The 72,089-nt window shown below is 41.7% G+C and overlaps 3 protein-coding genes across 3 annotated transcripts; 2 read left to right on the top strand and 1 right to left on the bottom strand.

Moving 5' to 3' along the window:
- Positions 1–39,015: 39,015 nt before the first annotated feature.
- On the top strand, positions 39,016–41,244 carry LOC147451920 (pentatricopeptide repeat-containing protein At3g12770-like). Its single transcript, XM_086517800.1, has one exon. It carries the CDS (start codon positions 39,216–39,218, stop codon positions 40,746–40,748), a length of 1,533 nt encoding a protein of 510 aa, XP_086373926.1. The 5' UTR covers positions 39,016–39,215; the 3' UTR covers positions 40,749–41,244.
- Positions 41,245–61,669: 20,425 nt separating this feature from the next.
- Positions 61,670–64,138, top strand: LOC147451919 (pentatricopeptide repeat-containing protein At2g13600-like). The gene has a single exon (XM_086517798.1). The coding sequence runs from the start codon at positions 61,830–61,832 to the stop codon at positions 63,567–63,569; it is 1,740 nt and encodes a 579-aa protein (XP_086373924.1). The 5' UTR covers positions 61,670–61,829; the 3' UTR covers positions 63,570–64,138.
- Positions 64,139–66,965: 2,827 nt separating this feature from the next.
- On the bottom strand, positions 66,966–68,571 carry LOC147451918 (large ribosomal subunit protein eL21x/eL21w-like). Its single transcript, XM_086517797.1, has 2 exons — positions 68,280–68,571; positions 66,966–67,334 (listed from the first exon to the last, which is right to left on the bottom strand). The coding sequence occupies exons 1-2, from the start codon at positions 68,514–68,516 to the stop codon at positions 67,077–67,079; spliced, it is 495 nt and encodes a 164-aa protein (XP_086373923.1). The 5' UTR covers positions 68,517–68,571; the 3' UTR covers positions 66,966–67,076.
- Positions 68,572–72,089: the final 3,518 nt, after the last annotated feature.

Genomic DNA, 72,089 nt, shown 5'->3' with positions numbered 1-72,089 from the left:
CGTGTTTCCGTCTTCTCCCTCGCAATATTCTCCAACCTTATTCAATGGTACCGGCCTAGTGTTTAGGTTAGTCCTGTCCAACTCCTTGATTCCTTCTTGTAGCTTCAAGGTGGGGTCTTTCACTCCAAATTTTTCTAGGCATTTTCCTACTGTGGTCCACATGTTTGTCCTTAACCTTAGGAGTTCTGCTAACGTGATTGTGCATGCCACCGGGGTGGATAACAGCTCAATCAATCCTTGTGAATCCATCACCTTGTTAGAAGAAAGTCTTTGAGATGGGAGTGCTCTCACTTACGACTTAGCTTCATATTCTCCTAGGTAAGAGGGTAAAGTTCTCAAAGAGTCTGTTTGGCTGTGTCTCGAACTAATAGATCCTTGGTCTCCCCCTTGTGAATGTATCTCAAAGTTCATTTGTGATCTTGCCTCAAATTCTTCAATAGGAGGTAAGGTTCTTTTCTTTTCTCGTGCTATTCATGTGGTCACTCATCCTATTAGCCTCGTTGGCCTCTCGGATTTGCTTCCACATATCATCTAGACCGTTACCATCCTTTCCCATTTCTGCCAATATTTTAGGATGGACCCCATCACTTGCCTCATCGGTGGTATTTGGCACTATGATAGGCTCTCCTCTGGACTCATAATCATTAGTGAGTCTTTCCTTTGTTTCTTCATGTTTCTATGATGTTGGTTGGATAGGGGTTGGAGCTGGTGCGTCATGGCAATTTGCCGGTTTACCCAACGGGTCTTCCATCAATGATTGAGCCGTCTCAATCATCTTTTTACACATATCCAACCTTTGTTTTTCTATTTCTACATATGGATAAGTCATCCACCTTTGCTCCTGGGTTTGGTTTTTTTTAAGTCGAGCTTCATAAGCTTTTAGAAGCGCATCCAGCTGCTCGTTTACCTTGTCTGCCAGTACAGATCCTCCTGATCCTGCACTTTTGGGCTCTGCTATTTCCTTAGGTGCTATGGCTGCTGTGGTGTGTGAGCTTAAGCTAGCTAGATCTTCTAACCGCTCCAATCTATTCTTTGTATGTTTCAACTCATCGGATAGGGCTGTTTGCTCTCGTTCTTTCCTGGCTTTCTTATGCGCCTTTCTCGCTTTCCAAGTGCTTCTCTGATTTTTCGTTTCTGAACTTTGGGCATCTGTTTTTGGTTCTTCTATTATGGGTTTGTTCGTCCTTCTTTGGGCTTGGGCCCGTGTTACCGTCTGAATAGGTATGATTGTTTCATTTTCCGATCCTCCACTGGAAGGTACTGTTTCCAACAGGTTCAAGGTGGTTTTTGCTCCTTTGCTCGGGTTTTTAGGGCAATCAGGAATCAAATGAGTAATTCCACATTCTGGGCAATACGCATTGACTCTAATGATTTCATCATGAGTACAGTCTCTCAGCCAATGGTCTCCGCCACATTTGTAACAGGGGCCCTTGGATTGTTGAGGTGCTCCTTGAGCCCCTCATTGCTGGTAAGCCTGTCTCTATCCGCCCATGCCTCCATTGGCTATGAACAACAATGTTCGTTCATCTAAGCTATATCTTCCTTCTCCTGCGGCTTGTGCAGCAGTTGGAGGTCCTTGATTCCCTATCATGCTCCATGGTTCTGGTGTCAAGAGTTCTTCCGGTGGATAATGGACAGGGTTTGCCACATATCCATTGGGATCTTCATAGTATGCATGCATAGGCACCAAAGCCTTTTCTTCTGATTCAGTTATCGTTGGTGTGTATCTTATACCAAATGGTCGTAAACCTGGTAGGGGTGGTTGTTGCTCCAACACCGGTTGTGGTCTTTCTACACCTACAGGTCCTGGTAAGTTGCTTGCTTGATATCTAGGCATTGGTGGAACTTGTGGGGAAGCTACGGGTGCTTGGGGAGCGTAAGGTCTCTCCCTCACATATCCCTTGTTATAGTAACATTCCTCGGTCCCATGGTTTGTCCATTTTTGTTCATTAGCACACCACTTGGGTTGTTTAGCCTGGGGTTTGGCGTACAAGTTTATCTTTTTTAGCACTTCATCTACGAGCTGCTCCTGGTTTACCGATATTTCTCCTTTCAGTGTGGCCTTTGAAGACTTGCTCCCACTTTGTTGTGAAGATGAATCGTCATCAAGGTCCTTGAACTCCCCTTCTTTGTAGACCGCACAATTGTCCACAAGGTACAGAGCCTCCTTGGTCAACTCATTCAACGTCGTGCTCCTCTTCATATGTAAGTCTTTCTGGAGATCTGCATTCCTTAGTCCTTGGATGAATATCAGCATAAGTCTGGACTGAGTTGGCAGTTCTTCGACAGGACAGAAATTAACATATCTTTTTAATCTTAGGGCTGCCTTCCGTACAGATTCTCCATCTTTTTGTTTGAATTTATGGATTTGTGAGACAGTATTATGAGCTATTCCCCTTTGAGAGAATTCCTCAATAAACTTGTCAAACACTTCCTCCATCGACTCGAAGTCTCTACGCTCCACAGAGTCAAACCAAGTTGCAGCATCATCCTCTAGGGTTAGTCCAAACCCTGCAAATTGGGTAGGAAAATCTAACACCTCTTCGGCTCTTATTACACGCACAAAGGCTGCTACATGATCTCTTGGGTCTCTGTTTCCTGTGTATTTCTTGTTTACCCATTTTTGCACTTGAGAAGGTCTAATTCTGCGATTGTCTACAAACCTCATCATTGGATCACCCCGTCCAAGTCTATACACCTCCTCAGGCCTTCTATAATAGGCTGGATCCTCGCCCAATGGTGCTCCTAAGCCATAATTTCTAACGGTTCTCGCTGGAGGTGGTTCTTCTCTTCGAACTCGTTCCATGGGTGGTCCTCCAAGCTCGGTCGACCCTTGTGTCTTTGGCTTACTCTCTGCTTGATATCTTGAATAGTGTGGTGGTTCTGGCAAATCCCTGAGCCCTCGTGCGACTGGATTACCATCTCGGTTTCGGTCTGGTTCCATTGTTGCACTCTGTCAAAGCCATGCCTGCAATAATAGCTGGTTTGCTGGTTGGTCTTGGTTGTTGAATGCTTGCGGTCTGGTGGAATGTGATGTAGTGTCATACTCATCTGAAAAAGGATTCGTTGACTTGCTTGGGGTGTGGACGGTTCTCGGCATTTCCTCAGGGGCATATGCTGATGCTCCTGAACCTGTTGCTCTTTCTACTTCCTCTGGGAAAATACGTTGGTATTCTCGCCCGTATCTATCAACAAAAACTATGCCCTTCCCCGTAGCAGTTTCATAAGAGAATAAGTAAAGAACCTTGTCTTTGCTTAGTTCATTTACGTATGGTTCTTTGCTACGAAAGTAAGAGATAATACCCTCGCTCTCGTGTTTGTAGATTCCCACATTCTCGTTATAAGTTGGAATCCTGATTGTTTTCTTATCGTACATAAAAATAGCTCCGTGCCGATCAATGTTTGGTGGCGGCTCTTGAGTTTTTGAAACCATTTTCCCTTTAGCCACGTTATCTCCATATCTGTTGTAATCTTCAGGGTTGCTAACTATTAAATAGTGGTTCCCCTTTTCGTCCCGGAATCTATCTCCATCATCATACACGCGGATTATCTCGAATCTTTGTGCTGGCCTCTCTTCAATACAAATGCACTTGCGGCCTCGATAGTCAGAATAGACTAGGGCTCCTCTTGAGTTTGTTCCCTCTAAGAAGATCACCGTAAGCCTGGAATCATTCAAATGATTTTGGGAGGTGCTTCCTCCTCGCATAGGTCCATCATAGGTGGAACCTCCTGGCTGTTGACTACCCATCATGAAGAAAGATTTGTCTGACGAAGTGTCAGTATCACTACCTTCCTCAATAATCGGTGCTAGAGGATCTAACCTTGCCTGAGTTACACTCTCTTTGGTGGACACTAAGCTACCTTGGTCACCTGCCACCTTCTGGTCTCTAACAATGTATCTTCCTGATCTTAAATTCATCAAACTTATCAATGCAACTTATCACAAGTTCAACCACTAACCTGGCAACGGATCAGTTTCCGCACAACTTCTTGCTTTGTTGCTGAATATACCTGTACACAAGAGTTTTAATTTCGGCAATTGAATCAAAGCATTTACCTGCTAGAGGTTATCTTAGTAATGATTGGTATAAATGGAGAGTTAATCTCAACCACTACTGTATTTTATACACTGCTGATGTTCTGGATTAGGTTGCTAGTCTGAAACAATACTTTTCTCTGATGTTGGCCAATTTACGCGAAAAAGCTTGAATTCAGTCTTTGCTTTGTCAAATGGGCAATCAAGGTCCAAATTCACTTCTGAAAGAAGTTCTGGAACCCTTAAGCCAAATGGAACCTCACTGTCTAGGCCAGGTCAAATTTTCTCTGCAGTATGGTCCAATAGACATCCTACGCGTAGGATAGAAAACGGCTCGGAGGCTCTGAAGTCCACACAGGGAGTTATACTCTATCCATTTGACTTTTTTATTGAAATTAAGCTCAAAAGGGACTTAGGGGGGCAAAGGGCAAGCACTGGGAGCACTAACACTGGAAAAATCATCAGGAGACATCCTACGCGTAGGATGTCTCAAGGGAATTTTTGGCACAAAACCCAACAATTCTTGTCATGCACATGTTCTGAATGACATTTACAAGCCCTACACCAAGTTTCATCACATTTGGATCAGATTTGACCTCATATGCATGGAAAAACGCAAAGTTAGGGCATAAAGGCACTAATGGGCCATTGACCTACCAAATCTTGTCCAAATCTCATGAAACTTGCACAACACATTCACATACACATCAGCTAACTTTCTGTGTGGTAAGGAAGTAAAAATGAGGAATAAGACATCCTACGCGTAGGATGTCTAATTGACCTTCTTGGCATGGGGGGAAGTTTTGTCATTCTAGATTCAATCACCTCATCAGCAAGAGCCTATATGTCAAGTTTGGAGCCATTCTAGTCACTCTTGACCCCCAGCACCTTCAAGATACAATTTTTGAGCCCAAAAACACCTCACAGAGCTCTACATGCATCAAATCTTATCCAAATTCAAATCCAAGAACATGGCCATGTTCCATAGGAAAAGGACAACCCACAGAACAAGTTTCATGCAATTCTGAAGAAAAAGACATCCTACGCGTAGGATGTCTTAAGCTTAAATTTAGCCTTCTGTGCAAGAAATGACATCATAGGAGCCAATACCATGATGCATTGAGCCCATATACCAAGTTTCAACCCATTTGGACATCAATTGCTACCCATGATGGACAATCTACCCAAATTGTGACCTAAAGCCTAAATCAGCCCAAAAATCCACTTTTTGACATCCAAATTCAAATCCAAGCTTATAACCATGTTCCATGAGCCTTACACTACCTACATGTCAAGTATGAACCAATTCTGAAGAAAAAGACATCGTACGCGTAGGATGTCTAGATGGAATTTTTTTGGCCAGATTTGCACTGTGAGCACATGCACAGCTTCACAAGTTCCTTTTAAGCTATAATTTCAATTTTCAAGTCATTTGGATAAGTAAAACTCAGTTTTGCAGCTGATATGGAAAAAACGCTAACTTTGGATTGTTGAGTGCAACAGGATCTATGGCAGCCTCGAAGTCACCGGCAAAGAAGAAGAGAATGACAATCAAAGATTATCTGGACGAGGTGGAACCATTTGTCATTCCAGAGGGAACACTAAAGCCCACCAGCACCTGGATACAGGAAGATCTGTTAGAGTCAAACGACCTAAAGATCTACCAGGGGGTGTTCAAAGACAATGACGGCAATGTAATAGAGCTGCCAATGCTGCCAAGAGAGCTCAATGAATTTGTCCAAAGCAAAATGGCCGGCTACTTGGAGAAAATTGACCTCCATAACTATTTCGAAGCAATACCAGCAGGAGTGGACGTCAAAAGAGTATGGGAGTTTGTAACAAGCATCAAAGAGGATGGAATGGCCAGGGTGACAGATTTGCACGGCAGACCCGATACAGAAATCATAATCACGGAGCGGGTTGTAGCCCATGCACTAGATCTCTCCAATCAGGGAGACAGTGTGACAAAAAGAAGGGATGAAGTCAAGGTGTACAAAGAGAAAAAGGCCAATTACACCTTTGAAGACATCGCCAACCCAAAGGTGGCGATCATGAGCCAATTGTACAACAAGTACTTCCACATGTGCACGAAGAGGCCACAGAAGTACAGGATGCTGCCAGGTGCAATTGCCACAACGTTTACTTGGGCAATGACAAAAGGCACCCCAAAGATAATCAACTATGCGGCATACATACATGACAGCTTGGTAAAAATGGGGAACAAAAAGCCAACCTAAATAGTGCCAGGAGAAATGATAACCAAGGTAATTTATGCAGCACTATACGCCAAGGGAAGGTGGCCTGACCCCCCATCTCAGAATGACTGGCTAAGGGTAAAGGAAGACAAAGAAGACGAGCCACAACGAGCACCAAGGGTGGCTACAAGGTTGAAGAGACGACTAGAGCCAGTGGCACAGGAGCAACCTGAGCAGAAGAAAGGAAAAAAGGAATCTGCTCAAGTGTTGGCCAAAGAGACAAGATCACAAAAAGCGGCTCGACTCGAGAGGCTGATGGAGAGTTTCCGAGCAGAAAGAGCTCTCAAGGGTGATTTAAACGAATTATGGAAGCCATCTCTCGAGTCTATGTCCGGATCCTCCAGAAGAGTGTAGAGGGACCGCTTTGAAGACTATATCAAGAATTTTGAGATTCTTGATGCTACAGCGGAAAACATTCCCCATGTCCCTTTCACCGAGGAAGAAGTGGAGCAGATAAGGCAGACATTGCTAGATGAGTAAGAAAACCAAGAAAGGGAAAGAAAAATGAAATCAGATAGAGACTTTAAGGGAAAACCTGCAGCTTTACCAGATAGCCCTAAACCCAGCCCACAACCATCACCACCACCATCACCACCTCCTAGCAGCCCTCCACTAGAAGATAGGGAGGCTGGGGACAATCAAGAAGAACACCAGGCTGAGGAGCAAGAGCAAAGGCCAGAACCTGAGCCCAAAGAAGAGACCAAGCCTGGGTCTGAACAAAAAGAGCTCGAGGAGGCATATTATGCATTTTTGGACCTGCTAGCTGCACGCTATACAAGGGAAGAAGCCGCCATAGTCGCATTTAACTTGGCGAGAACAAAGCATAAAGAACAGATGCCAGGCATTCGGCTAGTCGAGCTAAAGGAAATTGCTACCGACATGGTAGACCTGCACCCGCCCTCGAATGATTGGGATGTGGTGATGACAATGCTAGCTAGAATAAGAGCACAATCGGTGGCATCAGACGAAGAATTGATAACTCTAAAGGCCATCGAAGAAAAGACTAAGATGGAAAGAGATATTCTGCGGGCACAAATCCAAGGACAAAAAGAAAGAGAAGCTGACCTCCAGGCCAGCTTGGCCACGGCTCTACAAAACTGCCAAGCAAAGGAGGCAGCAACAAAAAGATTGCAAGCAGTTGAAGAAGAGTGTCTGCAACTCAACAAGTCATTGCGAGATGCCGAAAAAGAATGGGATAATCTGACACTCCAGCTAGCAGAGGAAACTAAAGAAGTAGAGGCCATGAGGAATGTAAAGGAAAAGGCAGAGATAGAACAAGAAGCAAGCCTGGATGAAATCCTTGAGCTCAAGGACCAATTAAAAGTCAAAGATCAAACCATCCAGAGGCTGCGAGCATCACCTGCGAGAGCTAGAGCTACAAGCTCGACTCAAATGATTTCTGAGAGTCAAATATATGAGGAGCAGATGCAAGAACTTCAAAAGGAGTTGACTCTCGAGAAGAAGCAGAGGTTGATGATGGCTGAAGGTTCTATCGCAATGCAAACTAGAATGGAGGACAACCAAAAATCCCTACAAGAAGAATTGGAGAGCTTAAAGATAAAGCTCGAGGAGGCTGAAAAGGTAAATGCTGAACTCAATGACCTCCTCGTGACTATGGGCGGAGAAGCCGAAGCGGAAAAGCAGACACTCCTGAAGCAAATAGAGGAGTTGAAAGGCCGGCAACAAGCAGAAGCAGAGAGCTCAGGACCAGCTGCCAATGAGGGCATCGACCTCGACAATGTGGCAGATCGTGTGGACACACCCATGCTAGAGTAAAGCATAGCAGGCTCCTCTCAAGAGCTCCAGGATCTAACACAAGAAGAGGAGGAAAAATTGCGTAAAGCAATAGAGGCAGAGCTCAGAGAAAGAACAAAGGAAGCCTTGGAATGGGAACAGAGGGTTTTCAAATCTATGACAATTCAGAAAATCGACGCCAGCAATCTCAGGCGTGAATGGCTTCAACGCTCTCTCCCATATCCATTGCTGAAGTATGAGGCAGCAACAATAAACAGGCGAATCAGAGAAGAGCCAATGGTCCCTCTCTACAACGCAAACACCTTGAGGCCAGAAGGCGTAAAGCTAATAGTGGATTCTCAGCCAAAGTGGAGGAAGGCTTGGCTTACCAAGTACCCGCAATACCTAATACACTTGGTAGATGCACCTAAACACATCAGAGATAACCTCAGCTTCTGTCCTCTACCAAGGGTTAGGACGTGGAAAGCACAAGAAATCTTACAAAGAAGCCAACCCACTTGGTTGAACTACCCACAGCTGCCAAGCGTGAAGGCAGGTGAGAGAATAAGTGTACAATACATGGTGAAAACCCTAACGGGCGCCATAAAGTTGTTCACTGGCTCACCTGACCTTACATGCATCATGATGAGAAAGATCTGCAGAACCATCCTAGCAGTGTTTGAGACCTTCAAGCCAAGACAGGTGACTGACAGCACATTCTTCTTCCAGGACACATACAGATGTGCTTATGATATGTCAGGTCAGCCTTCCAAGGAGGTGATACATGCGTTGTATCAAAGAATTATGTTTCTCCCATCCTATCACCTCCAAGCATTTGAAGAAGCATTCTACACGGGGTTCTTCACCATGCATACAGATATCTTTGGCCCAACAATACTAAATCTACATGCACGGTACGAATCACTGCTAAAGATGCGGGAGACTATAAGATGAAGCAAAGGATCAAGGCCATGTCGGGGACGACATGAACAAGGAGGGGGGGGAGGTTAGAAGCTGGACACACCCCACGACATCTAACTACTCGGCGGACTATTATTTTTTGTAATTATTCATTCGTTAAAGAAAACCCGATTTTTCACCTTGTAAATATTGGAACTTAGAGAAGTTTCCACCTTGTATCCGAGTTTTGATAGTTAGATGGAGTAGATGGATGATTTTGGAACTTTAGGGTTTGAGAAGTTGTAAGGTATATATATCACTTTTTGACCTTAATGAAAAGGACCCCCTTTTGTCATTTTAAAACAAGTTTGAAGTCTGTGAGTGAGCGTACTGTGTACGTGAGAGAGAGTGTGAGCTTTGTATTGACGCTACGTGTGCTACGGTGGTTGGAATCGAGGGCGGAGAAGTGCGGCGTGTTGCCCCCGACTAGAGCTACATGCCGATACCAACATTGCGCGTGTACGGTCCGGCTTTGGGAGCTCCTTCTACGAGCTTCATCGGTTGTTTGGGTGAGCATACGTTATGTGATTTTGCATTGCAACATATCCACGCGTTCACATTGAGTAGAGCTACACATTAGGCACTTCAGATTTCAGAAACGAAGACCTGCAAATTTCGGCCAGACATCCTACGTGTTTCTGCACCGGGTGTTTTGGGCCATGATTTTGGTTCATAGACCTTAAGGAGAGTGGCCTATAGGTATTAGTAGGGTCTCCTTCAAGTTCTATGGTGTTTCGAAAGTGTTTGATGGGTGTTCGGCTCTAGCAAGCGTTGTAGGAAGATTCCTCTTTTGCACTTTTGAAGACTGTGACTTAGACAATAGGTAGGGACCTCTGTAGGAATTAGTTAGGAGTCGGTCGAGTGTAGGTTGACACCTTATGCTTGCTTCCACGCGCCTGCGGGTCAAGCTTCGTCCTTAGCTGACATTACTTGTTAGGTGAGTTCTCGCTGTGTTGACGTCCGTCGCGGCGTACCCGTCCAACAATCACTCACAATGCTACTTAACAACCCATAAATTGTGTACAGATTGTCTACAAATAAAGTCTTAATCGTGGACTTGGTTGGAATAAACTTGCAAAGTTTAGTCAACCGGTCTACTACCACCTATACCAAATCATGACCTCAAACAGTGGTTGGTAAACCCACAATGAATCCATAGAGATGCTTTTCCATTCACCATTAGGAATATCCAATGGTGTAAGAGACCTCCTGCCTTTAGGCGCTCTGCTCCATTCACTTGACATTTCTGGCAATGCGAAACATAGTCTTGAACATATCCATGTAAAACTAGCTAGTAAAACTATTGTTGTATGAGAGTATAAGTCTTCTTAATGCTCGGGTGCCCTGCACTTGGACTGTCACGATATTCATAATGAGTTTAGCACCGAAAGTCCACATCCACCGATACATACAGAGACTCTCCCCTTGTGGAGTCGATACCCATCGTCTATTGAGAAATTATTCCATGTCTGTAGCTCATAACTCAAAAGAGAGGAATTGGGTGTGGAGGTTAAAGATGCACTACCAGCATTGGAGTGAGAAGGATCCCTCATTTGTGTATGGCTCCACACTTTGCAGTATGCTTCATCATGCTCACATTTACCCTAAGAGATTCCAAAAACTCACTTCAAAGCTCGATAAAGAGAAGAGAGTTGATCTCAAGCATTCGACTGAGAGCATCAACCAGCACATGTCATCCTTTACCATACCGGTTCTTTGTATCATACTCCATTTTATGATTTCATGTTCAAACACAATCTCAAACTAAGCTCCATACAAATAATGCTACCATGTCTTCAAAGTAAACATTATTGCATAGAATTTCCTTTTGTAAGCAGAATAATTCTACTGGGAAAAATCAAGCTTCTTGCTTTCAAATGCAATAGACCTTCCCTCTTGTAGAAGGATTTCTCCAATAGCATGATTGCTAGCATCCGTTTCTAGAACAAATGGTTTCACAATAGCCAAGATAGAAGTTGTAATGCATCCTTGAGAGCATCAAAACTTTGCTACTGAGTTTTACTACACTGAAAGGTTTTCACTTTGGCTTTCAGTTGATTCATCATCGGAACAACAATATGAGCATAGTTTTTAATGAACCTTTGATGAAAATTTGCAAATCCCAAGAAAATCTGAAGCTCTTCAAGATTTCTGGGAGAGGACCACCTCCTAATGGCATCCACTTTGGAGTGATCCATGTGTAACCCATCAAATAAAATAATATGCCCTGAATAGTGAATCTAAAATCAAACTTTGATTCTTTGGCAGATAAATTATGTTCTTGTAACAACTCAAACACCTGCTTCAGATGTTATAAATGTTGTTGCTTAGAGACACTATACACGAGAATGTCATTGAGAAAAATAATAACAAACTTTTCCAAATAAGGTCTCAAGACACTGTCCATAAGTGTTAAGAGGGTAGATCGTGCATTGGTCAACCCAAAGGCATAACCAAAAACTCATAGTGTCCAAACCGTGTTTGGAATGCAGTCTTGGTTATATTCGCAAGCCTAACGCATACTTGATTATACCCTGACCGTAGATCTATCTTTGTAAAGATGCGAGCATGGGTGAGCTTATCAACTAACTCATCCACGCTCGGCAATGGGTACTTGTTCTTAACGATCCCCAATAGTCTACGCATGCACATACTACCATATTTTTTTGTCACCAATAAATGGGAGAAGCCCATGGTGAAACACAGCCTCAGAGGCTGCCCAAGTCTGTGGTATGATGCCCTTCTCCTTGAGAGACATCCACCATTTGTAGGCCTTACCTTCTAGCATCATACTTGTTTGCAGTGCCTTAACTGCATCCAAAGTGCATCTAAGATCGTGAATCCCGTCCCATTTGTTGAGGAATATATTCACCGTATCTTTGTTGCGTTCTCTGTAACATTTAATGGCCTAGTAACTTGTGTGTAGCGTAAAACAACATGAACATAGTGAGCATTTCATTAGAATAGATTCCTAATGAGCATAACAAGAATGCTTGGGTGGAGAGAGAAACAAAAAGCATAAGACCTAGTTAGATAGGCATGAACAATACTTCAAAAGAGAGAGAAATTAAGCTATTAACATAGTTGAGGACCAGATTTACATGGAGCCGGTCCTCCCGCCAAAAGGCTTTATATTATAGGTTTCCCCCATCAAGGGAGACATTTTACAATACAATTCTTTGTGTTCCTTCAATAACTAGCTAGTGCAATGAAGATGGAAGTTCAAGAACTAAGAAAACACTTATAAAACACATCAATTCCCTCATGGTCTCATACCCAAGACCTCACACACCTTTGAAGATGGTGAGAGCTAACAGGGTATGAGAGTAGATAGAGAGGAAGAAGGAGTAGTCTTACGAGAAAGAAGTACATCTCCTCACATAATCAGTCATAATAGCTTAGCATAGCTTAGTAATTAACATGGTAGAGGAAATGAGCATGCATTGAAGCTTGGCTCTTGGTTGGAATTGCATCACAAAGCCAAGAGTTGTTGGTGTAGGCCTCCCTTCTCACAAGCTTGGAGTAGATGATGAGCTTTTCATTAAAGCTTGAGAAGGAGAGAGAGAGTTTCCTTGCTTCACACATGAGCTAGCATGAGTGTCTGTGGAATAATGCCTTTGAAAAATCAGCCCCCTCTCTCTCTTGGTCGACCCCTCTTGCTAATTCCTCTTGCTGGCTTCCCATTGGACCCCTCCAGGCTTAGCCAATAGGATTTAATAAGCATAATTGATAGTCTTGTGACATGTGTCCCCCTTTCCCCTTTTGTGAGACCTTTAGGTAATTAAATAATGCAACTAAACTCTCATTGGACCCCTTTGTCTTCTGGCCAATAGGAATCAGGCAAGCCATTGGGCTGCTGAATGCTGATTGGACCCCTTGGGAGACTGTCCAATAGTCTTCTAGAGAGCTTAATTCTTATTGGTTCTTTTATTAAGTGTTTTTAAATGAACTAAACTAGATTTAATCTAGCTTAATTCTCATTGGTCCACCTCCATGGCCATCCAATAGGATTTGAGTGCACCTTGTGGGCAATTGGGCTAGGGAGCTGACATGTGTCCCTCATTCCCTTTGTAAAGGGAGGTCGTGAGTGTGTGTGTGTGTGTGTGTGTGTTTCTCTCTCATTCCCTACTTACAGGGCTCGCCCCCTCCTCTGTAGGAGCCTTGAGACTTTTTGGCACACTCACAAAGCATTCAATTTTACCAAGCTTTGACCATTGGACACAACCTTTGATTTTTGGAACCTTAGCATTTTAGAAGTCTTAATGGGCTGAACCTTAGGGTCTTTAAAGCTTATTGTTGCACATTTCTCTTTTGCAGATGGCCCCCCCTTTGGATCCCTATTTTCCCTCCTTTGGATCCCTACTGTGGCCGGTCTGCCAGCTTAACCAATATTCTAGCTTTTTCTCCCCTAGCACTTCCCCATATTAAAATGATCAGTTTAACATGAGAAAATCATTTAGGAGGATTAGATATTAGTTATTATGACATTCTCTCTCCTCTCCCCTGAAAATCAATGGTTTTGTATTTTTCAACAAATCATCCCCCTCTTTTTGGGAGAGAAAGAGTGTAGAGAATTTGGATTGGGACCTAGCCCTGGATTGGACCTTGCTCCTACATATGTATGTCGGCAGAGCACTTGGTTTGCTGTTGCATATATTGCACTACTAAATGTGATAATTTAGTGACATTTTCATTTAAGCGTGCAAAACTCTTCTCTAACATAGCCTTGTGTGTTTGCAGTGCACGAAACTCTTGCATGTCAAGCATTCATAGCTATCATGCGGTGCTAGTGTCGCGCGGGTACCCTCTGTGAGAGTATCCGACCATGGGGCAGCAATAGGTGGGACTCGTGTAGGATTTTTAAAATCGAAGGTATGGCGCATATCAATGTCCAAATCCATGGCGGTATGTGTTGTGCTAGCAAGAAAAAAGATAGTACCTTATCTAAAAAATTATCGCAGATGACAGTAGAAGAACAACCGCTATCAATATGATGCGTGGCTGTGACAAGTCAAAACCGCCAGTAGATGTTATCGATGCTAAAAGAAAGTCGTAGCTCTCTTCAAAATCACCCATATTATTTGCCAAATTTGCTTTAAAAATTGGTCAAACAACCTATTTGCCAAATCCGTATGCGTTACTAGATCGCTTACAGTTTTTGAAAATTGTCCAAAACACACATCTCCACTAGCTTGTGCAAAAATGTCAGTTTGAAACCCTTGATGAAGGCGAAAACCTTTGAGGAAGGATTGGATTCCTGACAAAGTTAGGTAAGACTTGCCATATATTTATGCAAGTTATGCAAAAATTTGGGATAGTTAAAGTAGGCTTCCTAGTATGCTTTTGAGCCTTGTCAAGAATGCCTCCAAGCTTGATGAATTTCAACTCTTCTTATGGGGTGTGTGCCCGGATGGATACACATGCTTAGGGTAAAAAAACGAATGGTCGAGGTGCCCAACTATGGGCACCCTAGTTTGAAAACAAGCTCTTAAAGAGCTATGGTGGATGCCCTGGTAGGCCTTGGCAGTGCAGGGGAAGGAAAAACAAGAGAGAGAGGCTTCTCCCTCAATTGCATGAACATGCAAGTCATGCAAGACTTAAGGGACCACACCCTTTCCTTTCCCAAAATAACTTAAGGCTCTAATATAACTAAGAGACCCAAGGGACTGACATGAGAGCTTGTCCTCCCTACCACCCTATATATAGGATCTTTGACCTTAGCCCAATTTAGGATTCCCAGTCCACATTAAAGAAGTCCACGCCCTTTGCCTAGGTCCGTGACCCCCTAGGTTGTCCCTTGGCCTTACAACAATCCATACATATTTGTTCGTAAATCAGAAAGGGTAGAGATAGAGAGTGAGCACAAGAATTGCGTACATATCTAGCAAAGCCTTGGAAATACGATAGTCCATGGTTGGATCGTCCATTGTGTATGTATGATTATACCAACAATGGATACATGAGTAACGGTTGTGGCATCCGCAATAACAAAAGGCACGTTCACAAACTTGGCCAAAGTTTTTGTCAGCAAGGTTTCCCATCAACGAGTAGGACACATGAGTAGCACATTACTCTTCTCTAACTCAACATGGTCACCATCTTCATCAGACAAATTTGCACCTAATCCACCCTCTTTTCAGCCTTGAAATTTTCTTTCCATAATAAATGAGTTCATAATGATTTTACACACCAACTGATAAGACCTTCTTTGCGTGGTCTTACCCAATTACAAATTTCAAAGGAAAAGAAAGATTATCAGCATAAAAAAACTCAGAGATTCATGTGGCAAAATTATAGATACAATTTCTCTACACACATAATTTGCTATATAACTTCTCCACCGAGACACGACTTTAATAGTGCGAAGAGAAGCATGCTCGGCAGTGCTTTGTGTTGTGGGAACGCAACGATACTCTATAGGCAACTAGAGCGGAAGATAAGTGGGTGGAAATGAAGTGCTAGAGTGGTAGAATACTCTTTGGTTGCATGAGTAAATAGGCTTTCTCTAGATATCAGACTCTCACGGACGTGGCATACTTGAGAGTCCTCCATGTGGCGAGCACGTTGACTGGCCCATCCGGTGCAGTAGGTCATGGTTCGAGCACTTAGGGTACTTGTAAGCCCTGCCCCTTGCACAAAGGGGGCATGCTCATTCCAAAAAGTGATTAATCACCACGTGATAGCAAACTTGGGGGTTTGAACAGAGGCGTCTACAGAAAGAGGCTAATGCTCAACCACCAGCATAGAGTGTTTGCTCGTTCCCAAACCCGTGTTTAAACATATTTAGTGTTTAAACTTGGGGGGGGGGGGGGGGGGGGGGGGGGGGGGATCTCTTCACCCTCACAATCTTTCTAAAGGTACTCACCAGTTTTGCTCCGGCTAGGAAGCTCACTTCAGCATCACAAGCTTTCCCACCAATTTTACTCTCTGATGAAGCTCATTAGGTTATGCCATATGGACATCAAGCTCAACCAAGTGTAAGCAACCATGAGGGTTGCATATCGAAGGCTTCTTATGCATGGGAATAAAGCTTGAGCATTGCAAAGCCAAGGGAGCAAGAAAATCACTGCTCTTCTAGATATCATTTCAAGTGCTTTGTCACTTGATGCTTCTTCTCTTTTAAGGAAGTGAATATCATTGTTAAGAATTCCATCTGCAAAACAAGTAACCACCCTTGGCACTTTTAGGTTCAATCTATGTCTATCACGGATAGCCGCCCTATTTGGCCGTCTATGGTTGTATTGTTGTATTGTCCAATGGTCTGTATGGTGCTGGTCTGGTTTTGTCTCTCTCATGCCATGGCTCTTGTTGAGCATGGCCACCCATATAATTCTTTTTGGTTATCTAATATATCTGTAAGTATTGCAAAAGAAAAAAAAATCCATCTGCAAAAGAAGTAACTACCAGATCTAATAAATCTCTTTATCAAAAAATTGCGATGATGCAAATACCTTCTATAACTCATGAGACAAAAAATGTTTCCATTCCTTAGAAAAAGGGTATTTCAAATGCTCAAACATAAATGAGAGATCAAATGAAAGATAGAAATTAAGCTCCACTTTGTCATTATAAGAATTGGCAAAGAAAACTACCAAGATAAATAAGGAAAAAACTAGCGAGACATGTCGTTGGGCAAGCTGAGATTAGAGTTCACAATTCCCATGCAAAAAGAAAAGTTGATTTGGTTGGCTGATTATATTATTCCACAAGAGTTTTATATAGTTTTTTTCATATTGTCCATATGAACAGAGACCCTTTTTGAGATTATATTTTTGTACTTCAATAGCTAATATCAACAATTCAATTCTCAATTGTGTATCATAATGTCATTTAGATTTAAATGTACATAAAATACTAGTCACAACAACAAAGTAGAAAAGACATGTATTTTTGCAAAATGTAGTGATTACAATATTGGAGAAATCCACTTAAGCTTATCAAGTCCTCGCAAGTGGCTCAAATGCAACTCTTTTTGGAGGAAGACATGGGATGGATGAGGTTGCATTCTCCATCCTTGTGCTCATAACAATGTCATCACCTTTGAATCTATACTCAAGGGATGTTTTTGGATGTTTCATACAAGAACTTAAGAGATTCTTTGACATCTTGTAGTCTCTAGTTTGATGTTACTATAAGGTTTCTAGGCTCAGTGAATGGATGGACTATGATTTTAAAATCAAACTTTGGACAATTCTCCTCAAAATTTAGAAGGATTCAACTACCTAGCTTGCTTCTCCATCTCCTGTAGTCATTGCCCAAAAGTAATGACTGACCACATAGCTCATATGAAATAGACATAGAGTTTGGGATTACTCTATAGCTGATATTGTTGCCAATATGGAAGCCTCCTTGGTACCCCAACCTTCTCCAAGTACAGTGTCCAGTTCAGCCATATACATAGTCTTCTATTAAGCCACATCATTCTTGTCCTCTACAAATCCATTATTTTAAAGCACGCCACAAAGACATGTATAGGCAAGAACAATTAAATCTTAATCCTTCTTGAGATCTTGCTCGAAGACATAGCTTTGAGGATATTTCTTTGATTTTGGATTTGAAGGTACTTGGATCAGGGGCTTCCCATTCTAGTGATTGTATGGTGGGAACAAGAAACTCATGTAGTTCTTCATGTGCATCTTCTCTTGATGGAACCATGTATTCTGCAAAATCCATAAACATACCAATTGTTTTGTAAAAAGAATGTTAGGGCAAGGGTAGGACCAATCACGGCCAAGGGTCAGGATGGACATGCAGTCAAGGGGGTCCCTATATTTAGCAGGCCAAAGGCCTATATAGGGCATGGCTGGGTGGAGATTAGCATGTTCAGTCCCAGCTCAGGGAGGGAGGTGAGAGCTATGGAGGAAGGGGAAGGACCCTCTCTCTTTGGCCTCTCTCCCTCTCTCTGGATCACAGCATCTTGTATGTCTCTCTCTCTCTCTCTCTCTCTCTCTCTCTCTCTCTCTCTCTCTCTCTCTCTCTCTCTCTCTCTCTCTCTCTCTCTCTCTCTCTCTATCAAAGAACAAGGCAACCTCTCTGTTCCTTGTCGGGCTTGGAGCATCACAGGCATGGCCTCTTGCAAGGAGAGTTCGACATAGCCTCTTGCAAGGCGGTTTTGACAGAGCGGTCAAGCCCGTGGGAAGCACGGATTCCCTTGGAGAGAAACGGGATCGACTACATGTGGGAGCGGCGCTTGCGGGAGGAGGGAGGCTCGAGTCTAACCTGCACAAAATCGCCATGCCTCGGCTCAGTACGCGCGGGCTGCGAACAATTTTCACCACATGGGCGAATGCCCTCGCGGTCTGTAGACCCGCCATGGACCACGTCTTGCTTCCCTGCACTGCAACCAGCCATCGCTGTGCAGGTTTTTTATTTTTTTTATTTTTTTAGCATTAACCCTAAGCAAGGTGCATGCCCACCCCGGGCACACACCCCTCCGGATTTCGGCCCCTTGGTTATGCCAAGCTCGGAGAGATGAGGTCGATGACCTCCCGAGTTTCATGACTACGTCCCAACAGCAGAACCTGCATACGATTGTGGCCGTTCACGGCATGGAGTACAACCAAAAACTCTGATGATAGAATTCATAGATGAAGTAGAAGGTATAAGACATAGTTGTGCCATGCAAGAGCATGTAGGTAAGCATGCAAACCTATTGGTGCAACTCGGGCAAGGCCCTCTGCAGCAGGAAGTAAGGCATCTAAACATGATCAGGTATGTTGAGGCAAGTATTTCACAAGGACATATGCAACAGACCATCCGACATCACATAAGGCATCGATGGTGAACAAAGTGCTTGACCTCAGATAGAGACAAACGGATTGTCAGGTTCGCAATTTCAAGTTCTTGCAATTTTCATCATTTTATGTATCTAATTGTATTGCAAGACTATGTTCTTATGTTGATATCGGCCATGGTGTCCGAAGAACATATCTACGGGTCTAGTATGACCAGGGTCAACATATTACGTCCAATATTGGTAGTCATTAGTATAATTTGGACTAAGAAGCATGGCTTCAATAGAGCTAACCTCTACACAGGTTTTTACGAGGCACGATTGTCTAGTAATACACCCAACTCAGGCATGGCCTGTGCCTTATAAGGCATTGGTTGGCAAGGTCGATCATTCTTTCAATTCTAAGCAGTAGGTAACTTGAAATGGTGAAGTCAAATCTACTATTGACCATGTCTATTGGACCAAACATCAGTATCCAGAAAATCACTTCTTGATTTTCTTCCTGCGGGTGACTCATTAAATTCTTCTGGTGGCGGCAAGCTTCGTCAGTAAGTATACTTAAGAAGGTACGCAGTTGATTTTTGATTATGAAGCATCTGCTTGATAGCTACGATATGCGATATACATGCAGACACTTTAGACTTGCACATCACAAGCATGGCTTGTGAAAATTACTATAAGCACCAAAAATTTGATTGGTTTAAAGATTATCTCAAGGAGACATGCATCACCTTTTACTACACCTATTGAAGGAAGCATGGCTCGGCATGGCCGACTCCTTGTCACGGTTTCTATATGCTGACGGAGGATGCTTACCACACAGTACTGGTTACTTTCAATTGAAATTGCTCGCCACGGTTGATTCTTTTTGTCATGATATCTGCCGCCACATCCATTGGCTCTCAGCACAAACATATTTATGTGAAGCAAGGCTTCAATTTATGACTCTTGCATTGAGATTTTTCCCCTTTGGGATATGCTATGAGCACACGCCTTTAGGGAATTTCTCCATATTCCTATAGGATATTTGAGGCCAACTTTCTCTCGCGCAGAGATGGTTATGATCTACATTTGAGCGAGCTTTTCTTTCGACATCTCCAAACAAATAGTTATAGTAGGATGACCAGGTTAGACCATGTCAGTATTGTTTTTTTCTCCATGTTTATACATTTACATTGGAAACTAATGCTTTTGTGCAAAGCAAAGTTCTTTGACAATTTTGCATGATGCAAGGCTTCTCCCTTGTGCCAAGGTACTGGCACACAAGGCAGTGGCACACAAGTTTGGGGAACTGGCAAAATAGGGAATATCACTCCCTACTAGTACATCTATGCAAGGCTTTTATGGTTTTGGCTCTCACATTTGAGGCCATCACTCTTGCAAAAGGCTTAAATTTCTGCATACACGGCATGCTAGCTAAGTAGATTCAATTCTACTGCCTTATGCGATATGCTTCCGCTATACACCAGACACTTTGTCACAAACAAGATAAGTTATGGATTGTTTGACATGATTTTTGGTTGTTGTCAACGCACAACACCACTAAAAAGAACCCAAAATTTCGACTAGATTCACCGGCAAGGTGCCCTATTCAAGTCATCCACAATCACGACCCATACACGATAGATGGTCAAGATTTGACTTATGTTTTCTGTTGCCTCCCTCGATGAGAGCGTTATACCGACAGATTGTGGTATGCTTATAGGATAAGGAGCAATTCAGGCATAAGATGTCTAAGAGCACACATTCTGGGCACACACTCTACAAATTTAAGGAAAGTTCCTCAGCCCAACATGATCTTCTTCTCTCTCTTTTTTCTTATTTCTCTCAAGAATAATAAAAACTTTTCAAGTTGACTCTCATCATTCTGTCCCCGGTTAACTAAGTTGGTTACCGTCATCTGCTAATCGAGCAGTTTCTACAAAGGGTCTTACCAAAGGGTTTGACTACATAGATTCTAATCGAAGGGTTTGGATTGCAAAGGCAACACCCAGGGTTTTCAGTGCAACGTTGCTTGTTTTTTCACACGTGGACGAGGTGTTCCTCTGTATTTGAATACGGGTAAGCGAACATTCAGTTCAATCTCCAGGTACGCATCTATTGATTTGGTGTTATTCCAGTTTTTAGTATGCATTGCTTGTTTTTTTCATTCAAGTCGTTTAAATACACTCGAATATTTCATGGCCATGCCAAGGGCATGTCAAAACACTTATTTTAGGCAGTAGTATCCAATGTACATTATGCTATTATGAATCCACTTGTAGGATTCGATTTGTCACGTGTTGTCACATGGGATACAACATGGTCTAAAAACTCAAGGAGTTCGGTTTAGCCAGTGTGGAGCAAAGAATGGGGGTCCCTCTCACTCTTCTCGCGAGTGTTTAGAGTTACCTCCACACACAAGTACATCTTGTACTTGAAGGATGTTCTTTTTTACACATCCTTACATGAGACATATTCCACATGTGGAGAATATGAGTCTTTGGACTGACGCTGGCGCCATTATTTCAATTATGTGTCACGACAAAGTCCCCAGGTGCTGGTCACATCTGTTTTCTAGACCATTTTCAGCACGACGTATCAGGAGCAATTTTAGTGGCCAAAAATTATCGGGTACTTAGAATGACTCGTTCAGCTACAAGTATTGCTAAACAACATTACAGATGGTTGTTTATACATATAGCAAGGCTATAAGTGGTTAATGAAAAAGTTTCATTGTCTTTACCTAGAAGTGAACAATGTTTCACCTTCTATTGCCATTCAGATGTTTCAACAAGGCTTGCAAAAGATTGCAACTGAAAGTATTTAGTTTCTTTTCAGAACTATTTACATTCTTTTTTAATGTGTGCTACGCGCATCACATTTGCCATAAGTATTGGCAAAGATCACCATGGATATACATGTACAGATCTGTTTCTTGCTAAATGCATGCACACTAGGTGTTATGGGCCCTAGTGTTTAGCAAAGGCTGATTTGGAATGGCATGCATATTCCTCAGGTTGTTGCTTATGAAGCATTTTGCACTCTATGTGCACTATCTCTATGAGATTACTTTTGGGTCTACTAATCACCAATAGAGGTCATGGCTCGGTTTGGGTGTTTGTGGATTTTTCAAGTTAACCACGACGGTTATTCCGGACATTGTTGATTCCTCAACAATGTTATATGCTATTGTGATTCCCCTTTTACCAGTCGTCTGGAAGACGGTCTGTAAACAGTGGGGGAAACACACCTCAGTACTGTCAGTATCCAAGGGGATTGGCAGATTACAAAGCGTAACCTTGGGCTAAAAGGATATGCAAAGTGCGTACATTAGCACCAAGCAATCCAATTAAATAGCATTTATTGCTCTTCTTGGAGTTTACTTACTATCAGTTAACGCATGTTGCGACTAGGTAGTCTCTTCATGTATAATTTCAGGTTCTTAACCTTGAACACTCGTTAGGGTGGGGTTGTTTACTGATGATGAAAATTGGGAACAAGTCAAGGACTTAAACTTGGCTGATGAGTTATGTCAGCAAGTTACTTTCATGGAAAGTGACAAGAGGTACTCTTTTTGGTACATCTTTGTTGTGATAAACTCATTTACCATGCTCATGAGCATTCTAAATGGCGTCTACACACCATGTTTGGATAGGAACCGGTACCATCAGATGGTTACAAAGGGACAACAATGTAGAAAATCAAGATGTTACTCTTGGTTTCATTGAACCTCCTACTGACCCGGGTTCCGCTCAAATGAACCGTTGGATCCATGAGGGATGTTACGGTAGAAAACATTAGTGTTCTTAAGAAGAAGTCTCCCACTTTTGTTTTCGAGGACAAAAACTCTTCTTAAGGGGGGAGTAATGTCAGGGCAAGGGTAGGACCAGTCACAGCCAAGGGCCAGGATGGGCATGCAGTCAAGGGGGTCCCTATATTTAGCAGGCCAAGGGCCTATATAGGGCATGGTTGGGTGGAGATTAGCACGTTCAGTCCCCATGCCCTTTCAAAGAAGGTGGCTTGTCAGCATCCATAACATCCGCAATCCCTTTGTGAATAGCTTTGAATGCACCACTTAAGCTCTCAATAGGCTGCCACTCCATAGCTGTTGATGGAAAGATAATTGAAATTAAAGAAAATAAATAAATGAAATGAGAGAACAATGAGATAAAGATTGGTTGTATGAAATATATATGTGTTTGTGTTTCTTACAGCAGTGAAAATGGAATGTTCATCCAAGTTTAGCACCATGTCTTTGGCCATAGCCACTATCGGTCACCTTGAAGGCAAGAACACAACCTTTCCAATGCTTTTTCACTTCATCTCACTTGGTTCTTTTCACTCTATGGGTACCTTTGCATGAAGGGGGCATTGTTACCCAGTCATTCACACAAAAAGAGATGGGTTTTCAAAGATCATTTCTCTGATGTTATGAAAATCATAAGAAGTTACGTTATGAGAAAAATGACATATAGTGGATGCCATGGAAGCTCAAAGATTGGAGAGGAAGAGTATGTGAGTTGAAAATGCAACGAAAAGAGGAAAAACACTCACAAAATGGAAGGAAGGTGAAAAAAGTAGACGTTTGAAAAAACTAGGTGATTTGTCATTAATGGCGTTGTTTTTAGAGCCTGAAAAGGAAGATGTCGTATCTTCTAGCTTGATTTATGAAATATAAAATGGAACAAAAGGCCAGTACTTTGGACCCAAACTTTCATGTTAGTCACCGAAAACACCAGGATATAGCGATTTTAGCCAAAAGATCAGGACATTTAGTCGTTTTCCACCAAAATAGGACCATAAAGACCCAATGTAGAGGAGACAAGAGTGCCATACTTTTGTATATGTGCCAATTAACTATTGAACTATTTCCTAATCCTTAGGTTAACAAACAACCCTTTTTAAGCCGTTTTTGGCCCTAATGTCTCACTTCCTTGTGCAATTTGCTCAGTTTCACCACATCGCAATACATGCGTCCACGGCTCCCTGAAACTAAAATCCTCACCTTTACTTTTACTTCAAACTTCTCAAATTGAATGAGTATCTTCCTAGATTCTAGCTAAAGAAATGCATTTAGAATCGTGAGTCCATATTGGTGTGAAAGATCTTTTGATGAAGTCTAACTAGTCATGCCAAAAAGGAACTAAAAAGGAAACGAGCATGTTGAAGGAAACAGACTTATCTTTGATCTGTTGTATACAAAGCTTTTCATAGCCATTAGGGGAAATAGTCGAGGAGTGCAGAGGGCCTTGGAAAAATAATGAAAATAACATGCCACATGCCATAAAACAACAAATCTGCATACCTGGTGAATGCCTTAAGCACATAATCGACACGATATACGATCTGAGAATGAGAGAGAGTAAAAGAGCACGTGCAAGTGAACCTCCTAGAGTGGAGTGCTACACATGCATGGCGAGAGAGGAGAGGTGAGAAGAGAGAAGAAATACACACACACTCGGTGCAATTTTTCCTCGTGCAAGAGCGAGCATTTTTCTATTGCTCATATTTATTTATAAATTTCTTGAATGCTCAAAATGAATACAGATTGTCCGCTCGGACATAATAATGACCATAGCTCATAAAGAGCACTTAAATAATGAAATGTCCATAAAAGTGTCATCCTTTTGCATAATCCATAGTTTTTCTTCACCTATTTACTATAATAAATAACCATTTGTCAAATTTTATACAAAAAAAGTGCGGTGTGCATGAAGACGCGATTTCAGAATTCTCTTTCGCTCTTCATGCACGAACCCAAAAATAGAAGCGGTTTCTTTTCACTTAAACTCTAAGAATAGTAGGTAAATGAGAGTTCTATTTACATTGTTTTTTTTTAATGGATTTTGAGACTAAAACATAAGAAAAATTGATAAATGTCCAAAAGTAGTAATAGTGATAACATTAGTCATCGTCTGAAAGAGGCCCCTGTTCACTCTTGGAGCAGGTGCTTACTCAATCCACACAATTTTTGTGGATCTAATGATTTGCACCGCATGATCCAGCCTATCACCATGACCAAGGGTCTTTCCATCTTCCCTCACTCCTTTGTATTGAGTCTAGGTCTCAATGCTGTTGATCCATATAATAAAGATAGGGGGAAGAGAGCACCTCAACTTGGTGCATGGCTTCTAAAATTGTACATGTTCACAATGCCTCAAGCATCCCCAAAGCCATATATCCACTTTCAAGCTTGGCATCAACTACTTTCTTTGGCGAGAAGCACGGTCCTCTACAAGTCATTCCAAGGAACATATGTTTGAATATGCTAGACTATGTCCTCCCTAATTGTATACTGACACTTTGATCTAGTAACGCATGCCTAGGTAATGTTAAACACAATAATCTTGATCTTTCAAAGGTCCACCATCAAATCCATATTAGCATAGAATGTAGGTAATGCATCGAAGTGCCTCTATAATCCCTATAGAGAATATGATACCAGCACCACATCAACTTGCCAAGGTCCACCATCAAATCCATATCAAAACAAAATGCATGTGATACGTCCAAGTGCCTTTGTAATCACTCCAGAGAATTTGATACTAGGACCACATCAACTATAGACAATAAACTAGGAATCATAGCCTTTGCCAATCTCTCACCAACTCTACCATACCTGTGTACATATTGGGATAACAATATATATTCCATATATACTTGGGGGGATGTGGTAGCCTTGATTAACCCCAATGGTGCACTCTAATATGTCGGTTAGTCCCCTTGGTGCCCTCACTTTGGGTGTCTAAATCACTCATATAGTTCATAGATTTCCCATTGTATGTTCTCTAATACCCCCTATGTCATGTATGATTTGCATAAGTCTAAAATCCTGCTACTATATCAAAAGCTTTGTGAGAGTCCACAAAGCAACTCTTTGCCATGAAATGCCCAATCATAGTTTTTCAATAATTTTTGCTTGCACCATAGGGTCTCCACCCTAGAGTTTTTTAAGAGTTTTTAATCTAATGCCTAAGCAGCATTTATACGTCTGTATAACAAAAATTGTACGTATATTTTGTTTTTATACGATGTATACTCATATTATATGCGTATCTCCAAATAAATTATATTTCAATCGAACAATATTTCAATCGAAATACTATTTGCTTTATAAAAAAAAGGCGCCACGACAGTTCGAACGAACTATCACGACATTGACATCGCCGATAGAGACAGAGAGAGAGAGAGAGCAGAGAGAGTTCCAATGCCGATAGCGACAGTGCCATCGCGGTAGTCAGGTAATCTCTTCTACTGCTTTTTTATGTTTTTTTTTGTGAAGATGTATTTGATAGCGCTATTGTTGTGGACCTTTGCTCGCACCTCAGTGTTAGTTTGTAAGTTGTATTTGCTAGCACTGTTGTTGTGGAGCTTTGCTCACACCTCAGTGTTAGTTGTCAGGTTTGTCACTCTCTTTGGCTGTGTTCACCCCCGTGTCACACTGCAAAGAGAGAGAGTTTAGACACCCGTCCTTGGCTGTGTTGATCTTCGTGACACATTGCAAGGGGGGTTAGACTTTAGATGCTTTGTCATTGACTGATGCTAACCTCCATGTCGCACTATAGGGAGTAGCTTAAGATGTGCAATTAGATTTTTTGTCTCTGGTTGTTGCTGACCACCGAGTCGCACTGTAGGGAGGGATTAGCTATCTTACATCCTTTCTTCCTAGTTGTTGTTGACCATTGCGTTGCACTACAGGAAGATTGGGTTTAATAGATTCTTCATCTCTGTCTTGCTGCTGACCATCGTGTCACACTAGAGGGAGGGTTTTAGGATTTTTAAATCCTTTGTTCTTGGATGTTGCTAATCATCGCTTTGCACCGCAAGATTGGATTTAATAGATTCTTCGTCTCTGTTTGTTGCTGACCACCATGTCGCACTACAAGGAGGGGTTTAGGGTTGTCAAATCCTTTGTTCTTGGCTGTTGTTGACCATCGTGTGGCACCGCAAGAAGATTGGATTTAATAGACTCCTCGTCTCTGGTTGTTGTTGATCATCGGGTCACACTGCAGGGAGGGATTTAGGATTTTTAAATCCTTTGTTCTTGGCTATTGTTGACCATCACGTCGCATTGCAGGAAGATTGGATTTAATAGATTCTTTGTCTTTGGTTGTTGCTGACCACCATGTCACACTGCATGGAGGAGATAGATATCTTACATCCTTCATGCCCGATTGTTGCTGACCATCACGTCGCATTGCAGGTTGATTGGATTTAATAAATTTCTCATCTTTAGTTGTTACCGTGTCGCACTGTAGAGAGGGGCTAGGTATTTTAAATTCTTCGTCCATGACTGCTGCTGACTACCACGTCGCACTACAGGCAGATTGGTATTATATGCTTTTTTTCTCTGGCTGTTGCTGACCACCACGTTGCATTGCAGGGAGGAATTATATATGTTTAGTTCTTTCGTTGCTGGTTGTTATTATTGTCCATGAAATGTTTTTGTTTAGAACATTTACAATCATATATGTCAAATTTATATCTATCTAGATCTACCTTACTTATATTTGCTTCATGTATTTTCAGGCTTCAGTCATGGTAGAGACAAAGTTAACACGTCAGCATCGCAAAATCATTTGTGATGCTCTAGTTTTATCTCTCTATGGAGCTTCAGACGATCATTTGCATTGAACATTTGATCCACTACAGGCAAAGTTTGATGATGAATTTGTGGAACAGTGTTGGCAGAAACTCTACAGTGCATTCCTTGTTTCATTTGAACTAGCTCTGTGCACTAATGGAGTAATGCATAACACAATAAAAAAATTACTGGGCTAGGTCAACACTTTGGCAACATTTCTCAAGCTGGAAAATCTCAACCCTCAAACTAGAGCTCAATTCAAGTGAGATTATCCATGGACTACCCTTGAAAATATCAGCACCAATCCTCCTCCTTTCACCAAAGCATCTGATATATATAGTCTCTCATATATTCTTAGACACTTGGTTGCGTGTATTCCAGAGCCCTCTGAGGTTCTCAAGCGTGAATTTTTACGAAATGTAAACAAACATCTTGCCAGTGGAAAATTCTCCAAACCCTTAGATAGGCCTAAAATATTGGATTTAAGATTTTGTTTGAATGGAGCCCATAATGTTTGCTATCATGTTGTAACCGGAATCTGGCTTGAGGCCTGTTGATGATTAGACCAGTAACAATATTTTTTGTCATTAATGGTGAGCAATGTGTGGTGATATTTCAAAATAGATCTTTAATCATATTTTCAATTATGTCTAAGTTAAAGTTCTTCAAGTTAAGGCTTTTAAAGTATTTCAAGTTGGATCGTCGAAATCCTCTAAACCATTTCTCTTTTCTAAGTGTTAAGGCTTCGCTCATTAAAGTTTATTGTTTTGCATTTCAGGTATGGAACATATTGCTTTCGACGAGAATGCACACCAGCCTAATGATCCTTTGCTTAATTATACATTGGCACAACAAATTTACACAGAGAAAGAGATTCAAGTGGCTCAAGGATACCTTAGCACTTTGGCTGCGTCCCAAGAAGACGAATCAGAACTTCAAGGGGAGCCACTGAATTACAGGCAATGCAGATAGCTATGCCCAAATAATTTTGTACGCAATATATTATTTCAAGTTAGTGGAAATGCTAAGGCTTCTGCTCCCTTGAAAGTTTCAAATTTGCAACACACTGTCCTTGCGAGAAATATCCTTTCAAGATCTATCCAAGTATACAGATTTCCACCAAACAATAGTCAAGTGGCAATTTACTTTGTGCATTAATGCTATTGTTATTATGTATTGCGGCTCAAATTAGATTGGAACGATCGTCCCACTACAAAAGGCGTCAGCAAAGGATGCCCAGTCGAGAAGATTCATGGACAGGAAGCCAATCAAGAAGATCCTCATCGCAAGAGAGGTTACACATATTTGCACGAAGAAAATGAAGTCATTGAGCAGCTTGCAACCCAAGGCGTGGGTTTGGCAAGTCAAGGAGAGACCCTAGCCATGTTGCACGCTCATATAAAAGAGCTAGAAAGAAATTTGGCATGGTACAAGGCAAGATATGGGCATGTTATCGAAGAAGAGATAGGCAATGCAAGTACAAGTGATTCATTCGACAATTCAAAATTTCACGTATCTGATCTTTTAGGGGATCCAACCCATGATTTAAATTGAATCTCCCAAATAATAATAAGCTCTTTTTGTATCTTAACTCTCAAGATTTGCAACTAAAACCTCTTTTTGATATGTAAATCTCTATTTGTTGGAACAAATGAACATGTTGGATGTTGCAATTGTGTAGGCTTTATTCCCTCTCCCTCCCTCTTTCCGACAATGATAGAAAGAAGATGGAGAGAAAGAGAGACAATGAGAGAGGACGTGAGAGAGAGAGGGAGAGAGAGAGAGAGAGAGAGAGAGATCGTGAAGCTAAACTCTATAGAACTTTTACATTACAAAATTGATTGATAATATAGTACAAACTTTATAGCTCATCCGTCCCCTCAATCACAGGCACCATGTCATCAATTTATTCAACTTTTGAACATTCCGGATCAATGTCTTCCGGGTTCCATTCCATTACATCATCGGGGTTGAGCTCATTTGCAATTGCTTCGTGTGTTTGAAAGCGTACGAAGCTTTCTTCTGTGGCATATGTGGCTAACTTTGTTGGCTTATGTATAAGTCGCATGTTACAAAATACATACACCAAGTCCGCAGCTCGTAATTGATTTCATTTTTTAGTATGCATGAAAGCAAATGAAGACCAATTTCTTTCACAACTACCACTTGAGGCAGCAACATACAATACTCTCACAGCAATATGTTGAAGTTCCACTTTTTCTCCAGTGTACTCTTTCCACCAAACTGATGTGCTCATCGTCTTGATAGCATGTATATGCCAAGAGATCCCTAAACATTCCTTCTTTGCTAGTATATGCCGTCTTCTGTGTGTATGCCACATGTCCATCCACATTGCTTAATAGTTGGGCACACACTTTCTTGAAATCACTGATCACTTCATTGTTTGAAGATTGATCATGCATTTGGAACTTGGGATCTAAGACGAACCCTACTCCATGTAAAGGAGTATGTAGCTGTTCCCATCGTCTTTTGACAATACCAACAAACCCGTCCAAAGATAGAGGCTTCTTTGTCCACTAATCGTATCAGACGAGTGAAGGGTTCTATGACAGTAACAATTTTGTCTAAATTTCTCCAAAAAACTGGAGAGCTTACAAGCTAATAGAATTTGGAAGTAGTAGGTTCATACTTGGGATATTTATCAAGCCAAATGACCCATCTTCTATCTGCCACGATTTCAACAAGGGTTGCTTTAACCTTTTGGAAGAGCGTAATACGCTATTCCAAAATGGGTCGCACAAAGAATCTGTAATTTTTTTGTTGGGAACACTGTTTTAAGTAAAGTGTAAGAAAATGAATGCTCTCTTATAAACTTTACCAAGTGGTTTGCATCTAGAAGAGTTTACGTAATAGAAGGAACTTTTCCAAAGTCCTTGAAGAGTAGATTCAAAGGGTGAGTAGCACATGGAACGTATGTAATCTCTGGATACTTTGCTTCAATTGCTTTTCCAACTGCTTTGTAGTAGATGCATTATCTGTGACAATGACTGTCACATTTTTAGGTCCCCCTGCTTTTTTGATCGAACGCTCATATACACCAGCAAGATATCCACTAGTTTTCTCTTTCAGGGATGTATCGATCACTTCAAGAAAGATGGAACCTCTTGGACAAATCAACATCACATTAATCAATGGTTTCTTTTGACAATTTGTCCAACCATCTAGATCGATTGTGCATCCATACTGTGGCACATAATCAAAAGTTGTACACTTTTAAATATTCTCTGATGTAGTTTTCACTTGATCTAAATACACATCTTATTATAATCAGGTACCACAAAACCCTTCTTTGATGTGCTCATTAAAGCTTCTTTGAAGATAGGATTTTGAATGACATTAAAAGGAATTCCACATGCAACAAATGCTTGCGTCCACTTAAGATGGAGTTCAAGCAGCCATTGTTTATCAAATGCCTGATGCAAAGTAGAACCACTTAGTGCAAGTTCTCTTCCAGCCCATGCTTCACTTTGGCTTATGTTAGTAGAGCTTACGGTAGGATTAGAGCTTCAAGCCCCATCAATGGATGAATTGACACCCTCCTTGACCTTGAGCAGGGGTCGAGGGAGGGTTTTGATCATTCTTGAGTATCATATTCACGTCCCTATCCATAGATGGAACCATCATTTTGGGACCCCCTTTTTTTTGCCCTTAAGATGTGCTCTCTTTGCCCTGAGCGCCCACAAGGGCATTTTCTTCAATACCACTTAGGGGGTTTTTGCAAGCTGTCACGTTTCTAGGAATTTTGAACACATGTTCTTTTATCCTATGAGCATTTTCGCTAAAATTATTGCCGCAAGTTTTACACCTCAACTTTGATGTAGTCTTTCCACTGACCAATTCATCTACGTAGTTCCACTCGTATTCTTTCACCCTCTTTTTAAGATCTTCAAACTCAAACAGGACTAATCACTAAATACACATCTCAAATCAAACTCTAATACCATTTACATTACTTTATTTGCCAACATTTAAAAAAAAACATAAATTTTCAACCTCTTTAAATTATAATACCAAAAAGAATTATTTTTTCAAGTATGAGCTTTCACTCTATACCTTAATCATGATAAATAAATCGCTTAATCTATCTCAATAACTTCCAAGTGTGAGTAAACTCTACACAAAGCAAGATATCTTTAAAAAACCTACCTAAATTACCTCCAAGTGTGAGTGTACATTGCAAGCAATCAAAATTGACTACTTATCTAAATTTCTTCTAGGTGTGAGAATACCTCTACACAAAGCAATAGATTGTTATTTAATCTACCTAAATTTTTTGTAGTGTGAGTATTACTCTACACATGACAGACAATCATTAGATAAATCTAACCTAAGTTACTTCGAGGTGTGAACATAGTTCAACACACGACAAGTAACTGTTAACTTATGTTACTTCTAAGTGTGAACATAGTTCAACACAAAGCATAACTTCTAACTTTAACTATCTTAAATCACTTCCAAGTGTGAGTTTCCTCTACACAAGGCAAGTAATCACTAACCACTTTACTGAATTTACCTCGAAGTGTAAGATATACTTCATACAGAGCAAATAAATTTTAAACTCAAAACTCCAAATCCTAAAAAAACTACATTAAACTAATTTAGGTTTTTATCCTATGCTGTAAATTTTACAAAAAAAATTATATAACTAACTTTAAAATGGTTTTTTAATATTTTTTGATGTTGTAAAGTTCACCTATAGATGAGATAAGGGGGAAGAGAAATCAATAGAATGAGGAAAACAGTTCGTTTTCACGGTATATAGAGGGCTATATTTCAATCAAAATTCTAAGAAATTATACGATACGGTGTTTTTGCTGATGTGGCATCGTATAATATGATCGAATAAAGATAGGTGTCGTATAATACGCCCGTTTAAAGCGTATTATACGTACACCGTATAACGTACAATGCAACTTAGCTAATGCTTCTCATAAGGTGGTTTTACGAGATTGCGCCCACATACCCAAACATGTATGTCATAGGGGTTGAACCATAGCGGCGTTGAAAGGCCGAGGGGAGACTCAACACTGGATCCTCCTCCTAGCCAACCTTTAATAGGAGGACCCATGGCCCTTTGCCCTAAATGGATCCCCTGTCCACACCTTCAGTCTGGGTCCCTGACCCCCCTCGGTCAAGGCCGTGCCCTCTAGCCCTTGGCCTGACATTACTTCCCCCTTGAAGAAGCCTTTCCGTCCTCGAAAACAAGAGTGATGATACACTAATGTTTTCCACAGTGACATCCTTCATGGATCCAGTTGTTTGCTTGATCGGAACACGGTTCAGAAGGAGGTTCAATGAAACCAAGAATACCATCTTGATTTTTCACATTGTTGTCCATTTGCAACCATCTTGTGTTACCAGTTCCTATCCAATCATAGTGTGTAGACTCCATGTAGAACGCACATGAGCATGCTAAACGAGTTATCACAACAAAGATGTACCCAAAAGAGTATCACTTTCCATGAAAGTAACTTGCTAACATAACTCATCAGCCAAGTTTAAGTCCTTGACTTGTTCTCAAATTGCATCAGTAAACAACCCCACTATAACTAGTGTTCAAGGTGCAAAACTTGACAGAGACCAAACCTAGTCACAAACATGCTTTAATTTAAGGTAAGCAAACTCCAAGTAGAGAAATAAATGCTTACTAATTGAATTCCTTGGTGCTAATGTACGCACTTTGCATATCCTTTAGCACAAGATTACACTTTGTAATCTGAATATCCCCTTGGATAACTGACAGTACTGAGGTGTTTTCCCCCACTGTTACAGACAGTCTTTGCAGAGGACTGGTAAAAGGGGATCACAATATCGTACAACATTGTTAAGGAATCAACAATGTCCTGAATAACCATCGTGGCTAACTTGAAAGATCCACAAGCACCCAAATCAAGCCATGACCTCTATTGGTGATTGGTAGACCCAAAAGTAATCTCATAGAGATACTATACATAGAGTGAAAAATGCTTCATAGCACTAATATGATGAATATGCATGCCGCTCCAAATCAGCAATTGCTAAACACTAGGACCCATAACACCTAGTGTGCATGCATTTAGCGAAAAATAGATCCGAGCCTATATATCCATGGTCATCCTTGCCAATATGTATGGTGAATGTGATGCTCCTAGCACACATTAAAGAAAAATGTAAATAGTTCTGAAAAGAAACTAAACACTTTCTGTTGCAATCAATTGCTAGCCTTGCTGAAATGTTTGAACCATAATAGAAGGTGAAACATTAATCACTTCTAGGTACAAACAATGAAACCTTTTCATTAACAACTCATAGCCTGGCTATATGCTAAAACAACCATCTGTAATGTTGTTTAGTTGCACTTGTACCGTAACAAGTCATTCTAAGTATGCGACAATTTTTGGCCATCGAAATTGCTCTTGATACGTTGTGCTAAACATGTTCTAGAAAACAGATTTGACCAGCACCTAGGGACTTTGTCGTGACACATACTTGAAATAGTGGGTGCCAGTGTTAGTCCCAGAGACTCATATTCTCCACATGTGGAATATGTCTCATGTAAGAATGTCACAAAAAAGAACATCCTTCAAGTACAAGATGTGCATTGTACGTGGATGTAACTGCAAACACTCTATGACGAGAGTGAGAGGGACCTTCATTAGCCTTGCTCCACACTGGCTAAACCGAACTCCGTGAGTTTTTAGACCATATTGAATCCCATGTGCCAAATAAACCCTATAAGTGGGTCTATAATTGCATACTACAGAAACATATTTTGGTCATTTCGCTGAAGAGCAAAAGTAGATGACAATATAGTGTATGCATCCCACATAGAAAAGAAAACTAAAAGAAACAAAATCAAATCAGATGCGTACCTGTGGGTGAAGCATAGTGTTCACTTATTCGAAGGGAGGCATCTGCCCAAATTTCCCGTCTGCAAAGGCCTAGGAACACTAATTGAAAATTAGTGAAATGCAAGTAGTATTGCACATGTAACCTTGGGTGTCGCCTTCGCAATCGAGACCCCTTGGTTAAAATTAACATTGAAAATTCCTTGGTTAAAACTTGCAGGAACAGTGCTCAACTAGCAGCCGGCCCTTAGCCTATGTCCATGACCCCCCTTGGGTTTGCCCGTGGTATTATACTACCCCTTGGCAGTCGGTGAACTTATTTCCTTGAAAATGCAAGTGTGAAGGTTCCAAGAATGGATCATCCACTCTTACTAAGTGATTTAATAATCACGAACCAGGTCGTACCCCAAAACTGTACTCATATAGGCACTCTTAGTGCTAATAGGAGCTCTATTGAAGTTGGAGTTGTATTTACAACTAGATCTTTTTCACACCCAAAAATTCATAATCGTGGGTTTTTGTGAACAGCCGTGCGGTCTGAAATGCTGGATTCATCTATACACCTTGGTAGAGATAAGCCCTTACGAGTTTAAGACGTTCAAAAACCCAACTTGATTTTCACACTCCAAGTGTGTACTGCTAAAATAATGCCTAAAAATCACTAATAGCAAGACTCTTGCTTGCCCATTATAATCAATGGGTACTCAACTGAATAGAATTGTTTGATATGAAAATCCATCACTTATGGACTACAAATAGATGGCGCTTAGCCATGTCAAAATAGGTGGGAAAAGATGGCTCATAGCCCTTCCTGTTACCGTATTGTCATAGAAAGATTGCAAAAAAATCAAGCCTAGTTTCACCTTTCCCGCATAGAAGTTGGGAAGAGAAAGAGAGATAGAATGCTGGGTTGAGGAAAAACTCTTATTTGAATATGTTGTATGCCCCTTTGCATTTGATCTAGTGCAGACCATGTCTGTTTCATAGCTTATCATATAAGAGTACAATAGTGTATGGGCCCGAGGGATTCACTATATATTTAAAACGGGACACCACCTACGAGCGAACAACTTTGATAAAACCCCTATATATGACTCATATTAGGGAATATGACTCCCCTTTCTACGCTTATACAAAAGTCAATGCAAAAAACTATCATACCCCTATCTTATATATTAAATTTAGGTCTCACATGATCTAACTAAGTAAAACTAGTCAAAGAGCGTGTAGCATAGTGACTGACAATGTACTAAGGAACCACTTTTGTTCATAACTAGATGTACCCTCAATGTGTTTTAGTTTGACTTTCAAACTATGTGCCCGTTCAGTCTGCACTCTAGCTACTCGTCCAATTCTGACCGATCTAAATTACTCAAAAAACATGGTTGTAAAGTTGTGTTAGGTTCTCCATGTAAATTTGCATCTATACAAAGTCTTTATAGCTTTCATCCCTCAACAAATGAACTATAATAACAAAACAAGCAAATGATACCTACAAAGCAATGTTGGTTCTTGCATGTATCTTGGTAGCTATTGACTCACAAGTTTGAGGGAAGACTCTTTTGGGAAGCCATGATTTTCAAACACAAAACATTCCTTTCATTTTCTCCTTTTCTCACTTTCCCCCTGCCCCCCTAAATATGATACCCCCTCCCTTATTTTTAAGCTTAGGAGATAAATTATTGGGGGCCTACCCCTAACTTATACGCTTATGTAACTTGTAAAAAAAACCCCTCCCCTGCACTTACGTGGTGCGGTAAGTTTTCCATTGTGAATCCCCCGGGTGTACGGGTACCACGTCCTCGTAGAGAGAGGTACCATAAGTCACATCTTGACCCATTGATCTTGTATGTGATCTATGTGATCGAGAGTGTACCAGGATGACTGTAAATACGGCACTTTGCCTAAAATTATTTTAAGATATCAGTCACTTACCTTGTGCTTTACAGAGTAGTTAGTGGTATAGCGAAAGCATATGTAATGATGGTTGTTGTACGGCCATCATACTAGTATGTCGTGCATACATTGCCAAAAATACAATATTAAGCCACTGGCTTCAATGATAGACTCAACCATGTGAGCCTCTGGGATACATGCTTGGCACGATTACACTCGTAGGATACATCACAATGCGTCGTTGCGTAAACTGTGAACTAATATCCACATAGTGCCAAAGATGTGTGCCAGTATCGTTGATCGAAAGTTAATCGATAACACCTTTGCACATAAGGGAAGCCTTGCTTCTCATGAAATTTGGCAAAGCACTTTGCTTTGTATAACGGTTTCGTATCGAGTCTGCCAAAGCACGTCGCTTTGCAGAACAGAGAGATCTTTTGCAAAGTGAAAAGTAAAAAACGACGAAAAAAACATGGCTTGAAAGTTACTAACCTTGTCACCCACTTGTGGCCAGGTTTTTGATAATTCGCTCGAATATGCTCCAGTGAGGTAGAGTATGTATCATATACACCCGTCCGCGATGGCAAGTTTTCCCAAGTTCGTATGATAAGAGCATATTCCAAACAATGGAAATCCGGATGCCAAATACCAAAAGAGAAGCCTTGCTTCACATAAGTACGCATGTAGTTCTGGTGCGCATAGCTATCAGATACTCGTGCCGATTTGCAATGGCATAGCAAAAAAAAGTCGATCGTGTCGAGCATTCACAAATAATCGACCTTGTCAAATTGTACACTGTATCGAATTGTACACTGTATTGAAAAAAAAAAAAACTTGCAAGAGAGGTACCTTGTATCTGCTTGGCATGACTACTGGTATCATGATGATTTGTAGGTGGAGCCGTGCGCCCATGATGTTGAATCACGCTTGACAAAAATGGGTGGATCATGTCATTGCCTGATTGCATGAACGGCAATCAACTGGCCTAGAAGTCAAGCCCGAGCAATTGGCTTGACAGTTTGTTGAAATGCAGTTAATGATTGGCCTTGCCGAGTACTTTGACCATATAGTCACAAGTTTATCGTTCAAGCCACATGCCCTGCCTGTACATGCATGTACTCTAAAAAACTTTGTTTGCACTTAGTGTCGGTTATACTTGCACCTTGACGTTTGTCCTTGACAAACATCTCTTGGAACAAGCTCCCCGTCCAGCATAGGAAATGGTCGCAAAGCTTGTGTTACCGAATGCAAAAACTTTTGCAAAATTGGAATGAATAAGAAACATCAACTTCAGGTTTATTGTACCTACTGACCATCGGAAACGTCTATATCGTCATCTCCATTAGGTATGAAGCAATCGTTAAATTGATAACCGTGACATGCATCATATGCATGAAAGGTCTTTTGTAAACGTGTTGCTGCATGCCTTGCAAGCCGCACGTTTGTTGAAAAAGTCTTGCCTGTCATAGACTCTTTTGATGCACTTCTCCCTTGTCTAGGGTTGCTTGTAGACAAAGCATTAGACCGTAGGATAATCCAAGAAGGGGACAATCGAGCTGCTCGATTTCCATGGGTGTCGAGGGCGTCAAGCCGAGCTGTGAAGAATTTATGCATGCTACTATAAAATTGCCGAATGCAAATTCTGATGATCATTGACACCATGCAGCCTACATGTGTTCTATGTCGGTACCTTGCAAGCGTTCCCTGTTCGACTGCAACGATTGTGGGATAGGCCTCTTAAGGCCTTTGAAGAGTGGCCACTTTTGAAATAGTGGACGGCCCCCAAAATGTAAACAAAGAAAAAAAAAATCTCAATAGTGAAGTGATGGCGGGCAGCAGGCTCTGCGCAAGGGGAGAACGTTTTCGTCCTCGCACTCTATAAATCGGGGCTCGGCCCTATGTCGAGAAAACACCAGCGGTGCCTGTGATCCTGTTGAGCTCGTCTTCTCCTGATTTGATGCATGTCGACTGCCGGCCCCATCTCCGTGTTAGCGGCCCCTCCCACGCGAGTAGTGTTCCGGTTCTCCACACACACACACACACACACACACACACACACACACACACACACACACACACACACACACAGAGAGAGAGAGAGAGAGAGAGAGAGAGAGAGAGAGAGAGAGAGAGAGAGAGAGAGAGAGAGAGAGAGAGAGAGAGAGAGAGCACATGCAAAGCCCTGCCTTCCTCCCTCCTCCATAGCTCTCCCCTCTCCTGGCTTTGATACCAGTGAAAGGCCGAGGGGAGACTGAATATTGGATCCTCCTCCCAACCAACCTTTTATAGGAGGGCCCATAGCCCTTTGCCGTAAATGGATCCCCTGTCCACACCTTCAGTCCGGGTCCCTGATCCCCCTCGGTCGGGCCATGCCCTCTAGCCCTTGGCGTGCCACGCGTGCTAAACATGTATGTCACAGGGGTTGAACCATAGCGGGCATGCTAATAGCCCCTCGCCATCCGCTAGCTCCACCCCCCCCCCCCCCCCCCCCCCCCCCCCCCCCCCCCCCGCCCCCCTTGTTGGTAATCTGATTCTTCGCATCATCTAGTTTTACATGTTGTGCGCACACACCCACACTCTCATGTCAGAAGGGTTGAACCATAGCGGGCACGCTTAAAGCACCTCAGCCTTTACCGCTAGGTCAACTCCTCTTATTATTATTTTTTGGGCAATCTAATGCTTCACATCAGCTAGTTTTATGGAATTGCGCCACATCCGCATGTCATAGTGGTTGAACCATAGCAAGCACGCTTAAAGCCCTTTATCGCTAGGAAACTCCCCTCCTCAACACTATAATCCACAGGGTCTTCAATGAAGTGTAAGCAGTGGGATCGACGACATTCAAGTGAGGCACATTGGAAATTCGAACACATTTCAATTTGTCTTTGTTTACATTCTTTGTCCCTGTTTAGTTTCCACCTTGCAGTGGGCTGTCCCCCTTCCTTGAGATCCCCGCAAACCTTTGGGCGCCGTCAATTCTGTCCCTTGGACCTTTAACTTCAAAGATCTATCCAACGAGTTTTGAACTCAGGACGTGGATACAGAGAGAGAATGGCTACATCAAGCGCATCTTTGGGCAAGGTGGTTATGCGCGGTGCCTGCAGAGTAGCAGGGGATCCCACGTGGGTAATGCCCACCATGAACAAGGGCAGGGATTCCCTTTGGATAGAATCTGTTCTCGGAAAGAATGATCAAGAAAAGAGCTAGCACGCACCGAATTACATGCATCGCCAACTCTCCGGAAGACTCTCTGCATGACCATCTCAAAAAATGTACAGAAAAAGCAGATTTAGCAGCTGGTAGATTATGCTATGACCATTTTGTGAGAACCCATGTTGAAAGACTGTCATTTTGGGGAGACCAGCTCATTCGTTTGTTTGCTGCGGGCAAAATGCTGGCTGACTCCCAACAAGTTTTTGACAGAGTTTTTTCTCCAACCATATACACATGGAATGCCATCATTTCAGCTCATGTGCAAGTAGGCCATCCACAGGGTGCAATAAGATTTTTTCATGGCATGCAGTTGAATTGTGTTCAACCTGACAGAGTCACATTCTTGTGCCTGCTAAAAGCGTGTATCAGCTTGTCTAACCCCTTGCAAGGACGGATAATGCACGTTCTCATTTGTGAACTTGGACTTGGTGCAGACCATATCATCGGGAATGCCCTTGTTGACATGTTCTCAAAAGTTGCAACATTAGAAGAGGCTCATAGAGTCTTCGGTGCCTTGGTTATTCGAGACAGAGTATCTTGGGCTGCTCTAATTGCAGGATATGTACAACAGGGACATCCACATGTTGCTCTTGATCTTTATGAAACCATGCAAAGGGATGGCATTGGGCATGATAGAGTCATCCTTTTGTGTGTTTCCAAAGCAGTTTCATGCATTGGAGTACTGACAGCAGGCAGAGTATTGCATAATGATGCCGTTAAGGATGGGTTCGAATCAGATGTTGTGCTAGGTAGCACTTTGATTGACATGTATGCCAAATGTGACTGCATGGAGGAAGCCGGAAATCTTTTTGAAAGGCTTTCAAAACGGAATGTGGTGTCATGGGGTGCACTAATTGGAGGCTTTTCAAGTCAAGGGAACGATGCTATGGTGTGCTGTCTCTATGAACGGATGCAACAGGAGAAGATACAAGCTGATCGAGTTATTCTTGTGTGTGTTTTGAAAGCATATGGTGGTCTGGGTGCTCTTTGGCAAGGCTGCCAGATAGATGATCTGCTAAGGAGGAGGTGCATTGATGTTGATGTGGTGCTTGGAAGTGCATTAGTTGAGATGTACGTACTTTGTGGAAGCATCGAAGATGCTCACAAAGTTGTCGATGATATAGATAGTCCAAATAACATTTTGTGGGGCATGCTGATTGGTGGATATGCCATTTGTGGAAACCAAATAATGATTGAAACGTGTCTAGCCACAATGCAACAACAGGGCTTGACTCCTGATCATATGATATTTACACAGGTTCTTGCAGCTTGCAGCCATTCTGGCTCATTGGACATTGGTTTTCATTGTTTTAACTCAATAGTAACAAATCAAAAAAATGTTTCAACTGTGGAGCTCTATACTTGTGTAGTTGATCTCTTTGGGCGAGCAGGACGGCTGGATGCAGCTGCAAATTTAGTCAAGACAATGCCATTTTCGCCAGACGACATTGCTTGGAGATCTTTGCTTACAGGTTGCAAGATTCACATAAAAACTGGTCTCGAGTAGTAGATCTCAGCAGATCGTGAAACTTATGTCGTTAGTACATTTGCAGATAGAAGGTTTTTGTGAATCAGATTTATTCCTCATCCCAGCCGTTCAGGAACTTCCTGGTGTAGGACACTCTGCATTTGACATGCTGGAGTGGAAGAAGTATGCATTTGGGAAGACACCCACATTTGGCGAGCGGTGAAAGCTAACACATGAGCAAATACAAAGTCTTCCCATTTACAAGCTGAAAAATGAGCTGGTTAAAGCAGTCCATGAGAACCTGGTTTTCGTTGTGATTCAAGAAACCGGTTCAGGGAAAACAACACAGGTTACACAATCTCTAGCAGAAGCAGAGTACACAACAAAAGGAAAGATTGGCTGTACACAACCTCGAAGAGTGGCTGCAATCTCTGTAGCCCAACGATATATTAGTCCAATCAATGTTTTGTGGAGCATGAATCAGAAAATGACTGAATCGTTTCTAGCCACAATGCAATGACAGGGCTTGACTTCTGATCATATGATATTTATACAGGTTCTTGCATCTTGCAGCCATTCTTGCTCATTGGACATTTGCTTTAACTATTATAGGGCACTAGTAATAAATCAAGAAAATGTTCCAACTATGGAGCTCGCAGTTGATCTCTTTGGGTGAGCAGGCGGCTTGATGCAGCTGCAAATTTAGTTAAGACAATACCTGCATTTTCATCAGACTACATTGCTTGGAAATCTTTGCTTGCAGGTTGCAAGACTCACATTAAAACTGGCCCTGAGTAATAGGTCTCAGCAGTACTAGACAGAGATGGTGGAGATCAAGGGAAGATATTTAAGCATCTACAAACCAACACCTAAGGAGCACTTTTGGTCTCATTGATAAACTTTGTGTCAGCAAATAGTAGAAATTTCTGGCAATTGTCCAAGCCCCCTTCCATATGCTTTGTGTAAAGTGACCAATCTACATAATTTTCCATAAATAACATAAAATTCAAGGTGTAAGTATGAAATTTGAAATACAAATTTTGAGATTCTAGGTGGTAAAATGATAGAAAGGTTTTCTGAAGCACCTGTTTTGACAAGCAAAATAGCTTGTGACAGGAAGAATAGCTGGCAATTTTAGGCCCCGGAGAGAGTATGAAGAGGGTATCTGTGCATCTTTGCAAATTTCTCATCTCTTGGTTGTAGAGATTAAGGTGAATAAACTACGGAAGCATACTTTGGCAAAAATAAAACTCACTCTTAGGCTTTAAATATTCACCTTTTGTGCAAAACCTTAGCACTGTGCTTTGGAGATGCCACCAAGCTGCTCCCAAACCTTACTAAATGAAGACAATTTGTGGCAATTTGTCCTATCCTATACCTATGACTAAGATAACTAAGTAGCAATTAACCTTGCTCTTTATGGACTCTCTCCTTTTAGTCCCAAGCCTTTAACTGAACTGGTCCATATGCACTTAATCAACAACTTCACTTGTTAGCATAGACTTTAAGTAGATCAATAATAGTTGAACTTGCTATCTCACTTTGACCATCAATTTGTGGGTGATAGGTCGATAAGAAGTTCAACTTAGTACCTAGATTCTCAAAGAGACCCTTCAAAAAATTGATGGTCATTTTTCTCTATTGGATACTATAGATGTTTTTAAGCCATGGTACTTAAAGACCTGTGAGATAAAGAGGTTTTCCATATGGTGTGCTTTAATAGTCTTTTTAAGCGGCGTAAAATGTTTTGGCAATCCAAAAATGGAATCCATGAATATACTTCTCCATGAGAATTAGGTATAGACAATGGCTAAAGCAAGCCAAGATGCCTCCCTCTATCATATTCCCATATACCCATGTATGGATTTTGGAAATCCAAACATAAAATCCATATATTTCCCATGGGGAATCAAGAATAGACAATGGTTGAAGCAAGCTAGGTTGGTTCCCTCTAGCATAATTTGTCTTTTGACATACAATGCATTTGCGACATATTTTGGTATGTCTGCTTTCATTATTGGCCAATAAAAGTATATCTCTACTCCCTTGAGAGTAGCTTGAATCCCCCTTTTTTCGGCATGAGGTGAAACATGAGATTCATACCTAACCTTTTTACGTAAGTATAACCTATTTCCATAAAGAAGATAACCTTCTTGAACATTGTATGGTTCCTCTTTCTTCCCTAGTGCAATGGCTGGCAGTACATCTTTGAAGTCTGGATCCATAGCGTACTCATCTATTATAGAGGACATATCATTTTGAGTAGCTATTGATACAACATTCACACTTGGTTTTCATGAAAGAGCATCTACCACTTGGTTGTGCTCACCATCTATGTGAGCAATATGAAAGTTAAACTGTGAAAGAGTGTTTGCCCACCTCATTTGTTTATCACTTAATTTAATTTGCGTCAAAAATATCTTCAGACTTTGGTGATCTGTGCGCAAAATAAATTGAGTGCCTTGGAGATAATGTTTCTAAGCATCTAGGGCATGTAAGATAGCTAACAATGTTTTCATATATACTTAGATTCTTTTCTTGATCATCCAATCTCAAAAAAGCTCCAAGACATTGTCCACAAGCATCACACTAGCCTTCAAAAGGATTTAAAAGGTCTGGTAATATTAACACTAGTTGAGAGATGAGCCAGCTTCATTCTCTTTTGCAATCCATAGAAATTTGTCACAATAACTAATATCTATTTCTCCTAAATGATTTTCTCATGTTAAACTGATCATTTAATATGGGAAAGTACTAGGGGAGAAAAAGCTAGAATATTGGTTAAGCTGGCAAACCGGCCACAGTAGGGATCTAAAGGAGGGAAAATAAGGATCCAAAGGGGGGGCCATCTGCAAAAGAGCAATGTGCCACAATGGGCTTAAAAGACCCTAAGGTTCAGCCCATTTCCAAAATGCTAAGGTTTTAAAATTCAAAGGTTGTGTCCAAAGGTCACACTCTAGAGAAATTGGATGCTTTGTGTGTGTCCCAAAAAGTCTTCTCAAGGCCTACATAGGAGGGAGAGAGCCCAAGAAGTAGGGGATGAAGAGAAACTAACACACACACACACACACACACACACACACACACACACTTATCTTGACTACAATGTCTTGGCCCAATTGGGATCTGGCTTTCTCGGGTGGCACGCTCCTTACCAACCCACCTCCTAAGTCCCTTGGAGGCTTCAATGCATATCAAACACAAATGGACAATAACCGGTTTTGCACATGCAGTTTCTTAAGCGTCTTGCATTGGCTCACATGCAATATTTTTACTGTAAAGCAAGATCGATATCCCTCTCTCTCTCTCTCTCTCTCTCTCTTTCTTTGTCTCTCTCTCCCCTTATATGTAGATAAGGTCGAAAGACTCCCTTATCACAAAAAAACGTGGCTCGTATTGTTTCTATCGAGCAGTCTCATCTCTTGCTTTCTCTATTGGGTACGCATACGCTCACAGCGCCATGGATCTGCATTACCGATTGTCGCCATTTGGTCGCCTGCCGCCGTCGCTGCTCTAGTAATAATGGAGAGCTTGTGCTTGCAGGTTCTCTCTATCTCTCTCTCTCTCTCTCTCTCTCTCTCTCTCTCTCTCTCTCTCTCTCTCTCTCTCTCTCTCTCACACACACACACACACACACACACACACACACACACACACACACACAAGGGAAGGGCGCTCTACCTTGCGAGATTGGAGCTCTCTGATTTAATGGCTTTATCAGCAGTATTGGGCTTCAGAAACTCTTCTGTCTCTATGGCTCATTGGACGACATGCTGGCTGTGCTGAAAGATGACCATACTCGACAGCCCATCTGAGGGATGGGATGTGCTCCTTTCTCTTCTCTTTTTGCTTGCGGATCCCTGTCAAGGATTAGTTGTGTGAGGTAATGCTATGCTCATCAATTTTTGCTAAGAAGCTTCTTTGATTGCTGTCTTTATCTGTGTATTGGCTCTATGCGTATGCATATACTGTATCTCTCTCTCTCTCTCTCTCTCTCTCTCTCTCTCTCTCTCTCTCTCTCTCTCTCTCTCTCTCTCTCTCTCTCTCTCTCTCACACACACACACACACACACACACACACACACACACTCCTAAGTGGCAACCACTTCAGAGCAATTGGTTTATGCGGGTCTGTTCATTGATAGTGCCCTTTTCCGCAATAGGCCTCAATGGAAACTCGGATCAGGGAGTCAATTTTGTTACAGATTACAAAGTCAACTTAATGGGGCAGGATGCATACCACAGGTAGGTGCCCTGGCACCTGCTTAGAATTTGGACATGAGTGTATCAATAATTTTTCTGGGTTTTCTTCAATCTATTTTTGAAACATCAAGCTTGATTTAACAAATAAAATAAACTATAACTTATGTGTTAGAATTTTCAATCTCTTTTAAGGACATTTTGTGATTGTTGAAATGCCATATTATAAACTCGGAGATTGTATTGCTGGTTGGGATGGTATTAGCGCATATTCATGATGGTACAAACTATACTAATAGATTGTTAAAAAGCATTGCTTATAAAGGATGTTTTGGAAGCATAACGAGCATGTTTTGGAATGCCTATTTAAATATTTTGTAAAGTAGCCTGTATGTTTCAATGCATTGAGAAAACTAATGTTTAAAGAGTCTCTCTTTCAAACACTAAGAGCGAGTGAGTATATTCCATGAATGGTAAGCCGTAAACCTCCTGTGGAGGATCTCACTAGGAGATGGCACAAACTGGAATTTTTGAAAATGTGTTCAATTTACAAACAATACGATGCCCGATTTTCTGGCCATACATGTAAAGTTAACCTTAGCAAATTGTTGTCCCTTTTATTCAAGTTGGTAGTGACTTTATGAATCCTAGCAAGATCGAAGAAATCTTGCCTCAATCAGTAGATACCGTTTTTAATGATTGTATGCAGGAATTACATGGACAATTGTAGCTAAAGACAAAGATCTAAGGAAATTTGCCTACATGAAACCCAATGATGAGTTGAAAAAAACATTGAAGTTTTCTACTTAGAATAAAACATTGAAGTCTTTTGCTTTGTATGGTAAGGTAACTTGGGAGCTTTGTATGGCAAGGTAATTTGGACTTTTATAAGCATCATAATAAGGTAACTTGGACCTTAATCCTCCTTTGAGGGTCTCTTGGTGAGATGGTATAGTTTGTTGGAGAGTTTTTGAAACTTTATTCGGAATACAAGGGAGATGCTGCCAAATTTTCTTTGCGAAAGGACATAGTCTTACAGGGTATTTATGATACTACAGGTGTTTGTTATTCTTAGTGTCGGTTATCATTGCATATAAACATATATAAAGAATTGGGGATATGTTTTTTCAAATCCTTTTTTAGATACAAACTGGGTGTTAATCTCTAATATGTTTTGAGGATGCTACCATATTTTAGAGGTAGTAACATGGGATATACTGCCAGTTTTTTATGCATGGGATATGTTTTAGTTCTTGAAGCCGTAAACCTCCTGTGGAGGGTCTCGTGGGGAGATGGCATAAATTGAGTTTTTTGAAATACTACTCCAAATACAAAGGAGGTGTTGTCCAAATTTTTGCCAGGCGTTCTACATTGATCGATAACCCAGAAATACATAAGTATTTGCATCAAATATGGTAATCGACACTAGTGGTTGTTTGAGAGAGCTCGATGAGTATCGGGGTAGACATACATATACATTCAGAGGTTATCTTACTTGAAATTTGAACTTAATAGTCAATCCTAAGGGTAAGCTGTAAACTAGGTCTATAGGTGTGACATGGATGACAACTGGATCCAGTGTCGACACCTGCAAAACGCACAAACATCGCCAGTTCTAACTGAATGTTTTTGTATGGATGCAGGTAACAGCTGGATCCTTCTCCATGTAGATGTAGCTGAAGCTCAGCCCAAAGGATGGACGCACAGATATACAACATTAAGATATCAATTTGTAATAATCAGAGATTGGATTTCTGATCTAAATAACTGTATTATCCATTAGATACAGAATGTTGTATTGATGTATATGAAATGGTAATTGAGTTGTATGACATATTGTTTTAAAATGTTGTTATTTAATATATTATTTAATACAATTGTCTAAGTATGGTTCAAATTTGAAGGGATTTTTTAACTTAAACACACACACACACACACACACACACACACACACACACACACACACACAAGCTACCTTTGCTCCCTAGCCCAGATGCCCACAAGGTGTACTCAAACCCTATTGGATGGCCTTGGAGGTGGACCATGAGAATTAGGCTAGAGAAAATCTAGTTTAATTAATTGAAAATCACTTAATAAAAGAACCGACAAGAATTAAGCTCTCTAGAAGACTATTGGATAGTCTCCCAAGGGGTCCAATGAGGATTCAACAGCCCAATGGCTTGCCTGATTCCTATTGGCCAAGAGACCAAGGAGTCCAATGAGAGTTTAGTTGCATTAATTAATTACCTAAATCTCTCACAAAAGGGGAAAGGGGGACACATGTCAGAAGGCTATCATAAATTATGCTCTTGAAATTCCATTGGCTAGGCTTGGGGAGGTCCAATAGGGTTGCAGCATGAGCAAATAGCAAGAGGGGTCGACCAAGAGAGAGAGGGGGCTGATTTTATCAAGGCATTATCCACACACACTCACAAAAACTCATGTGTGAAGCAAGAAGACACACACTCTCTCTCTCCTTCTCAAGCTTTAATGGAAAGCTTATCACCTACTCCAAGCTTGTGAGAAGGGAGGCTTACACCAACAACTCTTGGCTTTGTGATGCAAATCCAACCAAGAGCCAAGCTTCAATGCATACTCATCTCCTCTACCATGCTAATTACTAAGCTAAGCTATGCTAATATGAGTGATTTGTGAGGAGATGTACATCTTTCTCGTAAGACTACTCCTTCCTCTCAATCTACTCTCATACCCCGCTATCTCTCACCATCTTCAAAGGTGTGTGAGGTCTTGGGTCTGAGACCGTGAGGGAATTGATGTTGTGTTTGATAAGTGTTTTTCTTAGTGCTTGAAGTTTTCATCTTCATTGCACTAGCTAGTAGTGAAGGAACACAAAGAATTGTATTGTAAAATGTATCTCTTGATGGGAGAAACCATAATATAAAGCCTTTTGGAGGGGGGACCGGCTCCATGAAAATCCGGTCCTCAACTGTTGTCAATTGCTTAATTTCTCTCTCTTTTGAAGTATTGTTCATGCTATCTAACTACGTGTTATGATTTTTGTTGCTCTCTCCACCCAAGCACTCTTGTTATTCTCATTAGGAATCTATTCTAATGAAATGCTCACTATGTTCATGCTATTTTCCGCTGCACACAAGTTACTAGGCCATTAAATGTTACATTGGTATCAGAGCACAAGGTTTTTCTTTTCTTGCTCAAGAAGGGAGGTCCTCAAGCTAGCTATAAATGGTTGGTATTATTAATTGCATGTGAGTAAGTGCACCTGCCTTTGTGCAGATAACGGGGCATTACCGTCGAGAGCTATGGTCTTAATAATGGAGCCCTACGGGGCTTGCCTGCGGCTTAACCACTATTGAGCTATTAGAATCTTGATAGGAGCCGGTGCTGTTTTGGTGTTTGCAATTAATGGTATTCGAGCCACGGGTACAGTAGCTTGAGTGATTTTTCTGAAGGGGTAAAGAGGAGTAGCAACTAGGGCTTGAAGTGCCAAAGTACACCTAAAAAGTTTACACCGAAAAGTTGTTAGAATGGTTGACAATAGTGAAGAGAGTGAAATTAATGTTGATAACTTTGATTTTGCTAATGAGCAGGCTACTAATGATTCCCCGATGCTTGATAACTATCTTGTTTCTAGGATTCAATAATCCATGGGCAATCCATCCCTCCAAAGTGAAGTGCAACGGCAACTTCGTGCTCATGGGATTCTCCAAGCTCCCCACCATGACGAGAGAGCACGTAGGAAGCCTCCTTGCGAGACTTCCAAAAGAGGCCTCTCTCCGATTTGGGAAGAAGAAGAGGATCCATATGAAGGGCTCAAAAATTTGCTTCTTGATGATGCATCTCCTTCCCAAAGGAGAATTCAAGAGCCTCCACCGAAGGAACAAGAAAGAAGTGAGTCTCCTGCCACCTCGGTGGAGATGGATCCATGAAGACGGCGGGCTAAACGCTCGCCATCACCTCCAAAACAGAGGAGACCATCACATGCTGCTCCACACCATAATTCAAAGAGGGATGACAAAAAGGAAGAGAAGAAAAAGGCGAGAAAGAGGACACCCTCTTCTCCATATTCTTCATCCTCTTCCTCTTATGAAAATGAAGGTGAAGACAAAGAAGATCAAGGCAAGAAAAAGGCAAGAAAGAGGTCACCCTCTTCTCCATCTTCCTCAAATTCTTTATCTTGTAAAGAATGTGATGGTGCAACTTTTGAACCATAAAAAATAAGAGGCCATAGGAAATTCTATGCCGCGTGGAAGAGGTCATCCAAGCTCAAGAAGTTCAAAGAGGGAGGGAAGACATCTCTTTCCTTACCTACGATGGCACCTTTGGTGCTATGAACAAAGTCTTGGCCTTTATCCAAGAGTTCGATGCGGCGTTTGGAGATGAGGGCTTCACGGAGTCCTCTAAGCTACGCCATGTAGCTATTCACTTTCAAAAGTCCGCCAGACAATGGTGGTCTAGCCTACGGGCCAACGGTGAAGCTCCACAAACATGGAAAGCTTTAAGAGCTTCCATTATGAAGCAGTTTTTGGCCACCGATACCAAAGACAAAGAACTCACCGAATGGCGAAGCTTGAAGCTCTCTCCCTACGAATCCATTCACAAATATGTAGACAAGTTTTGGGACTTACAACTCAAAGCCACTGTTTTCAAAAAGTTGGATTTTGGAGAGCAAAAGAAACAATTTTGTGCAACCTTAACTGAAGAAATGGCGGAGTATGTTAACTCCCAAAGGCCTTGCACCATATCAGCGGTTATACACCATACTATGGCGGCTTCTTGAATCAACTTCCAAACAGGGGCTAAGAGAAATTCTAAGCCCATGAAAAACAAGAGTTCCAATGAGCCTAAGGGGAAGGACAATGTCCAAAAGTCTCCTAAGGGCAATTCCAATAAAGCTAAGGAGAAGGGATTTTACAAAGGCAAAAACAAACTCTCTCCTGAAGAGCTTGAGCGTTATCACAAAGATCACTGTTGCTTCAAGTGCGGCGAGCAAGGGCATGCGTATTGCACTTGTCCTCAAAAGAACACCCGCCATGAACCTCCTAGAGCTACCTTGGTCGAAATCCAAGAGGAGGAAACTCACCACAAAGGATCTCCTCTATGCCATGCTTGGGGAAAGGTAAGAAAACATGATGCTTTTATTCTCTTTGACCCTGGTTCTACTCACAATTTCATATCCACAAAGTTGGCCACCAGGCTTGGCATACAAGCTTACGAGATGGGAGATGTCCTACCCATAGACTTCTTTATCTCTCCTCTCAAGCACGAGGATGTAATCCTAGCGGCACCATGGTTGATCGCATGGCTGCCAATGTTAAATTCTTTGAAAGAAGAATCTACTTTAGATTCAAGGAAAATGATATGTACATAGATGCCAAGCAAATGGGTAACACCATACCCATTGTACATACACAAGCTTTCAATAAGTCAATAAAGATCTCTCTTTCCGTGTACATGATTTTTGTTAAAGATTCTCAAAATGAACCTAATGTTTTAACAAAAGAAATTAAACACACTCACAAGGAATTAGAGTTATCCAATTTTCTCAAGGGGTTTCAAGATGTCTTTATTGACGACATCCCTTGTGAGCTACCTCCTGAACGAGGCAATGATGACCATGCAATTGAACTTCTTCCAGGAAGTTCATCGCCTTGTTAGGAAATAAGACGTAGCTAAATAGATAATTGAGTAGATTACTTAATGGAGAGAGACAGATTTATATACATGAGATTATAGAGTAGAGAGAGAGAGAGAGAGTACACACGATATACGTGGTTCACCCAATGTGGGCTACGTCCATGGGAAAGCAGCCACTCAATGGCTTTAGTACTTCAAAACAAGAAGTAGTTTACAAAGGGATTATACCCTTAATGGAGCTCCCGCCTTGCTTCACTCTCACCACCTCACACTCACCTTGTTGCATCAACTTCACACTATGAAATGTGTGTAGAAATGGCCTCCTTTTATAGGCCAAAAGGGCTGCCCTCTCTTATGAGAGACAACCATGTGTAGCCGCCCTTGTGCGAATAAGTCCAAATCGGACCCTCCAATCCGCCCATGTGTGGCCGCCCTTGAGAAGACAAGGCCGCTTTTGAATTCGGCCACCGGCCATTGAATTCGGCCACCGGCCACCGGCCATTGACTTCCGACCACCGGCCACCCGACTGGTTGTTTTCCGACCACTTTCCGGCTGCCGTCCGGCCATAATATTCCGGCGAAAAGGAATATTCCGGCGAAAAAAAAAGTCTCGGGGGCCTCCGCCCCCGAGGCCTTTAAAGTTGCCCCTGATTCTTGTCCGTGAAATTTTTGGTTTCCGATGAGTGATTTTCCTTCACGCACGATGGCTTCTCCTCATAATGGGGGCCTTACAAATGTGCGCTTTTACCACAGCAAATTACAAGGGTAAATCAGGCTCCATACTTAACACGCCTAATAAGCCTCCTTATAGAGTTTATCAAGCTCAACACGAGGAGATTATGCGGCAAGTGGATGAGTTAGTTGAAAAGGGCATGGTTAGGCCTAGCTTATCTCCATTCTGTTCTCCTGTACTATTAGTGCAAAAGAAAGACAACACATATCATATGTGTGTCGACTATGGAGCACTAAATAGAATCACTATCAAGAATAGGTTCCTGTTCCATGGGTAGAGATCTATTTGATAAGCTACAAGGGTCCACCTACTTCCGTATGATTGACCTAAAAAGTGGCTATCATCAAATAAGGATAGTTGATCAAGACATTGTAAAGACTGGATTTCGCACTACATTTGGTCTTTACAAATACTTTGTCATGCCTTTTGGCGCCTCAATCGAGCCTTAGGAAACTTAAGTAAGACCCAATCATTTTCTTTGAACGTTAAGGCCCTTTTGTGCTTGTCAGCAGCAGCTTTTTTCCGTAGTTGGGAGATGGATATAGCCTCTTTAATCTTTTGAAAAGATGCTTGCAGGTCACGGCTATACTCATCGGTAGGGAAGATCTTCCCATGTACTTTAAGTAGCAAGGGACTTTTAGGTCTTCCCTCTATGATTTCAAAAGGCGCTTTTCCCGTAGAAGTATGGATAGTATTATTATACGCATGCTCTACAAGAGGTAAGTATTTTTCCCATTGTGAATGTTGATCTACTTTTGTAACATAGGTCTTTAGTAGATCAAGAATCGTAAGATTGGCTATCTCACTTTGACCATTCGCTTGGGGGTGATAGGCCAAAGAGAAATTCAATCTTGTACCTAGATTTTTGAAGAGACCTTTCCAAAAATTACTGGTCATTCTAGGATCTCTATCTGACATGATGGATGTTGGCAATCCATGGTGTTTGAAAATCTGGGATATGATGAGAATTGCCATTTGGTGTGCCTTAATAGTCTTCTTGACAGGGATCAAGTGTGCTTGCTTGCTAAACCTATTGACTATTGTCCATATTCCCGTATTCCCATGGATAGACTTGGGTAATCCAAAGATAAAATCCATGGATATACTCTCTCATGGTGAATTAGGAATTGGCAATGGCTGGAGTAATCCAGGTTGCTTCCCTCTGTCGTACTTGATCTTTTGGCATACCACACATTTTGAAACATACTCTTGTATGTCCACTTTCATGGTAGGCCAATAAACGTACGTCTCTACTCCTCGAAGAGTAGGTTGAATGCCTCTATGCCCCGCATAGGGAGGAGCATGGGATTCATACATGACTTTCTTACGGAGGGAGTGGGTAACACATAGCCTATTTCCATGGAGAAGATAACCATCGTGCAAGGTGAATGGTTCCTCTTTCTTTCCCAAAGCAAGGGCTGACATTATGTCTTTAAAGTCAGGGTCAGTAGCGTACTCATCTATCATAGAGATAGATCATTGTGAGTTGCTATTGACACAGCATTAACTTTTAGTTGTCGTGAAAGTGCATCAGCCACTTGATTATGCTTATCAACAATGAGAGCAATGTGGAAATTAAATTGTGAAAGAAAATTTGCCCACCTCATTTGTTTGTTGGAAAGCTTTGTTTGCATCATGAAGTACTTGAGACTTTGATGGTCTGTTCATAAAATGAATGGAGTCCCCAATAGATAGCGCTTCCATGTGTCTAGGGGATGTAGAACAGCTAACAGCTCTTTCTCATAAATCCCTAAGACCCGTTCATCCGTGTTGAGCCTTCGGCTCTCATATGCTATGGCATGCCCTTCTTGAAGCAAGACTGCTCCAAGGCAATCACCACAAGCATCACATTGGACTTCAAATGGCTTTGAGAGGTCTGGAAGCATAAGGACTAGTTGGGAGGTAAGCTTCTCTTTGAGCTTGTCAAAAGCACTTTGATCCTTAGCAGTCCATGAATACTTAACGTTTTTCTTTGTTAAGTCATGTAATGGTCTTGCTATTTGAGAGAATTTTGCTATGAAGCGTCTTTAGTATGCACACATACCAATAAAGCTTCTTAGCTCATGTAGATTCCTTGGATTAGGCCATGCTTTTATTACCTCCAACTTTGATGGATCCATACAAATACCATCTCGAGAGATAATATGACCTAAGTATTGAATCTCTTGAAGGAAAAAATCACTTTTCTTTTGATTGAGAAAAAGATTATTCTCCCTTAATGCTTGAAAAATCACTTGGAGATGTTGCTTGTGTTCCTCCAAGGAATTGGAGTAGATGATGATATCATCAAAGAACACTCCATTGAATTTGCGGTAGGGTCTAAAAATTTTCTCCATCAATCAATTGAACATAGCTGGTGCATTAGTCAAGCCAAAAGGCATGACTAGATATTCATAAAGGCCAAACGTTGTACGAAACACGGTCTTTAGGATGTCTTCATTCACTATCCTTATTTGATTGTAGCCACTTTTAAGATCAAACAGACCTTCTACCTGAGGTACAAGAAATGTACACACATGCAGTATGTACCACCTTTCTTTTGCACTAAAAGGACTGGAGAACAAAAGGGAGAGGAGCTAGGGCTCACCATCCCTTTGTCTACCAATTCTTGTACTTGCCTCATGATCTCCTCTTGTTGAGCTTGTGAAACTCAATAGGGAGTTTTGTAAGGCGGTGAGCTTCCTGGTAGGAGCTCAATTCGATGGTCATCATCCCCTCGTTTTGGAGGTAAGTCCATAGGGATATCATCGATGAACACATCTTGGGATCCTTTTAGAAAGTTAGACAAATCTAACTCTTCTTGTTTCCTACCATTCACCTTTGATAAATCATTAGGACCTTTTAGGGATTCTTTGACAAAAATCATGTACGTAGAAACTGAGCGTTTTATTGATTTATCAAGGGCCAGAGGATTTACAAGTGGTATAGTACGACCAGACTCGTTAGCATCTATATACATATTCTTTCCCCTGTAGGTGAAGTATATTCTCCTTTCAAGGAACTTCATGTTGGCAGCCATGCGGTTGAACCATGGTACCCCTAGGATAGCATCCTCATGTTGGAGAGGAGAGATAAAGAAGTCTTCTTTGTCGACATAGCTTTGGATATGAAGCCTCAACTTCTCAATCAATGGAGTAATGAAGGCTTTCTGTCCCTCAAAAGCGGCATCAACAGTTATAGCATCTCCCATCTCAAAAGCTTGAATGCCCAACTTGGTGGCCAACTCCATTGATATGAAGTTGTGAGTAGAACCAGGGTCAAACAAGATGAAGGCATCATGCTCCCTTACCTTTCCCCAAGCATAGGAGAGAGGTGATCCTTTACAATGAACATCCTCTTTTGGAGCTTCAATAGTGGAAGCTCTAGGAGTCTCATTGCGAGCATTTCTTTTGGGGCAAGAATGATAACCATGTCCTTGCTCCTCACACTTAAAACATTTGTGATCCTTGCGAAAAGTTTCAAGCTCTTCAGGAGAGAGTTTATTCTTACCTTTGTAAACTCCTTTCTCCTTGAACCAATTGTTGTTGTTGTTGTTAGAATGGCCTTGGGAAAAATTTTGGGCATTAATTTTTCCTTTTGCATCACTTTTGTCTTTATTTTCCATGGGCTTGACATTCCGTCTAACCCCTTGTTGGAAATTGATGCGTGAAGCAACCATGGTATGGTGAATTACTTCGCTGGTAGAACCAGGCTGTTGAGAGTTGACATACTTAGCCATTTCTTCAGGTAATCCCGCACAGAATTGTTGCTTTTGCTCAGCAAAGTCTATCTTTCGAAAGACAGTAGCCTTGATATGTAAATCCCAAAACTTGTCCACATATTTGTGGATAGACTCATCAGAGAGAAGCATCAAACTCCGCCATTCGGTGAGCACTTTGTCCTTTGCATTTCTTGCAAGGAATTTCTTCATGATGGAAACTCGTAGAGTTTTCCATGTGTTTGGGGCTTCGCCATTGCCACGAAGGCTAGCCCACCATTGACAAGCCGATTTTTGGAAGTGCATAGCTACTTGGCGTAGCTTGAAGGACTCCGTGATGCCCTCGTCTCCAAAGGCCACATCAAATTGTTGGATGAAGGCCAATACTTTGTCGGTAGCACCAAAGGTGCCATCATAGGTGAGAAACGAGATACTCTTTCCTCCCTCTTTGAACTTCTTGAGCCATGAAGGATCAGATTTGCGATGTGACCTTTGCCATGCAGGGGAAGATTTGCGATTCATTGCTTTTGTAACCTTTGCCATGCAAGAGAATAGCCATAGGAGAATTCTTATATTCTCTAGGAGAATAGCCATAGCTTTCGTCGGTAGAGGAGGAAGGTGAAGAAGAAGGAGAAGAGGGTGACCTCTTGCACCAATGTACTATGTAGCTAATCAAGGTGTTAGACCTCCTATGATAAGACCCATGATTAAGCAAAGAGCTGGAAATTATCATAATTGTGGTGCAAATGATCATTGGAAAAATGAATGCCTAGAGCCTAACAAGAAGCTCAAGCTAGTTGAAGCTTATTGCATACAATGTTGCAAAAAGGGAGGACACTTCCCTGAGGATTGTCCTAAAAATCCTTTAAACAAGGGTAAAACAGTAGTGAACGTAGTCCAAGTGATACCTAGTAGCTCATCTGAGAGTGAACCGGTTGTTCCAATCAAGGTAATCACCAGAGCCTAGGCTAAGAAAAAGAAACATAACTCTTCTGATGACTCGGAGAATACGAAAATTTCCTCTCAAAAGACCAAGAGAAGCAGAAACAAAAGGGATGAGATGAGAAAACACAAACAAAGGCTCAAATCAAGGAGAAAGCAAAGAAACTATTCCAGGAAAAGGTGAAAGAAACTGGAAGTGAAATCAAGGAAATCACCATGAAATCTGGAGGATCAATTTTGGTTGACAAAATTTTCGAGCCAATTAATGCAGCCTTGGAAGCTTACCAAGAGGGACTTAAAGCAGGCCAAAAACAAATGGAAAAATATCCTTCTCTAGACATGGAAGCGGCTAAGCTTGAGGCTTATCAAATTTGGTAAGAATTACTCAAGAGATGCTGGAAAAACAAAAACCAAAGCTCGAAAGTATGAAAAAACCTTAGGAGCTTGTGGTAGGAACTAGTAAAGAAAAATCCAAAGTGGTGGTAGAAACCCACCTTGAAACAAAAGAGCCAGAACTTATAGTGCCGGACAGCGAAGATGCCTTAGACGGAATTCCATTCGTACAAGAAGACTGACCAGGATACTTATGGAAAAAAGTTAGAGAGATTAATGATGGGAGCCTAACTATGAAGTCAGCTCCTGTAGAGGAAGTTTGGTTAGACAATCTACCTCCTGATATGGAAACGGATGTACAATCCTTGTATGGGGATTGCAGATCTGAAGCTTCAGGAATATCTAAGCCATTGACCTTGAAAACATTACCCTCTTACTTGGGAGATAACGAAGATGAATCCATAGTGTGTAAAACCACTCAGGTAAAAAGAGCAGAATAGACCCTAGAGGTAGACAACATCCATTCAGTCATGTCTACACCCATGCAATGCACTCGTACTTTAGGAGAACTATTAAAAATCAGACCATATTTATGGAATATCTACAGAAAACTATGGAGAAGGTGGGGATAAAGAGCTAATCGCAAAAAAATTGGGAAAATTAAACACGAATTGGATAACAAAGAGATTTGATATGTTCCAATGAACAAAGTCGGAGAATATTACAAAGGGGAAGAAGGAAACACAACCCTTCCAGTGAGATATAATGATATAGAAACCATGGTAATACTCGATAGTGGGACAGGCATAGCCATAGCCATGAAAGCAATATGGGAATCCTAGGGACAACTAGCCATTAGATAAACTCAAATGAAAATTGCAATTGGCTGATGGAAACATCGAAAGACCCTTAGGACTGCTTGAAAAAGTGATAGTTAATTCTTGTGGGATTGAATATCAACACATTTTTGCCATAGTAGACTTTGGAAAGAAACTCAATTATGAAAGCATATTGGGAAGACCTTTCATGCAACAAGTACAACTTATCCAGGATTGGGGAAACAATTATCTATACTTGAAGCAAGTGGGATCAATAACAAGGGTTGATCTTAAAGATCACACTTATAGAGATGTCATGAAAACACCCATACCAAAATTTGATTCAGTCTCTTCGGATGAAACTAAGCTTCCATCTTGGTTGAACAAAGACACATCTATTTGGATATGCGGAGCCTCAGAAAACGGAAGCTTAAAACGAGAAGATTGTATCTTAGAAAGGGATTACACAGACAATGCCTATGTACCTGAACCCCTTTCCAGAGCATTTTTTTGAGCCATTTGAGTGGACTCAAATTTTAGCAACAATGGATGTATGTATAAATACGTCCATGCCTACTCAATTTTGCAATGAGGACGGCTATGACATAACTTCCATACGAATGATCTCAATACTTCACATTGAAGATGACATTCACAAATCCAAGGACCTATTGAAAGCTCAACAAGTCTTTTCAGACCTCTACTATGATGCAACAAATGAGTTAGAAGAACATTCAACTACCTCATATGATTCGGGGTCAGAAAAAGAACATGTGAGAGCTAATCTACTCATGAAAGGAGGGGAGGAAATTTTTTTTGACTTTCCGAACCAGAAACCGAAACACCAGTACAAGAACTCGACCATGACACGTGAACGGAAAAGAAATATCAAGAGTTGAAAAAAAATCTAAAGGAGATATACACAACGGAAATTGAAACCACTGAGGGTGATGGTAAGGATATAATGAATGTTCCATCCCATTACAAGAAATATACTCTCCAAGATCGGAATCATAGTGGAACAACCTGTCAGGGAACTACAAAAACAGGGCAAGTCCTAAGAAGGACCTGAAAATGTAAAAAAGATAGATCTAGCTGACCCAAGAGAAGAGCCTAGACCTGCCTACATTGCAAATGACCTAACGGAAGAAGAGGAAGATCTTTTGTTAAGCTTACTGAAAGAATACCGAGATATCTTTGCTTGGTCTTATAAGGATCTCAAGGGTGTTGATCCAAAAATCTGTCAACATACCATACCTATGAGAGACGATGCGAAACCAAGCAGGCAAAGGCCATACACATATAACGAAACATTTGTCAAAAAAATCAAAGAAGAGATTGAAAAGCTAAAGGAAGCCGAATTCAGTTATGAAATTGAACACACAGATTGGGTGTCCCCAATTGTGGTAGTACCCAAGAAAAATGGAAAATTAAGAGTGTGTGTCAATCTCTATGGTAATTCTGGTGAGATGGGGTAGAGACTTTGGGATCCCGAATCCAGAAAGGTTGTCCGCAGCAATGATGTTCACTTTAATGAATCCAATTATCATTCTAAACCAGAGAGGGTTGAGGAGATTAGAAGAGTTGTCTTCCAAGAAGATGGACCTACACGTGCCAGACAAAATGTCAGGGCTCAAGAGGAGCAAGGACAGGATAGATTGGAACCACAGGTTGTGGCTGAGCCTGAGCCACCTATTGTGCGTAGATCTGGACGTATCACGCGACCTCCTAATAGGTTTTTTCCATCTATGAACTATGTCATGTTGACTGATTGCAATGAGCCTTCATGTTACAAGGAAGAAGTGCAAATGAAGGACTCCGGGAATTGGCAATTGGCCATGCAGTTAGAGATGACAGCTCTGCATAAAAACCAGACATGGAAGCTAGTTAAATTACCACAGGGCAAAAAGGCTCTACCTTGTAAATGGGTTTACAGGTATAAGATCACCGCTCATGATAGTCAGCCAAAGTACAAAGCAAGGCTTGTTGCCAAGGGCTTTAAGCAAGAACAAGGCATTGACTTTGATGAAGTCTTCTCTCCGGTGGTCAAGATGACTACATTGAGATGCTTTCTTGCATTGGTTGCCATATTAGATTTGGTGTTGCACCAAATGGATGTCAAGGCAGCGTTCTTGCATGGTGATTTAGATGTGGAAATTTACATGCAGCAGCCAGAAGGGTTTGTTGAGAAAGGCAAGGAAGATTTGGTATGCCAGTTGTTAAAGAGTCTTTATGGCTTAAAACAATCACCGAGGGCATGGTACCATAAGTTCCACAAGTTTATGCTTTCTCAAGGCTACAAACGTAGTGAGTTCGATCATTGTCTATATACAAAGAAGGCTAAGGATGGCAGTTGGATGATCCTTATTTTGTATGTGGATGACATGTTGATTGCTGGCAAGCACTTGGAAGAAATTTCAGCTTTGAAGTCAAAGATGGCAAAATCGTTTGACATGAAAGACATGGGTGAGGCAAGTCATATACTTGGTATGCGCATTGAGAGAGACAGATCAAAGAAGTTGATTTGGTTATCTCAAACAGAGTATATTGACAAGGTTTTGCAACGTTTCAATATGGAGAAGGGAAAGGTATTGAGTGTTCCATTGCCACCATATGTGAAACTTAGAAAACAAGATTGTCCTGTGTCTGAGGAAGAACAGGCTGAAATGGATAAGATTCCATATGCGTCTGCAATGGGTAGTTTAATGTATACAATGATTGCTACTCGCCCAGACATTGCATTTGCAGTGGGAGTAGTAAACAAGATTGTCCTGTGTCTGAGGAAGAACAGGCTGAAATGAATAAGATTCCATATGCGTCTGCAGTGGGTAGTTTAATGTATGCAATGATTGCTACTCGCCCAGACATTGCATTTGCAGTGGGAGTAGTAAGTCGATACATGTCAAACCCAAGCAAGAAACATTGGGAGGCAGTGAAAGGAATATTGAGATATCTGAAAGCTACAAAGAGTATGCGTATATGCTATGGGAGTCAGGAGCTAAGTGTAAAGGGTTTTACAGACTCAGATTATGCAGGTGACTTAGACAACCGAAGGTCTACATCAGGGTATGTCTTTACATTGGCTGGTGGAGCGGTATCATGGCGTTCTAGATTACAAGATTGTGTTACTCAGTCTACTACAGAGGCTAAATATGTTGCAGCATCAGAGGCATGCAAAGAATCAATTTGGCTTAATCGACTAGTAACAGATTTGGGAATCAAAGAAGAGATGCCTGTGTTATATTGTGATAGTCAAAGTGCTACACAATTGGCTCACAATCCAGTTTATCACTCAAAGACAAAGCATGTGGATGTGAAGTATCATTTCATCAGGGAAATGCTCGAGGATAAGAAACTTCAGCTTGTCAAAGTTCACACCACAGAAAATCCTGCTGATCTACTTACAAAGGGACTTCCCTCAGAGAGCTTTGCGCATTTTCGCAAGCAGTTAGGTGTAGGGTAGTACATCTCTTGTATATTAGCTTCTCTCACACTTAAAGTACCACATTGGACTTTAAGTGGGAGGTTGTTGGGGTATAAAGCCCACTGTGGTCGCCCAGGTAAGTGGGCGGGCGGCCAGGTATGTACACATATTCTTTTGTAAAAACCTAATAAGAACTCACTATGCTCTACACATTACAGGAGAGCGAGTTCACCATATCGTCGTGCTCTTCTTCTCGCACTCTCTCTCGCGTCACACTTCCGCTCGTACTCCTTCACAATCATAGGACGATCCCACCCCCAATACTTTTTACGTTTAAGGACCAGTTGTAGCACACGAGCAGGCCAAAGACTTGTTGGTTAGCACGAGTGAGGTAAGATCGTAGTCGTTCGTTTGCCAGTTCGAGCCTTGGTGGCTGCTCTGACTCATTACCCGTCCGGGGTTGTGCTTCTATTCGCCTGCTTTTTTGATACACATAAACGAGAGATACGCGCCAAACTTTGATGTTTGAGTGGCGATGGTGCCGATCATTTTGCTGCAGGTAAGCCTCATGGTGGGCTATGCATTGCACCCTTTTGTGCCCGAAATGGAGCAGCACAAAGATGGAGCGCCTTGGATTTCCTTAGGTGTACCCTTACTGCCCCCTCTACCCTAGCAAGAATGGGTTGCGGCATCTCCTCCCCAGTCGTGCGCTTGTCGGCTACGTGCCAAGAGAGATGCATGCTAAGAACTAGGGCTTGTCTGGCCAAGCTCCCTACACACCACAATAGCATCATATGTTTTTGTATATTTAAAACACCCAATATTGTGCCATCTAAGAGAGGCGATGAATTGCCGCCACTCCTCTGCATTGTTTTCAACATGAAACGGCACATTCGAGAACTGAATGCAGACGCTATCTAGGATAGAGGCGACGTCTCCTCTGTGAGATGTTTAACATGTGCCTCATTGGCTTTTTTAACTCGAGGACCCGAAGTTTTGATAGCTTTTTGTACACTCCGAACAAAAAAAAAGGATAGAGGCGACGTCGCGAGCGGTGCAGCGTGCAAGACGCAAGTCGCCCAAAGAAAATTTTATGTGTAAAAAAAGTGGTTCAGTTAAAACCAAAGGCTTGACCTTGAAATCGGACGGCCATGAGTTCATCACGCCTTGCTTTAGCCAGTCCACCGTCGGCGGGCTGGATGTGGTTTGCTGCATTGTGTGGGAAATCGAAAGGGTGGACGGGTCCCCGGCACGACCAAGTTTTCCTACAGGCTACGCCCTTTTAACCCATTTCCTCTGGCAAACTCCTGCAGTCGATCGCGTGCCCTTCGACCCCGGCGATGGTGCAGAACAGGGCATGGTATTGAAGAAGAGTGTTTGGAACGAAGAGCATTTTTTTGCGCGCCAGTGGACGCATCCGCATCAGCAAAAGCAGCAGCAGCAGGAGCTCCTCCATTTCGATGATGGCAGCCTTGAAGATGGCTTACCCTGCTTCTCCTTTCGAGAATTCCTCCCCTCACCATCCTCACCGGAGTCCTCATCCTCAAAACATCATGCCTACCTCCAGTTCGACAGCTGTATCTCCTCTCTCATACACTTTGCTAAGACAAAACGTCTTTCTGAAGGCATGTCTGTGCACGCATGCATCGTGGACCATTGCTTGGACAAGAACAGACTCTTGGGCAACCTCCTTGTTCAAATGTATGGGCAGTGTGATGCCATTGATGACGCCCTCTGCATCTTTTCCAGCATGCAGCAAAAGAATATGTTCACATGGAATGCCATCATCTCTGCTTGTGCTTATTATGGCCATCATCAGCAAGCCCTCGACATGTTTTATCAGATGCAGAAGGATGGGTTTAAGCCTAACAAATTTGTATTTGCCAGCATCATCAATGCGTGCTCCAGCCGTCGCGTAGCGTTATATGAAGGGAAGAACATTCACAACCTTATTAAGAAGTGTGGACTCGAGTGTGATGTCGTAGTTGGGACAGCTCTCCTCAATATGTATGGTAAATGTGGCAGCATGGACGATGCAAAGGATATGTTTTTTAAACTGCAAGAGAGGGATTTGGTCACGTGGAACACCATGATTGCAGTATATGCACAGCACGAGCAGCAACACGAAGCTCTTTACCTCTATCATCAAATGCTACAAGAGGCTTCTTTGCCAGACGAATTTACCTTGGGAAGTGTTACTGATGCCTACGTTAACCTTGCCGCTTTGCTTCCAGGAAAGTTTTTACATGCTTGTGTTGTAGCTAATGGCCTAGATCGTGATGTTGTCCTCAGTACAGCGCTCATAAATTTGTATGGGAAGTGCGACAATCTTGAAGGTGCACTGACAACATTCGAAGCGATGCCAGAGCCGAATAGAGTCACATTCATCAACATCCTCTCTGTGTGCGCCACACATGTAGCTATTGATGAAGGCAGAAGCAAGCATACGTTAATTGTCTTCTATGGACTCAAGCTTGATATTAACTTGGGCAACGCATTGATCAACATGTATGGCAAATGTAGTAGCCTTCTTGATGCTCACAAGGCATTTATTGACATGCCGGAAAGGGATACCATTTCTTGGAATGCGGTATTGGGGGTTTATGCACAGAATGGGCAGGTAAAGAGTGCACTTGCTCTTTTTTATCAGATGTGCCGAGAAGGAGTCTCCCCAAATGATATTACCTTTATCAACATGCTTTCAGCGTGTAGCCATGCGGGTCTTAGAAACCAAGGATTGGAATGTTTTGTTTCCATGGAAAGGGATCATGGCATCACTCCGACGGTTGACCATTACAATTGTATCATTGATTTACTGGTCCGGGCTGGACAGCTTGATGAGGCAGAGCAGTTACTCAACAGCATGTGCATTGATCCAACTTCCATTTCATGGACAACACTTCTGGGCGCTTGCAGAACTGAAGGGGATCTGCAAAGAGGCAATCGCATTGCAAAGCATGTGTTTAAGTTGGACCCAAACAATCCTGTTCATCATGTAACACTAGCAAATATATATGCTGCTGTTGGTAAAGCTGAGGTTGCTGCAAAGATCATGGACAGGTTAAAGGGACGCAAGTCTTGGCAACAAACAATCTGAGGCAGCAGCTTATAGTGGTTCATGTTTCTGGACCCAAATATTCACTAAAGGAATTCAAAGCCCAAGAAATCATTATTTTCTTTGTGAGATTCAATGGTGTCTTTCCCTCAAAAGAGCTGCATGGTAGGGAAGTTTTGGTGGGATCAAGCCCTATAGGAGGCTTTTCAATGTGATTTTTTACATTTGCCTTCAGAGCTTCTTCTGAGCTGCTTTGTGTGAAATTTGACCTACAAATACACTTTGGATGGACCTAGATCTTACGTAACTCCGTAAGAGAGTAAGGGGGCTGTCTGGTTTCAAGTATGTATGTATCCAGTGGATGAAAATTTATCCATCTGGTCTGAAAAACCTCGTCAGTTAGTGCAAAATGTGAATCCCATGACTTGACTTTGTGAAATGTTTCGATCAGTTGGCCAAATCATTAATTCTACAGATATTCAAGACCGGAGGAGAGCATATGTGGAGTAAGGGAGCCCTTGCATGTGGATTAAAGCCCAAACTTCGCCTTTGATAGGAGCTCCCCTAAATTTCAGTATCAATATCGATCTTTCAGATAAGCCATTTGTTTACATTGTTTGGCTTTGCTCCCAAACCTCTAGGACTGCGGTGGTGTCGTCACACCACTGGAATTTTGAGATGATGCATAAGGAAAAGATTTTGCATGATATACACTCTTTAAAATACAGGTAGATGCATACCTTGCACAAGGATGCTTGTGCCCATTAAAAAGAAAAGACCCTACATATGTAGGGCATGGAGTTGGCACCACCCTCCTCATTCAGGAACATGCCTTTCCCTGTTGCCTTTTTCCCTCTCGTGCTGAAAGGAACTTATGCTCCTCTCCAGTGTTGGGTGTTTTTCTTTTACAAGACTGCAATAGGATGGAGAGTTTTATTGCGTTTAAGCTTCTGCAGACTCGTGAGAAGAAGGTTTGGGACCCAGGGCCAAGTTGCAAAGGAGGTGGGTGAAAGTTGTTTGCGGATAGGAGGATGCAACATTGAAAATCAGGTTGGAGGTGGAGGTGGAGGTGAAGGAGAACATGAGCAATTTGTTTGCAGTACCCTTTTATCCTCTGAATAAGCACCTGCAAAGACGGAGCTTCTCAAACATGGCATTGGGATGTGGCTTTGAAAATTCGTGGAGCTGCATGGTGTGCCTGCTTCCTCGGTTTGGACATTTGCCCACCTGCATGTGCCAACGTCTCAAACTAACAACAAAGCAACCATCCTTTTGAAGCACTGAACAAGTCTCATGACCCCAATTTCAAACTTGGTAAGTACCCTTTCTTTGACAATTTTTGTGCAGCATGATCTTTCTAGATGTCAATCTCATTGTTCTTTGGACAAACTCATGCAGAAAATCGTTTCTTGCAATTCACTAAACTCTCTGGTAGCTTTCCATGCTTTGTTCTTTACTCTCATCGCTTCAATGTATGTGACCTTGGATGCCAAGTGCTCCACTGCCTATTCAAAAGAAAGCCCCCATGTTGAATGCAACCCATTTCAAACAAGCACTAAGAGGCAATGCCAAATGGCAGTGTTAGTAGATAAAGTCCCTTCGATAACCTTCAAAAGCTTTTGCAAGGTACCGAGCATGTCCAAAAAGGCCAACCTTGCAGGTCAAACACTCTACATCAGGCTTCAAATCTTTTCCACCAAACCTAGAAGACCACAAATCTAACAAGCTGAGCAAGATCAAAATAACTAGGAAGGATATCCACAGCCTGCATTCGTTTGCGCTGGTTGCCCTCATCACTTCTACCATCCTAGCTGCTCTGATGTGCCACAAGTTTTTTAAAACAAAAATATTAGTTGTCAGTTGGTGACGTCCCTCATCACGCGCACACCCTAGATATTCCTAATCCAGTTATTAGCACGTTTCGACAGATATTTCCTATTGGGAGCTCATCAAGAACTTCATAAGCCTTCACACACTTAGCATACATGGCCATAATCAACCAACCCAGGTCAAGCACTTAGACTTAACAAGCTCTTTCACTCACCAGTACACTAAGAAGAGAGGAGATGCCACAGCTCAGTTCAAGACTTCCACTTATGCAGTAGTGATAGTTCCATGTAACTACGGTTAGAATGTTAGGTCAAGCTTCAAGTCATATGGATATCAGACATTAACGTAGCTTTTGTACAAGGTTACATTAGAAGATAAGAGTGAGACTGCATTCCAAGTGTACTGATCACCAGAAATGAAAAGGAGAAACTGTCAAAACTCTTCAGAATGAAGATCTCAACAATGGCCAACAAAGCACATGGCAAAAATTTAGTTGACTTTATACAAAGAACAAGACAGAGGATTCAAGCAGCCTGCAAAGCGCTCAAAGATTTTCTAACATGCAAGGTAAGTAAACCATGTCAAAATGTAGTCATCCACTGAAATTAAAACTTACCGAACGTACTTAACCACAGTAAACTGTGATGTTCAATTAACTTCTTCATCCCGCAGGCATCTGCTCCGAAAAACACTCCCTCACATAGTAGGGTTGATTAAAGTCACCAAACAGCCCGAGTTATGATAACACTAGCCCTTCGGCATACCTTTTCACATGCTTCCCATCCATTGATTACTGAACAGACGGATCAGCTTCACATAATAGGCTCTGAAGACATACATTTCCAGACTGACGAGATCGCCATACAAATAAGCACGTGCCTACAGATCTATTTGTTATTGGAAAATAACAAGCCCTTGATTTCTCTCAAACATAAAGTGGGAGATTAGCCAACTGGCAATATTTATATATCAATCAAGGGGAGCATCTTCAGAACAATGCCCTAGTTATAAGAAGAGTCTCTCTGTAATAGTCTATAGTTGATAGCTTCCATGGCTCTAGCTGACCTCAACCAATAATCAAGGGTTCACCAGCACTTTCAGGCATTAAGAAATTTAACTGACTTGCATACATCATAGATATCTGGTCTAACCTACTTAATTAAGAACGTTTTCAGAGGGTACGCTATCCTCGATTCTTTGCAAACATTTTTGTAACAGTTCACAAAAATTGACAACAAAAGAGGTTCTTTACACAAAAAAAAAAAAAAAGTGAAGGCTTCAAACAACTTGCTTAGGTGGCTGTCCATAAAAGCAGCCAATACCCACACTGAGCCCAGAAGACCAGTTCATCCCTCAAAACTTAAGCAAAGTGAAGGTACCCTCAGCTCAATGGCACAGGCCAGAATTGTATAACTGACATAGCAGACAGACTTTCACACACTCTTAAGCATAGAGCTCATATGTTTCAAACCACACGAGTTAAAAGAACAAAAAAGCATGGGAGAAATCCAACCTCCAAATAGAGGAAAAAGAAGTACACAGTCAAAGCAACCTCCAACTTAAGCCCTCTTCCTCCTCCATCTCTCTCTCACACACAATTCACAATGGTTTTGTTCTAAAAGACTGGTCTGACATACTCATAATGAAAAACAAAAGACAATTAGGTCAAGTTCCTTTGGCAACAAAATTGTAGTGGACCAGTAGATCCAGGAGAAAAATCTAATAACCTCCTTTCAAATCATTGACGACATCATACGGGATGGGGGTCACGGTCTCTAGAGTGGCTCCCTCCACAATGAAACCTGGCTTAGGACCTTCCGGCTGCCTCTTGGTGGATAATTTTTCACCCTTGGCTTTTGCTTCAGCTTTGAGCAAATCATTCTTCTTGACCCTCTCAATGAAATCTTCTCTACATCGTGATGGCTGCACATGTTCAATGCGGACATGAATCCTCTTCCTCACAATCCTAGTGTTCACCTGTCAAAAGGAAAAATAGATTGAATCACTTTATCGATCAATTCTACTACTTGCTTATTAAACAAAAGGATAGATAGAAAAAAGCTTTAAAACTTAGTGTGCAGGTCTTCAAGGATGTGTACAGCTAAACCCAGTAAGGGACTCCAGAGTTCTAACTATCATTACAATTACGTGCCACAATACAGTAAACTTGCCACAAATTCCTTGCATCAAATGGCATACAAATCAACCGAAATAATTTTGCAAATGGAAGGGTTTGTGCACTCACAAAAGCACAAGCATCGTGTAATCTTTTGCCCAGACTCTTTGAAATCGATTTAAAAGTGCCACCATCCAGACAATTGTGAAGACACGGACATCTTCGCATATACCACAAGAAAATGCCGATCGCACAACAGTACATTGACCCTTTCTTCATGATAATTAGTGCACACTCTCATTCCACTGCATGCTTTTTATTCATTCCATCTACTTGAAATGCTGCTCCATTGTCCGAAGCACCCAGTGCTAAGGACACAAAACCCATGATTTTGGAAGTCTATTTGTCCCATGGCAATGGCCCCCTCTTGCTCTAGAGCACAAACCTCGACATGCTAATTTGGATCTCTCTCTATACACGCTCTCAGTGTTCTCTACCCGAATTGCCCATTAGGATTGCCCATATCAAGAGTATGCAGCAGCTTGTACACATGTGCAGGTTTTCTATTCAATGAAGACAGCACAAACAGAAGCAATGAAAGCAGAAGAAACCAAATACTTCGGCCGGACATTCGGGCTTCTCGGTGCTCCCAAAATCAAGAAAACAGCACATGTTCCCACAGACATTCAAAATCTTCTTGATGAAACTCATCAAAGGGCATGGAGGAAGCACAGAAACGCAGTCAGGCTTCCTACCATCTAATTCAAATACGCACACACACAGACAAGCACAAGCTATAGAAGCACCTGTTTGTTCATCTCGACGCCAATGGCTCGCTTAGTAACGTTCCAAACGACCCCAGTGCGGCCATGGTAGAACTTATGGGGCATGCCCTTGTGCACAGCACCGTTCACCTTGATGTCCACATAGTCACCGACCCTGTAGGTGCGCAGGTAGGTGGAGAGCGGGATGTAACCCTTGTGCCTGAAGGGACGAGAGAACAAATCACGCGTGCGAGACCGCTGCCCATGCCCTGCAGGCATCCTCGCTCGCTACTGCTGCTGCTTCAGAACGCAAAAGATCGACAACTAATTGGGCCCTTGCAAACATACCCTAGACTGAAATCTCCCTTTCACACTAAAATCTATGTCCCTTGCACATTTGACATCTTGCTAATGAAGACTGGAATAGTACGCCGAAAAGTGCGAGTGACAACAGTTGCACGCAGGTTTAGGGTAGTGGAAGCAACAAGTAAATTGTGAAATGGTCAGACCAAACTATGAAGTTAGTCCCCGTTCCAATGTTAGTTAAGGAATTTATAGTCCAAATGTGGTCCAAAGTGGAATGGTAGATTGTGGTGTTGTGATCTATCTATTGCATTAGCAACGTTTCTCAGCCACAAAAAACGTAACGAAGAATGTTTTTTTTTTTGGGGGGGGGGGGCTAGTTGTCTAATTATAGTGAAGGCTTTTTTTTTAATTTCTTTTTATGGTCAGGATACGTTCGCAATGCCTCAAAGTCACGATATCCAATTCAAGAGGATAAGATTTTCTTAATGCTAGTATCTCCGACAACTTGTGCAGCCACTAGTTTATTATGGTTCAGCTTGCCTTTGCGCGTATAGATCCAAATGGACCCTAGGAATTCTTTTGTCATGACCTTCACTATCTTGAAGAAAAGATTCTCTATATTTAGGGAAAATATTCTATCACTGTGCATAAGTTCCAATTGAGCTACATGTTGATACCTATGCTTAGCAAGTGTGTGGTATTTACGAGCCTCAGTGAAGTAAATAGTAGGAATTCTATGCTCTTCACAATATTCATCTTTGAAAATACTCAAGGGATTGTTTCCCTCTTAAGGAGCTACAAAGAAAACTTTGTCGTTATGATCTACTACTTGCTGCGTGATGACTCAATTCCATGCAACATGACATATGTGACTGATTGTCCTTGACAAAATCATTAGGTAGAGTGTACTGCAGACTTGGAAATGACTCGGCCATTCTTTATTCAGAGTAATTTTTTTGTTCTTATACAAAGGTGTTTGCAATAACTAACTACTGGCTTTCATTGCAAGAAATGGGCGAACAACTTTGGAAAGGTAGCAACGGTTGTACTGGTAATACCCACTAATATCGAGGCTTCATCATGAATAAATTGTCGTAGTATATGTTGTGCTTTTTACAAGCTCTCCAAAATGTTAACAATGCTACCTCACAATCCAAATTGGCCATCGTATGTAAGCTCTCTAATTTTGGCAAAAGGTAGCCGGCTACTAACAAGGTGATTTTCTATGTGATTTAAGTTTTCCATTGCATCCAAGGGGGAGTTAAATCCTATGGAATGCAATCAAGGTGAGAAAGGCACCATGGCCTTGCCTTTTATGTCCGTAGGAAGTGCATACATAGTTCTCATGCATTTTAGTGGTTCTACATCTCCCAAACGTTGGTCTATGCCCCTTTCAAGCTAATTGTGAAAGAAACATTAAGCGTCCATATTTAAAACATTGATATATAGGAACATCATTTTCCGTTTTTATTTCCTGTTGTATAGCTTTGTTTGTAACGAAATTGGACTAATAACATTGAAAATAGCGGAATTAGGATGAGTGTAGTGGACATTTCTTTAAGAGAATTCATCATGAGCATACGAAGAGTACTTGATTGGTGATAGCAAAATAACCATATTACCTAGTTAGCTTGGCATGAACAATACTTGTAAAAGAGAGAGAGAATTAGAGAAATTGACAACATCTGAGGACCGGATTTACTTGGAGCCGGTCCCCCTCCAACGGTCCCCCTCCAAAAGGCTTTTGTATTATAAATTCTCCCATGAAGAGAGACTTGGTACAATACATGCTTAATGTTCCTTGAAACCTTGTTGGTGCAATGAAGATCATAAGCTTCATGCACCAAGATTATGCCTGTAACTACCTTGCAAAAACATTAGCTTGTCCATGCCCTCAATCCCAAGACCTCAAACACCTTCAAAGGTGGAGAGATAGCTAGCACGGAGTGAGGGAAGGGAAGAGAAAGAAGAAGTAGCATACGAGAAAGTAGTATTTTTCTCCCTTATCATTACTCTTAGAGCATAGCATAGCATAGCATAGTAATGGAGATGAAGAAGATGGCAAGCATTGCTTTGAAGCATAGCTCTGTTGGATTTGCATTCCAGAGCCAAGAGGTGTTGGTGTAGGCTCTCAACTTTTCAAGCTTGGAGAAGGATATTAAGCTCTTGCTCAACACTATGCGAGAGTGTGTGAGTGTGGGAGTATGCACAAAAATGAGTCCCTCTCCTTGCCTAGGTCGATCCCTCTCTCTCTCTCTCTACTCATGCTTGATCCTTATTGTAATGGAATTGGCCTATTAACTTGTGAGTAGCGGAAATTAATGAGAGTACTTATGAGAAATTACTTTGTGAGCATAGCGGGTGATCATAATTGGAGATAGCAACATAGACATAGCAATTAGTTAACTTGGCATGAACAATACTTTTGCAAGAGAGAAAATTTAGAGAACATGACAACAGTTGAGGACCGGATTTATGTGGAGCCGGTCCCCCCTCCAATAGGCATTTGTATTATGATTTCTCCCATCAAGAGAGACTTGTTACAATACAATCTTTGTGTTCCTTGTGACCTAGGTGATGCAATGAAGATGGAAAGTTTCATGCATCACAAGCATAACATAAACTTTGTGGAAAGCTTTAACTATCCCAAGCCTCAGTCCCAAGACCTCAAACACCTTCGAAGGTGGAGAGCGCTAGCAGGGAATGAGGGTAGGGAAGAGGAAGAATAAACATTTCATAGGAGAAAGAATTAGTTCCTCACTTATCATAACTCTTCTTGCTAGCATACATAATAGCATAGTAATGAAGATGGAGAAGATGGCAAGCTTAAGCATTGAAGCATGGCTCTTAGTTGGATTTGCACTCCATAGCCAAGAGTGTTGGTGTAGGCTCTCAACCTCTACTTGCTTGGAGAAGGAGAGGGAGCTCTTGCACTTTGCACAATGCACAATGAGATTGTGTGTGTGAGTGTGCGTGGGAGAGTATACCCCCTAAGCAACCCCTAGCTTGCTTTGGTCGACCCCCCCTTGTAGCTTATGCTTGAAGCTCATTGGACCCCTCCAAGCCTAGCCAATCACAAGTAGGAGGCATTACAAGCAACAAGGGTAGCCTTGGGACAAGTGTCCCTCTTTCCCCTTCGAGAGAGAGGACTTGATAAATTCAAAGAAAATGAATTAAATTTCCTAAATTATCATTGGACCCCTTGGGTGGCCAACCAATAGGCTTCAGGCACACCATGAGGGCAACATGAGGAGGAACTTGACAAGTGTCCCTTTTGCTTTCTTTGTGCTAGGCATGCCTTGTGTGAGTGTGTGTGTGTTCTCTCTCATCCCCCCTCATGTAGGGCTCGCCCCCTCTTTGTAGGGATTGGATCTTGACTTTTTGACACCTCAAGCCCCTCAAGCTTAGGCCCAGTTCCCACCACAAGCTCGGCCCTTAAGCACTTCGAGCTTGGACTGGTGGGTTCTCACCTCAAGTACAATCCTAGCATCTCAAGCATGACAAGCACCTCAAGCATCTCAAGCATCTTAGTCATCAAGCATGACA

The sequence above is a fragment of the Adiantum capillus-veneris genome, chromosome 8 (genome assembly GCF_014529385.1).
Source record: "Adiantum capillus-veneris isolate H3 chromosome 8, ASM1452938v2, whole genome shotgun sequence".
Taxonomy (NCBI): domain Eukaryota; kingdom Viridiplantae; phylum Streptophyta; class Polypodiopsida; order Polypodiales; family Pteridaceae; genus Adiantum; species Adiantum capillus-veneris.
The sequence above is the reverse complement of the archived record's forward strand: the minus strand, read 5'-3'. Positions and strand labels throughout refer to the sequence as shown.

What these genes read in the sequence shown, in the direction of transcription:
- LOC147451920 (XM_086517800.1), top strand. Translation starts at nt 39,216, where the DNA reads ATGATCAAGAAAAGAGCTAGCACGCACCGAATTACATGCATCGCCAAC.
- LOC147451919 (XM_086517798.1), top strand. Translation starts at nt 61,830, where the DNA reads ATGGTATTGAAGAAGAGTGTTTGGAACGAAGAGCATTTTTTTGCGCGC.
- LOC147451918 (XM_086517797.1), bottom strand. Translation starts at nt 68,516, where the DNA reads ATGCCTGCAGGGCATGGGCAGCGGTCTCGCACGCGTGATTTGTTCTCT. An exon ending in GCGTCGAGATGAACAAACAG is followed by an intron (nt 67,335 to 68,279) that starts GTGCTTCTATAG and finishes TCCTTTTGACAG; the next exon opens with GTGAACACTAGGATTGTGAG.